The sequence below is a fragment of the Dromiciops gliroides genome, chromosome 2 (genome assembly GCF_019393635.1).
Source record: "Dromiciops gliroides isolate mDroGli1 chromosome 2, mDroGli1.pri, whole genome shotgun sequence".
Lineage (NCBI taxonomy): Eukaryota > Metazoa > Chordata > Mammalia > Microbiotheria > Microbiotheriidae > Dromiciops > Dromiciops gliroides.
The window spans coordinates 280,775,670-280,847,758 of record NC_057862.1 but is presented as its reverse complement, the minus strand read 5'-3'; the positions used below and the strand labels follow the sequence as shown (position 1 = coordinate 280,847,758).

The window sequence follows — 72,089 nt, the reverse complement described above, 5'->3', positions numbered from 1 at the left end:
CACCTACCTCAATCTGCTCTCCCTTCCATCAATTGTCTCCCCTCCCCCCATTCTCTTATCCCCTTCTCCTACTTCCTTGTAGGGCAAGATAGATTTCTATGCCCAACTGAATGTGTATATTATTCCCTCTTTGAGCCAATTCTGATGAAAGGAAGGTTCAGGCATCGTTGTCTTCCCTCCCTCCAACATTTCCTTCCAATGTAAAAGCTTGTTTGCACTTTTTTTTATGAGATCATTTATCCCATTCTATCTCCCCTTCTCCTAGTGCATCCCTCTTTCTCATCTATGGGTTATCTTAAAGAAAATTTAATTCTTCAAAAGGTGGAGAAAATGTTAAGGGGAACTGTTCTACTGAACCTGATTCTGACCAATAAGAAGAAACTGGTTGCTTATGTAGAAAAGTTACCAACCTTATGGGGAAATGACCACTTATTCTTAAAATTTGTGATAAAAGACCAAAGCTGAGCATAATCTTGATATATACTATATATATGTATTAGAAGGACAGATTCTTTCTTTTAAAGATTATTTTATTTTTTAAATCATAAAAGTATTTTATTATTTTCCAGTTACATGTAAATATAATTTTCAACATTTATTTTAATAATATTTTTAGTTCCAAATTTTTCTCCCTCCCTCCTTTTCTTCCCCCCTCCCCAAGACAGAAAGCAATCTGATATAGGTTATATTTGTACAATCACATTAAATATATTTCTGCATTAGTCATGTTGTGAAAGAAGAATCAGAACAAAAAGGAAAAACCTAACAAATCAAAAAATCAAAAACAAAAGCAGAAACAGTATGGTTCAATCTGCATTCAGAATCCACAGTTCTTTTTTCTGGATGTAGAGAACATTTTCCATCATGAGTTCTTTGAAATTATCTTGGAACATTGTATTGCTGAGAATAGCTAAGTCTAAAACAGTTGATCATCACACGATGTTGCTGTTACTATGTACAATGTACTCCTGGTTCTGCTCACTTCACTTAGCATCAGTCCATTTAAGTCTTTCCAGGTTTTTCTGAAATCTATCTGCTCACCATTTCTTATAGCAAAGTAGTATTCCATTATATTCATATACCACAACTTGTTCAGTCATTCCCCAATTGATGGGCATTTTCTTGATTTCCAATTCTTTGCCACCACAAAGAGAGCTGCTATAAATATTTTTGTACATGTGGGCCATTTCCCCTTTTTTATGATCTCTTTGGGATACAGGCCTAGTAGTAGTATTACTGGGTCAAAGGGTATACACAGTTAAAAGGACAGATTCTAAGGAATTTAGAGAAAGATTACACATATCTCATGGCCTAAGCTTCTGCAGGAAATATAGGAAGAGGACTAAAGTACTGACTGAAATTATAATGAGAAAAATTTCAGAGAGTAAGAAAAGGAGGATCTGTCTGAAGAGAACAATGTGGTTGTATAGAAAATTCAGTGATCAACAGATTAAAAAAAGATAGATTAGCAATTTTCTTTTTCTCTGAGGAACTTAATGGATAGATGGATTTTTTTTTTTTTTGGTGAGGCAATTGGGGTTAAGTGACTTGCCCAGGGTCACACAGCCAGTAAGTGTTAAGTGTCTGAGGCCAGATTTGAACTCAGGTCCTCCTGACTCCAGGGCTGGTGCTCTATCCACTGTGCCACCTAGCTGCCCCAATAGATGGATTTTTAATGGGTGTTGAAGGGGATCTTGGGGTAGGCCCTAAAGTCCTGAAGTGGGATAAGGTGGCCAATCTTTTCATATCTCATGGGATTGATTTCTCACCATCATTCAATGAATCATGTATCTCATACAGTAATGTAGTTTCACATATGGCTTGGGCAGCACATGGGAGTTAAGATGTTTGCCTTGGAGATGTCCCTGTTGGCTATAGCTTCCATGATGTTTGTTTGTTGTTTTTTTTGTGTGTGAGGCAATTGGGGTTAAGTAACTTGTCCAGGGTCACACAACAGTGTTAAGTGTCTGAGGCCGAATTTTAACTTAGGTACTCCTGAATCCAGGGCTGGGGCTCCATCCACTGCGCCACCTAGCTGCCCCCATGATGTTTTAATGATGAACTTTTTGATTTCTTTGTCCTTGGGCATACAATAGGTGCATTTGGTACACTGGATGGACTGGCTGCAAGTGGCTGTAGCCCTTCTTGACATGCCTATTGTTTCTCCTCTTCTTGGTCGTTTTTAAGGTAAGGAGCCAAAAGAGCATCCTTAGGTTTTTAAAAAAGATGTGTATAGATGGCTCCTGGCCAAGACGGCTGCCAGATCCTCTACACTTACTCTGCAAAAATGTAGAATTTCTATCAGACCAAATAATGATAAAAGAATCCAATAAGAAACCTTAGTAAGTAATATTTTACTATAGAACAGCCAACCCAGGAAGCTTCATAGAAAATCAACTATCCAGCCAAAGGAGATAGGAACTGACAGTAAACCTAGTACCAGCACAGGCAAACAAATGTAGACTTACAGTATGACCAGAGAAAGCTTGGAGACATGTAACCTTGAAGGACACTTTACTCTGAGTTAGCAACAGTGGAGGACTTTGAGGAAAACCCCTTACCACACACACAGGGACCCTTGGAACCATTGGGATGCAGCAATGAACCGAGCTCTGAGCTCCATTAATACCCACCTAGAGATATCATAAAGAGCTCTGAAGATCCAGTTTTCAAAACTCAAAAGATCTAGAGGGGTCTAACCCTGGAAAGAGGAGGTTAAGGAACCAAGGTGACCTAGAATAAGACCAATCAGGACTGAGCCCCCAAAAGCACAACAGGAAGTGGAACCTGGCCCTGGCACATAGCTGCAATGCAGGAACTAAAACTGGAGAGATGAATAAACCAAAGAAGACGGGGACTCATAGGCAAAAAATTGTTGAAATTTAGAGGTCTGCCAAAAGACGGAGAGAGGAACTACATAATAACTATAAGCAGAGAGAGACTCAAAGGAAAAAATGAGTTTTCCATAGGGACTACATGAATATTTAGAAGAAGGGAAGCAGGTGATTAAAAACTGAAATGAAAATTCTGGAGAAAAAAATTAAAAGGTAAATAAATAGCTTAGAAGAGGAAGTGGTAAACCTTGCCCATGAAAAGGGCTCTCAGAAAACTAGAATAGGAAGCAGAGCCAAGATGGTGGAGAAAATGGGTCTCTTTGCTGGCACTGGGGGTAGGACTCTGTTGTTTTGCCCATACTCAGATCTGGCTGGCAGTCACAGGACTAGGAGGAGCACTAGCGCATCAGAGTTTATGGCCATAGTGGAGTGCAGACCCTTGTCACAGTTCCAGGGCTGAAAAGAGTGCTTGTGCTCACTCACAAACCAGAGTATAGGCCAGGAGAGTAGTAAACATACCTCTCCTTAGAGCATACAACTTTGGAAGAACTTAAAACTTATAGGACCCTGGAAGTATTTCTGAAAATAGTTGCACAAAACCCCCTGAAGTTTGGGACAGTGTGCCCTCTACTCTGGTGGCAGAGGTCCACTTTAGCAAAGAGTTAAATGTCAAGAAATAGGCTGGAAAAATGAGCAAAAACAGAAAAAAAATCTGACCATAGAAAGTTAGTATGGTGACAGGAAAGTTCAAAACACACACTCAAAAGGTAACAAAAGGAAAACTTCTATATCCAAAACTTCCAAGAAAAATATGAATGGTCTCAGGCCATGGATGAGCTCAAAAAATATTTCGAAAAACAAGTAAGAGAGGTAGAGGAAAAATTGGGAGGAGAAATGAGAATGATGAAAAATCATAAAAAAGACAATAGTTTGGTGAAGAAAGTACAAACTGCCCCCGCCCCAAACCCTAAAGAAAAGAATACCTTAAAAAAACAGACTAGGGGCAGCTAGGTGGCGCAGTGGATAAGGCACCAGCCTTGGATTCAGGAGGACCTGAGTTCAAACCCAGCCTCAGACACTTATGTGTGACCCTGGGCAAGTCACTTAACCCCCATTGCCCTGCAAAAAACAAAAAACAAAAAACAAACCAGACTAGGCCAAATGGTAAAAGAGGTACAAAAATCCAATGAAAAGAATGCCTTGAAAAACAGAATTGTCCAAATAGAAAAAGATATATAAAAGTTCACTGAAGAGAGGAACTCCTTAAAAGCAGAATAGGCCAAATAGAAAAAAGAGGAACAAAAATCCACTGAATTTAAAAACTTCTTAGAAAATAGAATTGGCCAAACGGAAAAGGAGGCACAAAAGCTCACTGAAGAAAATAATTCCTTAAAATTTAGAATTGGAACTTCCCAAATGAAACATCAGGAAACAATAAAACAAAACCAAAAGATTGAAAAAAAAATAGAAGATAATGTGAAATATCTCATTGGAAAAATAATGACCTGGAAAATAGATCCAGGAGGAATAATTAAAAAGATTATTAGCCTACCTGAAAGCCATGATCAAAAAAAGAATCTGAACATCATCTTTCAAGAAACTATCAAAGAAAACTGCCCTGATAATCTGGAAGCAGACGGTAAAATAGAAATGGAAAGAATCCATCAATCACCTCCTGAAAGAGACTACCAGGAATATTACAGCCAAATTCCAGAATGCCCAGGTCAAGGAGGAAATATTGCAAGCAGGCAGAAAGAAACATTTCAAGTATTGTGGAGACACAGTCAGGATAATACAAGATTTAGCAGCTCCTACATTAAAGGATCAGAGGGCTTGGAATACGACATTTCAAAAGGCAAAGAAAGGAGTTAGGATTATAACCAAGAATCACCTATCCAGCAAAACTGAATATAATCCTTCAGGGGGAAAATGGATGTTCAATGAAAATAGAGGACTTTCAAGCACTCTTGATGAATAGACCAGAGCTGAATACTCAAGAGAAGCATAAAAAGGTAAACAGGAAAGTGAAATCATAAGGGACTTAATATGGTTAAACTATTCATATTTCTACATGGGAAGATGATACATGTAACTCATAAGAACTTTCTCATTACTAAGGTAGGTAGAAGGAGTCTACATAAACAGAGGGCATGGGTACAAGTTGACTATAATAGGATGATATCTAAAAAACCAAAATTATAGAGTGAGAAAGAGGAATGCATTGGGAGAAAGGGAAATGTAGAATGGGTTAAGTCATCTCACATAAGAGGCAAGAAAGCTTTTACAGTGGAGGGAAAGATGGGGGAGGGGGGGTGAGTACATGAACCTTACTCATCAGAATTAACTAAAAGATGGAATAACATACATACTCAGTTGGGTATAGAAATCTGTCTTACACCACAGGAAAATAGGAGGGGAAGGGCATAAGAGAAGGTGTGGAAATTGAAAGGAGAGTGAATTGGGGGAGCTGGTACTCAGAAGCAAAATACTTTTAGAGAACAGAATGAATGGGGGAGATGGAATGGGGTCAGAAATATAGTTAGCAATGATAAGTGTAAAAATGTTTTTGAAGCAAGTATTTTTTATAAATATCTCATTTCTTGATTATATAGAGAACCGAGTAAAAGTTATAAAAATAAGAGCCTCCAATTGATTAATGACTAAAAAATATGAAGTCAGTTTTCATATGCTAACTCTGGCCATATGAAAAAATGCTCTAAATCACTATTGATTGGAGAGATGTAAAATAAAACAGTTCTTTTTTTTTTTTTTTTTAGTGAGGCAATTGGGGTTAAGTGACTTGCCCAGGGTCACACAGCTAGTACCTGTCAAATGTCTGAGGCCAGATTTGAACTCAGGTCCTCCTGAATCCAGGGCTGGTGGTTTATCTACTGAGTCACCTAGCTGCCCCTAATAAAACAGTTCTAAGGTACTACCTTATACTTATTAGATTGGTTAATAGGACAGAAAAGGAAAATGACAAATGTTGAAGGGCATGTGGGAAAATTGAGACATTAATGCACTGTTGGTAGAGTTGTGAATCGATTCAACCATTCTCTAGAGCGATTTGGAACTATGCCCAAAGGGTTATAAAACCATGTATATCTTTTGACTTAGCAATATCACTACTAGATCTTGTAAGGGCCAAATTTAGTATGGGAAGAGTTAAGTGGTGGCTTGCTATAGTATTGGGGTAAGAAAGGAAACAACCTCTTTAAAAAACACAAAACAGGTTTATTAATGGGAACAAATTCAAAACACAAGTGAGATTAACAGAACATTACTAGAACTAGAAACAATGTATAAATCTCTGGGGTAAAAAGGCCCCAGATATCCTGAACCTGCCTCCAGCCCAGCCAGCTCCAAAGAGCTAGCTTTGCCTCAAAAAACACAAACTTACCAACACCCGAAATCTGTAGCTCTAAGGAGAATTAGCTGTGTAGTCTCTTCTGTTTTTGTCCGAAGGTCAAACACTAGCAGCTCCTCTAACTGTCTGCCTTCCTGTTTCCCTCAGTACACTCTCCTCTCACTCTAACTGCCTCTTTTTCTAACTGCCTCTAACTGAAACTCTCCCAGGAAGGGAGGGGGCAGTTCTTAGCCATGCTGAGTCTCTAATTGACTCAGCACACCCACGTGGACTGTCCCCATTATAATCTGGCCAGGCTCATGTGGGCGTGGGGAAGCTATTAGAGGAGCTATTAGTTACTTAGCTTCAATAAATGTTCCCCGTGGTTAGAATTCCTCTTGTTTGTTCAATTATCTCTCAAAGTACACACTCATCTTCTCTTAGGCTTTTAAGCTTACATTTTTTTTCAGTCTGACCATAATAAAGCAAAGATAAGGTTATGAAAGCCCCAAATCACAATTAATTTCTTATAGTCTGTATCCAAAAAGAAACAAAAACAAAAAAGAAAAGGGCCTATATGTACAAAAATATTTATAGCAGCTCTTCTGGAGGTGGTAAAGAATTGGAAATTGAGGGGATGTCCATCAGTTGGGCAATAACTGAACAAATTATAGTATATGGTTGTAATGGAAGACTAGTGTGCTATAAGAAATGATGAATAGGATGGTCTCAGAAAAAAACATGGAAAGACTTACATGAACTGATGGAAAGTGAAATGAGTAGAACCAGGAGAATATTGTTTATAATAAAAGCAGTATTGTAAGATAAACAACTGTGAATGATTTAGCTATTCTCAACAATACAGTGATCCAATACAATTCTGAAGGACTTATGATGAAAAAGGCTATCCATTTGCAGAGAAAGAATTGACAGTGTCTGTCTGAATATAGATCTAAGCATAGTTTTTAAACTTTATTTTTCTTGAGGTTTTTTTTTTGGGGGGGTTCTATGTTTTCTTTTTAACATCTTCCACCTCTGAGCCTTTTTTTTTTTTTGCAGGGCAATGAGAGTTAAGTGACTTGCCCAGGGTTACACAGCTAGTAAGTGTCAAGTGTCTGAGGCTAGATTTGAACTCAAGTCCTCCTGAATCCAGGGCCAGTGTTTTATCCACTGCACCACCTAGCTGCCCCCCTATGTTTTCTTTTACAATATGACTAATATAGAAATATGTTTTGCATGACTACACATGTATAACCTGTATAAAATTGCTTGCCTTCTTAAAGGGGAGGTGGGAAGAAAGGAAGGGAGAGAATTTAGAATTCAAAAATTTAAAAATGAACATTAAAAATTATTTTCATATGTAATTGGAGAATTCTAAAATATTAAATTAATAATTTAAAAAATGAGCATAGGCCAAACAGATGTCAGTGACACTATCAGACAGTAAGAAATAGAGCAAAAACAAAAGATTGAAAAATGAAGGAAATGTAAGATAATATAAAAAACAATTGACCTCTAAAACAGGTGAAAGAGAGATAACTCTGGGCCTAGTGCTCTACCTGTTGTACCACCTAACTGCCAAGGACCACTTATTCTTTAATAATTTTAATTTAACTTAATTTAATTTAATATTTTTTAACCTTAATAGTTTCAGAGGGCATTAAAAATTAAATAAGAAAACTAAAAGGACCTGAAGAAGAGTAGATTGGTCCTGTTCTGAGGGTTTTAAGAAGGGAAGATAAAAGGGGGAATACATTAGTATATCAGATAAATAAAGTGGTAGAACTTATTTTTCATAAATGGTGTGTGTGAGAATATAGAAACATGGAAAAAGTAGTGGGAGGACTGAGAGTCAGATGAACCTCTCATATATGAAATGGACAAAGAAGGATTGAACACAGATACAAACAAATTGGTGCAAAAATACATCAGCCTTAAAAAAGGAACAAGAAGGTATGGGTAGAAGAGATGAGGATAATATTGGAGAGGGAATAGTCACAAATAAAACAAACTTTCCAATCTTAAAGGGGAAAAATAAAGATAACTAGAATTTAAGGAGGGGTGGTATCCATTAATTGGGGAATAGCTGAACAAATTATGGTATATGAAAGTAATGAAATATTAATATGCAATAAAATGAAAAGAAATTATTGCAAAGAATCCTGGTAATATGAAGTGAGCAGAACTCATGTTAGGAATCAGATTCTTTGTGTATGAGTCCAATTTATAAAACTCAATTGACAAAAAGTCAAAGGATATGAGTGTGAGAAACAGGTGCAGACCGCCTTCTCAAAATAAGTTCTTTCAGAGACAGCTTTGGTATGACAAAAGCCTTTATTGCATTCTCATGAGAATGGGGTACCCACTGTAAAGCCAATTAGTGAGTACCAATGCTGAGAGGGCTCAGACTGTACTTATTCTGAAGGTAGTCCCTCCCCTGAGCCACTATAGGTTGCTATGCTCAGGTTCACAATCCTCCCGGAAGAGTTCTAACTAAATCCTCCTTGATATGTTACCCCTCCCATACACATACACCTTCATGCAACCCATGATTGAAAATGGGGTGGAGATTTTAGACAGGAGAGAAGTTAATATTAAGTCTATTAAGCAAGTGAAGTAAACACTAGGGTTAATCTTTTACCTACTTTTACTAGAGCACTGGTGAGAGTCAGCTCAAGCTGCTTTCTCTCTCTAGCCCTGAAAAACTTACTTTTCTCTTTCTTGAGTTGACACAATTCACTAGATAATATTGCCCTGCTGTTCCCAATATGGGCATGCTTTTCCCTGAGAAGATTTCACCATGTATCAAGTTATTACTGTTTCTTACATAATTAAGCAGTTTTCAGAAGCAAAACATTTTATATATACTTCACAAAATCATATATTAGATTTAAATGGGGTTTTAGAGTCTACCAAGTCCAACCTCCTAATTTTATAGATGAAATACAGAGAGATTAAATGATTTTCTTAGGGTCATGTAGCTAAATAAGTGTTTAAGGTAGGATTAAAACTGAGATTTTTTTTTTTTGGTGAGGCAATTGGGGTTAAGTGACTTGCCCAGGTTCACATAGCTAGTAAGTGTCAAGTGTCTGAGGTCGGATTTGAACTCAGGTCTTCCTGAATCCAGGGCCAGTGCTTTATCCACTGTGCCACCTAGCTGCCCCATAAAACTCAGATCTTAATTCCAAAGCCAACACCCTGCCCACTTTTATTGGCATCATAAGGGCAGGACACAGACATAGACCTATTGTGTGTCTGTGGAATCAAAGTAACTGAATTCGAGCTAGTCCGAATATCACTATGGAGAAACTGATGTTAGAATATTAGGTTGAAATGTTGGCATCCTCATTTCTCAGTTCATGCTACTTTCTATGACAGCATTTTCATGTTATGATGTTCATGTAATATTAGTTCTATAATATCAGTGGTGCCACTTTGTTTACATGGAGCTTTTGAACTTTTCCCCAAGAAATTTTTTTTTTCTTTTCTATTTTTAAACAAGGTCCTGAGGTCCCTTTTTTGGTTTGGACAAAAAAGTCATCATAAAAAGTATTTTAGGAAAGATGTGGGCCAGGGTGGTGATGGCACTGAAAACAACCTTATAGACAGAGGAGATGAAGGAACTTTGGATGTTTAACATGGTGAATATAGGAAGGACATTATCACTTCAGAGGTTGTCATATGGATTTATTCTCCTTGATATCAAGAAGTAGAACAAGGAGCAATTATTAGAAATTGTAAAATGTTAGGCTTTTGTTCTTTTGCAGGACAATTGGGGTTAAGTGACTTGCCCAGGGTCACACAGCTAGTAAGTGTTAAGTGTCTGAGGCCGGATTTGAATTTAGGTCCTCCTGAATCCAGGGCCAATGCTCTATCCACTGCGCCACCTAGCTGCCCAGTGTTAGGCTTTTGTAAAGGTGTTAGATAAAGAAAAACTTCTTTATACTGTCCAAAAGTGATTGGATTTTCCATAACTGGAGATCTTCAATCAGAGACTAGAAGACTACTTGTTTATATAGTAGGGATTCTTCCTTAGGTATAAATTGAACTAGAGGCCCTCTGAGGTACTTTTCCAAGTTTGAGATTCAGTGATTAAAATTTTCACATTGTGATAGCATTCCTATCACATCATCTCATACTTTGCACTGGTTTCTAGTCTCATTGAAGTACATTCTGGAAAAACTTAATAGTCTGATTGAGGAATCAAGGCATATATATGTGAAGCAGTAGGGAGAAGGATTCTAAAGCAGTGCAAGTTTGAGAGAATGTGGTTCAGACATATTAGAATATTGTGGAAATGATCTCATAAAGAGAAGATTCCCATCCCAAACATTCCTTTGCTGTTCTTCTGGACCGCACTGGCTCTTTGGAGAAATCTCAAAGCGGATAGTGGAAATTGAGAAGTTGGAAGGTTGATATGGATCGTTTACCTGTGTTTTTCTCCCATGAACACATCAAAGAGATTTCTAGCTCAGTTTTTAATCTGACTGCTGGTGGGATTTGGACAAAAATCAAAGACTTCAAGTAACTTTCCATTTCTATACCTTTCATATTTTAAGAAATGTATTTGTTCAAATTGACTTGAAATCCTCACCTGAGTGGTGAAACTTACTTTACTTCTGTATGACTCTATCTTGATGTTTAACGGGTTAAAGTATCTTTTCAAGATCTTGTCATTATGTGTCTGTGTGAAGGTTAATGTGAAATTATATTCCTGGGCTAGACATGTCATAACAGATTCTGATTCAGCTTATAATTCAGTCACATTTTTTTAAACATATAGACAAAAGAACTAAATAATTGACTTTGTGTTGTCAAGTTAATGATCTAAAAGAGCCTTTTAAAGACTGTCTTTATCTAACTTAGGTTAAATCTAAGAAGAGATCTAAAAGCATATATTTTACTATGGAATTTAAAAAATTGATGCCTTTGCTTTTTAAAACTTTCTTTTATCTATCCCTTCCTATGTCCCTATCCAGTGAGAATTTGCTTGTAACAAACCTGAGAGATTAAAACAATAAAGATCAGTAAAACCAGTTGACATAATGACCACATCCCATATAGCCCTTATTCTTTATTATTATTATTATTATTATTATTGTTGTTGTTGTTGTTGTTATTTGTGGGTCAATGGGGGTTAAGTGACTTGCCCAGGGTCACACAGCTTATTTTATTATTATTATTATTATTATTATTATTATTACAGGGCAATGAGGCTTAAATGACTTGCCCAGGGTCACCAGCTAGTAAGTGTCAAGTGTCTGAGGCTGGATTTGAACTCAGGTCCTCCTGAATCCTGGGCTGGTGCTTTATCCACTGTCCCACCTAGCTGACCCCCCCCCCTTTTTTTTTTTGCCAGAGCCCTTATTCTTTAATAAGGAGCACTTTTTCTCAAGTCTCTGGACTCAACCTTGTACATTCTAATTGCACAGTATTTATTTTCATTTTATTGTTCTTTTTCCTTATATTATTATAACTATATATTGTTTTCTTGGTTCTATTTCTGTACTTACGCAGAGTGAAATAAATCTCCCTATATTTCTCTGGATTGTTCATGTTTATCATTGTTCATGTGCAGTAATATTCTATTATATACTTGTACTGCAGTTTGTGTAGACATACCCCAATCTATGGGCACCTATTTTATTTCATGTCATTTGCTATCACAAAAAGTACTGCTAGAATTATTTTGATATATATGGGACCTTTATTTTGGTGTTTTACCTCTTTGAGTCAAAGGGGAGGATATATGCCTAGCATTAGGATCTCTGAGTCAAAAGGTATGGACTTCTAATTATTTAAAAAAAATAATGTAAAATTACTTCTAAAAGTCTGTATTATTTATTTTTAACATTAAACATTTTTTGAATTCCAAATTTTCTCCCTCCTTTTTGCCCCTCAGAGGACTAAGGATTTTTTTTTTCAGAAAGTCTCAGAAAAATCGGTAAGAATGTCCTTATAATTGGTTCTATTGAGCATTTAGCCCTATTGATATTTCAAAGTTAGTGTTATTCAACATGTACATGGAAAAAGATATTATCTCATGTAAAATTTTTTGCATAGCATTGAACCACAGAACATCACAAGTAAAGTAAACCACATTCTGTTTTGTGCAACTTTTTGACAGGAGGAAAGACACTGAGTGTTGTGCCTATGTGAAAAGATTTATAGAAGGTCGTTTTTTTTCATTGCTTATGATCAATACCATCTCATTGAATGCCCTGTGTATGGTTTTGCAGACTTATTATGACATTAAATATAGGTTGTTCTTGCTTTTTGAGGTAAGAAAATTTTTTTTTTCTTTTCTAAAAAGGTACTGAGATTTTTAAAGGCATTTTATGTCATGGGAAATTGCTGGTTAGACTCAAAAGACTCCAAATATCAGCTAATAAAAACACAGGCTTTCTATGTTACTAGATCACAAACTTTCCATGCATCATGAATTTCTGTAGCCAAAACAATTCTTGCTAACAATGAATGAGTCTCTCAACATTCAGCTAGATGGATCCTCACATGAATCCAAGGCCTTTCCAGCTTGTCGGAGTCTGCCAGAACTCACATGCTACTGGTCTGCCCTTTAAAAGACAAGATATAGCTCCATAAGGTATCAAAACAAGATTTTACTGGATAATCTTTACTTCTAGTAGATGATAATGAACCACCCTCCTAGCAGAAAACTATTTCACCATTTGAAAATAAATGGTTTAATATATTCCTTTACTGCATTCTTTAAAAAATTGTATATATATATATATTATATTTACAACAAATTATCATATGGGGTAGACTATCAAAATGAGAAATAATACTTAAGTATCCTTTCTTATATTGATAAGTGAATTTCACATTATCCTTTTTATGCAGAATTAGTACAGTGGACTGGTGATTGTATTGATTTGAACATCCTTTCCAACAATGCAGATCACAACTCATCTATGCCTACCTAACCTGTGTTCCTCTTGTCTGTGTTTTCCCATAATTTTACCACAGAAGGTTCAACTAAATGCTGAGACCTTCTTTATGTTCCACATGTCATAAGGATACCATTTGAGCCCACAAACTATCAGCCTTTATTCTCATTATATGACAAGCCCAATTAAAAAAAAGTTATTTTTAATTTATGGAATAAAACAAGCACTTCCACAACATAGTATAATAAAAAAGATGATTGCACATAAAACTACAAATCTATTATGTACAACTTACTATTCCTTTTAAATATATAATAGAGTTATCTTGTAATTTTTTTTCTTTTCCCCTTTTTTTTCTTCCCTCCCTCTCCCACCCTAGAGATGGCTACCTTTAGACACAAAAAGGCATATATATGTATGTATGTAAAATTATTCTATATATACTTCTTTTTATCAGTTCTTTCTCTGGATACAGATAGAGTCTTTATTCATATGTCCTTTCTAGTTAATTTGGACAGTCCAACTTTTTCAATCATAAATCTTTGATGACATTCTTTATATCCCTTTTATAACAAAAGGAAATAATTCTAACTCTCCTCTTTTCACCAAAACTTTTACTAGAACTGTTCACAAGAAGCCATGGGAAAAGAATTATTAGACTCCGCCCCCCTGCCCACACACTTTTGCTTATCCCTGTGGTTGAATTGCACTGGTTGAGTAGGCCCTTGTGTGTTATGCACCGTCTTAGCCTCTGGGGACAAAAAGATAATAATGAAACATTCCTGTCCTCCAGGAATTTACATTCTATAGTAAACAACAGTTGGGAGGATGAAATAAAGTATTTATATTTTAAAGGAGGCTGGGGATTCTAAAGTGCCTCTGGAATTTCTTGAGTAGAGGTATGACACAGACTTTTACTATAGGAATATCACTTTGACAGTGGCGTGGAGGATCAATTAGACAGGGCAGGTACTGGAGGCAGGAAGAAAAATTAAAAGGTTATTGTAATAGTCTAGTTGAGAGATGATGACAGTCTGAAGCAGAGTGGTGTGAATAAAAAAGAGGGAACAATTTGAACAGATGATTGGGAGAGAGAATCAATGACTCTTGGAAACTGATTGAATATGAATAGTTATACGGAAGAGTGAAGAGTTGAAGATGACTCCAAGGTTGGGAACCTGAGTGACTAGGGGTGCAGTGCCCTCAACAGAAATAAGAAAGTTGGAGGAATGGGTTTAAGGGGGAAAGGTGATGAATTCCTTTTTGGACGTGTTCAGTTTGAGATGCCTATGAGACATCTATTTGACAATATTCAATGGGTAGTTGGCAACATGGGACTAGAATTCAAGAGAGAAATTGAAGGTAAATATGAGTGCGTGTATTGGAGGGAGTTGCTTAGGATGGCATTAATCATTTGGATCCTTCAACCCATTTGATGTAATCATAGAAATAAAAGAGAAGAAACTAGAGAAAAGGTGGTGTAAGATTTTAAATTAAATGTAGAGAAGGCTTTGAATTCTTTGTTACCTATTTATGAGGCATCAAGAAATATTTGGGGGCAGCTAGGTGGCTCAGTGGGTAGAGCACCGGCCCTGGATTCAGGAGGACCTGAGTTCAAATGCGACCTCAGACACTTAACACTTACTAGCTGTGTGACCCTGGGCAAGTCACTTAACCCTTATCACCCTGCAAAAAAAAAATCTTTAATCAAGTTCTATGATATTATAAGGGCACTGTGCCTTTGGATGTCCAGCAATTTATGATGTCCAAGGTATCTTTTGGAGACACAGTTGATTCAGGAGAATTTTATGGAACATGAGCCTTCGCAACAAAGAAAAGAATCATCTTTGGAGGAAGGATCCAGTTCTTGAGAGACAATTATTCTTTGCCTTTCCTCTTTTACTTCTACTAGAGCTCTACTCAACCAGTGGGAGACACTGTATCCAACAAGGAGCAGAAAGAAAAGCAGTCAGCAGAGGCAACTCTAAGGAGAGGTACTCCTGGCAGCACACAGAATCAGCCATAAATTCAAGGATTAGCCCTGGACTTTGGAAATCTAGGTGCACAAAGTACCTCACACCCTAAACTGTTGCTTCCTACGAATGCAAGTTGAAGTTTAGTTCTCAGAGGGCCTCCTTCGGCTAGATTTGGTAGTCATCTACATAGAGATAATAATTGAACCCATAAGGACTAATGAGAGTGAACATAGAAAGAGAAGCAAAGATGGTTCAGGACAGAATCCTAAAGTTGTATCCATGTTTAGGGAGTTGTACATATATAATGATTTAGCAAATGAGATTGAGTTGGAGTAGCTAGAGAGGTTGGAGAAGAACTAGAGAGCAATGTCATGAGTGGTCAGAGGGAGTGGTCAATAGCAAATGATTAGAATAGGCAGGAAGAAATGGTCAACAATGTCAGTACCATAGAGAGAACAAGTATTAATGAATTAGTAATTACTTATTGCCTTCTATGTGACAGACACTGTGCTGGGACTGAGGAAACAGAGAAAAATGAAAGCCTCTGCTCTCAAGGAGAAGGAAGACAACAGACACATATGAAATAAACTCAATGTAATGGGGGAGGGATTGGAATCAGGAAAAGCTTTATCTTCACGTAGGAAGTGGCACTTGGGCTGGCTTTGGGAAAAAAAGGCAATCTAAGAGGTAGAGGTGAGGAGGGAGAAATAAAGATTAAACATTAAGTGCTCTCTAAGATGGGAGGTGTGTCATGTGTGAAGAACAGTAAGAAGGCCAGTTCATCTGGAGAGCAACGGGAGGGAAGAGGAATAATGTATAACAAAGCTAGAAAGATAGAGTGGAGCCAAGGTTGTAAAGGATTTTAAGTGTTAAACAGAGGAGTTTATATTTGATCCTAGAGGAAATAGAGAGCAACTGGAATTTATTGAGTGGGGAATAACATGCTCAGACCTAAAATGAGAAGGTAGAGACTTGAGGTAAGGGAGACATGCTATGTTATGTTATGTTGTTATGTTGTTATGTTATGTTATGTTATGTTATGTTATGTTATGTTATGTTATGTTTGCTATGTTTATGTTTGTTATGTTATGTTATTAGAATTGTACTGCATTGTGTTATATTATTTTATGTTATATTATACTTTACAACACATCACATCACATCTTATAATATCATATCATCTGATATACATATTAAGAGGTGATTTTACCCAAGTGAGAGGTGATATAGAACTCTGAGCTGGGGTGAGTAGAGAGAAGAGGATAGATGTGTGTTATTGTAGAGATAGAACTAATAAGATTTGGCAACAGGCTGGATTATAGAGTAAGGGAGACTAAGGAGCCAAAGATAATATGGAGGTTGTTAACTTGAGTGATAAAGGATGGTGGTATCCTCAACATAAATAGGAAGAAGGCTGGGTTTTAGAGAAAAGTTAATGATTTTATTTTGGATATATCATATTTGAGATGCCTATGGAACATCTATTTTGGTTTAAAATGTCTAATTGGCAGTTGGAGATGTACTGGTGCTCAGGAGAGAGATGGATGGCTGGATATATAAAAATGAGAGTGATTTACACAGTAATTTGCATAAATAAATCATGGGAGCTGATGAGATCACCAAGTGAGAGATTATATAGAAAGAAGAGGGCCCAGGACACAGCCATAAGGTATACCTATAGTTAGGTATAGTGTGTATGATGGATGAACTAACAAAGGGAATTGAGAAGTGGTTAGACAGGTAGGAGGAAAATTAAAAGAGAGCAGAGTCATAAAAACCCAGAGAAGAAAGTGTATATATGAAAAGATTATACTCAACATTATAAAGTGCTGCATAAAGATGAAGAAGAATGATCATGAAAAAACTATTTTATTTATATATATATATTTGTGGGGCAATGAGGGTTAAGTGACTTGCCCAAGGTCACACAGCTAGTAAGTGTCAAGTGTCTGAGGCTGGATTTGAACTCAGGTCCTCCTGAATCTAAGGCCAGTGCTTTATCCACTGCGCCACCTAGCTGCCCCCCCCAAACTATAATATTTGATGGCAGGATAAATACTGAGAAAAAAAGCCATTAGATTTAGCAATTAAGAGATCATTGGTAAGCTTGTTTCTGAAGAAAAGACAAGAAAATGCACCTCCTTCCCCTCCCTCCCTCCCTTTCTCTTCCTTCCTTCCTTTCTTTTTTCCTTCCTTCCTTCCCTCCCTACTCCCCCTTTTCTCTTTATGGTAGAGGATTATAAGTATGGAAGATTCCTATACTATTAAATTTGGTTGATGTATTGGTTAGTTTTGCTTCTTTCTTTCTTTTTTTTTTTAATGTATGAGGTATTTTATTTTTTCCGTTACATGTAAAGATAGTTCTCAACTTTTGTTTATACATGCTTTACAATTTCAGATTTTTCTCCCTCCCTCCCCTCCCTCCCCCCTCCCCTAGACAGCAGGCAATTTGATATAGGTTATATCTATATATCTCTATACATATACATATATATATACACACACATATATATATATACACATAATAACATTAATCCTATTTCTGCATTAATCCTGTTACAAGAGAAAGAATCAGAGCAGTGATGCAAAACCTCAAAATAGAAAAAAAAACACACAACAGCACCCAAAACAAAAGAAATAATATGGTTCAATCAGCATCTATACTCCACAGTTCTTTCTTTCTTTTTTTTTTCTTGGATTTGGAGATCCTCTTCTATCATGAGTTCCCTGGAACTCTTCTGTACCATTGCATTGGTGAGAAGAATATAGTCCATCACAGTAGGTCAACACTCAATGTTGATGATACTGTGTACAATGTTCTTCTGGTTCTGCTCATCTCACTCATCATCAGCTCACGTAAGACCCTCCAGGTTTCTCTGAACTCTTCCTGCTCATCATTTCTTACAGCACAATAGTTTTCCATTGTATTCATATACCACAACTTGTCCAGCCATTCCCCAATTGATGGGCACCCCCTCAACTTCCAATTCCTTGCTACCACGTAAAGAGCAGCTATAAATATTTTTGTACATGTGGGTCCCTTTCCCCCTTCCATGATTTCTTTGGGCAAAAGACCTAAAAGTGGGATTGCTGGGTCAAAGGGTATGCACAGCTTTATTGCCCTTTGGGCATAATTCCAAATTGCTCTCCAGAATGGTTGGATCAGCTCACAGCTCCACCAACAATGCATTAGTGTTCCAACTTTCCCACAGCCTCTCCAACATTTATTATCTTCCTTTTTTGTCATTTTAGTTTTGCTTCTTTCTTAGTTTCTTAGTTTCTTCTTTCTTTTTTATTCTTTGTTATGAAGGATGGCTCAGTAAGGGGAGAAGCATATGTTTCAAAATATGATATAAGAATAGGCATTATCAATAATTTTAACTATAAAAGAGAACATGGTAATTTCTGAGTTTCTATCAAGTGATGGAGTCAGAAACCTGATTATAACATATTGAGAAGTGAATTGAAAGTAAGAAAGTGGAGGAAAGAAGTGCGGATGACTTTTTCTAGGAGTTAGGCTATGAAATGGAGAAGAAATATCAGGTAATAGTTTGAGAAGATGAGAAGGCAAGCTGAAGTTTCTTTTTAAAGGTTGGGGGAGATATGGTTATATCCACAAGAAGGAGCCATTGGATGTTGAGAAATTGAAGATTAGAGAGAAAGGAAGGATTGGTTCATGGGATAAACTCCTAGGAAAGACCTTATAGGATGGGATCCAAAGCATCCAAAGGTTGGCCTTAGCAAGGATGCACTCTTCTCCCAATCCTAGAGCAATGGGGGTGGGACAGGTGATGTTAAGGCTATTTGTGGTATAATAGTGGGAAAAATAGGAAGTTAGCAATGAATGGCCTTTATTTTATAAAACATAATGAAGTGAGAGCCTTTGCTGAGAGTGGGGAAAGGAGAGTAGAGGTTGGTTGAAGAAGGCTTTAAACTAGATGCTTTGGAGAGTGTGATAGTTAGTCAGGAAAAAGAAAAATGATCACCTTGAAACAGTGAGGGCCATTTGAGATTAGAAAACATACATTTGTAGTTGCCCCAGTGAACATGATAGTGTGACTTCCTCCAACATTTATCAGCACATGAGTAGGAGAGGAGAAGACAAATGGTTTATCCAAGTTATCTGAGGTCAGAGTTAAGAAAAGGATGAGTAGGGATCAGATAAGGAGACAAGAGGGCAGAGGACAGCAAAAAGTTGAGCTGGGTAATTATAGGGAAGAAAGTGAGACCAAAGCAGGAGTTAAGGCCTAGAAAAGCAGGAGGGATGGAATGCCCTAAGGTCATGATGATATGGAAGAAGAGGTTCAGGAGGAATGAGACAGGGAGAGATGGAAGGATAAGAAATTATGGTCTGAGAAAGGGATTTCAGATTTTTAGGTCTTGAAGATTAAATAGTTACAGGTGATGGTAAGATGAAGCTTATTTATGACTATTTCTATGTGTAGCTAAGTTGGAGTGAAGGTGCTGATAATGGGAGTGGGGGAAACTTATGAACTGGGGAGCCAGAATATCAATATGAATGTTGAATTTCCCAGTACAAGGGTAGGTAGGAGTTGAGGTGGAGAAGAACTCAACTCTTTCATAAAGGAAGAAGAATGACAACAACCAGGATCTAGAGAGGCTAATATAGATAAGTGAAGTGAATTTCAAAGGAGGAGAAGTTTCTGAGTGATGGCCATAGATTAAGGGGTCTGGAAGTGATAGTGGGGGAGAAAATAGACTCTGATAATCTATTTCATTGAGATTCCTAAGGATGAGAGATATCTAATCATGATGGACTGAAATGGCAACATTCATATTATTCATATTACTCACTACTACTTCTGGCCCAGAAGGAGGAAGAGATTTTAAACATTTATCCTGGGAAAGGAATGAAACCATCTGTAGATCACTGAGTAAGTATCTGTTGGCATTACACTGTACTACTGAGAATCAGTATTCCAAGGGGCATGTACCCATAATGGTTGGTATTTCTAACCTAAATCATAATGATTCTATGATATCTCTCTTATACTTGGGAATCTCCAGTAAAAGTATTTTCATTGGGGCTGTTGAATGAGTGGGTGCCTAGCAGAATGAATTGTTCATTGTATTTGTTTTTTTTTTTGGGGGGCAGGGCAAGTGACTTGCCCAGCATCACACAGCTGCTGGATTTGAACTCAGGTCCTCCTGAATCCAGGGCCAATGCTTTATCCACTGTGCCACCTAGCTGCCCCCAAATTGTTCATTGTAGACATTTAATACATGGGTAATCAACGGCAAATGGTTTGATTAACTTCATTGAATACCTCCTTTGTGGCTAGAAATATGTTGGTTATATTCCAGGGGAGACAGAAGAAGGTATCATTCCTGTTTGGGGAACTCATAGTCTAGTTAGGAAGACAAAACTCACATTTGTTAAATAACCAGCACAAGATAGTCAGAGGGCTATTTTGTGTGGTTCAGACAATGTCCTCTAGGAATTTAGAAAAAGGAGAGATTATTATTGTAAGATACTGTCCCTTTAAGGTGCCGCCTTATCATGTGGAGCAGTTTGTTGCTGAATTGAGGCAATTATTACTTATTTTTGACTGTGATAAGCTATAGTATAATAGAAAGATATGGATACCAGAATTGTTTTATGATTATGGGACAAATTTAATTATCTGATTCTAGACAGAAGATGAGAATTTGGCTACTAATTATAAATTAAGATGGGGTTGTTTGTAGAGAACACTAGAGTTGGAACCCAGAAAGATAAGAGGAGAAAGAAAGAAGAGTGAAAGATTTCAGAACCAAATCAGATAAATTTGAAATTGGAAGTGATGGATGCTACAGTCCCTGTGAAGGAGGAAGTTCAGCGGAAGCAGAGAATCATAGAAATCATACAGCAGATACATGAATTTCACAGAGATGTCATGTCTCCCATGTCATTGGTCAAGCACCGTGTGCATCAATTTTTCTTAACAGTGGAAACATTTGTTCAACACAGAAACTATGTTCAACAATTTATATGGACAGTTTCTGAGACATAAAAAGGACACCAACATTTCCAGTTCCAAAATTGTGACTTTTGCCAAGTACTTGGGTTTTCCTTACTCAGATTCCTGTGTGTGTCTTCCTTAGAGATACTATGAGTGCATTGGTGGGATAGTGTGACTTAGGTCTATGTGTGGACTGTAGTATATTTTATTATTTCTCTATTTTATTTAAATATATGGATATCTATGATGTTAATTTTTTGCCTTATTGTTGAGTAAATGGTTATGATTAATATCTAAATTGTCATTATTTTGAGTGGTAGACTTTGGATAAATGTAAGTACATTTATTATGGATAAATATAAGTACATATTCTATTATAACAGGTTTATCCCTAGGATCTTAAGAGAATTTTGGTATAACCATTTGGTAATGGTTCTTCTCTGAGAACCTTAGGCTGACTAGGGTCAGAGCAGATTGGAGTTAGTGAGCCAAGCCAGAAGGTTAGTAGGTATCCATATGCCCTATGTGAGAAATGTGAGCTGCTAGTGTGGGTGGTCATCCAGTGTACCCTTTACACTACATTCTTCTGCATGATTTTTATTAACCTATCTGTTGGTCATTGGAACTCCAGAGTAGCTGTGACTATCTTGTTTTCTCTTTCAGGTAGTAGAAGTCCTATTTACATCCATTTATTGTTTTGAGTTCTATATCAAACTTTACGTGGATCCCCTTGGATACTGGAAGAATGGATACAATTTATTGGATGTTGTCATTATCATCATCCTTTGTGTTCCTTTTTACATGCGGAAGCTGTTTGGTAGGCACTACAAATATCTAAATATAGGAGAAGGCATCCAGTCTCTTCGAATTCTCAAACTCATCCCCTACAGCCGAGGAATAAAGGTAAAAGGGGTTGATTGAATGCATATCTCTCTATCCAGGGATTGGGGATGCATATTCTTGTTTTAAGAAAAATTTTTATTTTATTTTATTTTTTGTTACATTTGAGTTCCAAGCTGCTTCCTTCCTATTCTCCCAACCCCACACTAGAGAAAGCCAATAATTGATACAGAGATACACACACACACACATAAATATGTATGTGTGTATGAAATATATATATATATGTAAACTATACAATACATAGTTCCATATATCAGGTTTTTTTCTCTGGGAGTGTATAGTATCTTCCTTCATTAGTCCTTTATAGTTGATTTGAATATTCATATAACTCAGAAAAGCTTATTCACATTTACTCTTCAGACACTATTACTGTTAATGTATACAATATTCTCTTGGATCTGCTCATTTCACTCTTCATTATTTCATGCAAGTCTTTCCCATGTTTTTTAAAGATCAACCAGCTCATCATTTCTTACAGCATAATAGTATTACATCACAATCATAGACCACAACTTATTCAGCCATTCTTAAATTGATGCACATTCCCTAAATTTCTAGTTCTTTGTCACCACAAAGAGAGCTGTTATAAATATATTAGAATACATAGGTTTTTCCCTTTTGTTATGATCACCTTGGGAAACAGACCTAATAGTGGTATTGCTAGGTCAAAGGGTATCCATGGTTTTATAACTTTTTGGGTATAATTCCAGATTGCTCTCCAAAATGATTGGAAGTTTCCCAATTTTTTTTCACATCTTCTCTAACATTTGTCATTTCCCCCTTCTATCCTGTTAGCCAATTTGATAGGTATAAGATGATATCTCAAAGTTGCTTTGGGGGCAGCTAGGTGGCTCAGTGGGTAAGCACTGGCCCTGGATTCAAGAGGACCTGAGTTCAAACCCAACCTCAGACACTTGACACTTACTAGTTGTGTGACCCTGGGCAAGTCACTTAACTCTCATTGACCCTCAAAAAAAGCAAACCAAAAACAAACAAAAAAAGTTGGTTTAATTTTCATTTCTCTAATCAGTAATGATTTAGAGCATTTTTTCATATGACCCTCTATAGCTTTGATTTCTTTCTCCAAAAACTGCCTGTTCATATCTTTTGACCATTTATCAATTGGAGGATAACTCATGTTCTTACAAATTTGACAGAGCTCTCTCTATATTTGAGATATGAAGCCTTTGTTCAAGAAACTGTCTATAAAACCTTTCTGGGGCTGCCTAGGTGCTATAGTGGATAAAGTACCAGCCCTGGATTCAGGAGGACCTGAGTTAAAATCTGGCATCAGATACTTGACACCAGCTATGTGACCCTGGGCAAGTCACTTAACCCTCATTGCCCTAAAAAAAAAAAGCTATAAAACCGTTCCCCCAATTTTCTGTTTTCCTTCTAATCTTGTCTACATTGGTTTTACTTGTACAAAACCTTTTAAGTGTAACGATTGGAGTGACGCCACCTGCTGGAGAGTTACTGTAGGAAAGCTCTGCCATGAGGAAAAGGCCTCTGAGGGCAAGCCATGCGGCTTTTCCTTGGCATCAGGAAGTGATGTTTGCTCGTGGGTACTGTCTATCAAAGGTACCAGCCAATTAGCTTGGAGCTGTGTGTGCGTGTGGATGGGATGTTCCCAGTTTCATAGGAGGCTGGTGGGAGGAAGAAGGGGGAAGGCTGGTTCTCTCGCTCTCTTTCATCAGGACTCTCATGGAGAGTGGAGCAGAAATGCGGGCTTCCTGAGATAGATAGCTGAATCTAGGCCTCTTTCTCTCTCTCTTCACCAAATTCTTATTCTCCTTAATAAATGCTTAAAAGTCTAACTCTTGCTAAAGCTTATAATTTATTGGCAACCACTCATTAGATATTTTAGACAGACTAGCTGGAATTTTAGCAACTTTACATAAGTTTAATACAATCAAAATTATCCATTTTACATCTCACAACATTCTCTATCTCTTATTTATACATAAATTGTTCTGTCATAAACATGATAGGTAATATGTTCCATCTTCTTCTAACTTGTGATATCTTCCTTTATGTCTAGGTCATGTATCCATTTTGACCTTACATTGGTAAATGATGTGAGATGTTGGTCTATACCAATAGACCTGCCAGACTGATTTCCAGTTTTCCCAACAGTTTTTACTAAACAGTGAAAGTTTAAATCTTTACATTTATCAAACACAATGTAACTATAATAATTTACTACTATGTATTGCATATTTACTCTATTATGCTGATCCACCATCCTATTTCTTTTTCTTTCTTTTCTTTTCTTTTTCTTTTTTTTTTAGTGAGGCAATTGGGGTTAAGTGACTTGCCCAGGGTCACACAGCTTTTAAATGTCAAGTGTCTGAGGCTGGATTTAAACTCAGGTCCTCTTGACTCTAGAGTTGGTGCTCTATCCATTGTGCCACTTAGCTGCCCCTTCACCATTCTATTTCTTAGCCAGTACCAGATAATTTTGATAATTACTACCTTTAATACAGTTTAAGATCAGGCACTGTTAGCTTCTTTCCTTTACATTTTTCTCCATTAATTCCTTTGATATTCTACACCTTTTGTTCTTCCAAATAAATTTTATTATTTTATTCTAGCTCAATAAAATATTTTTTTGGTAACTTAATTAGGATGGTACTGGATAAGTAGATTAATTTAGGTAGAATTGTCATTTTTATTATATTGGCTTGGCTCACCCATGAACAATGAACATTTCTCCAATTATTTCAATCTGACTTTATTTGTATTAAAAAGTATTTTCTAATTCTGTTCATATAGTTCTTACGTTTGTCTTGGCAGGTATACTCAGGTATTTTATGTTATCTATTAAATGAACTATCTCTTATTATCTCTTCTTACAGGGTTGTGTTGGTGATATATAAAAATACTGATGATTTTGTGGATTTACTTCATATCCTGTTATTTTGCTAAAATTATTGTTTCAGTGAACTTTTTAGTCAAATCTCTAGGATTTTCCAAGTATAACATCATATCATCTGCAAAAAGATATAGTTTTATTATCCTATTGCCCATTCTGATGCCTTTAATTTCTTTTTCTTCTCATGGTTGTTACTAACATTTCTAGTACAATATTGAATGTTATTTGTGATAATGGGCATTCTTATTTCACTTATGATCTTATTGGGAAGGCTTCTAGCTTATTCCTATTATGGATAATGCTTGCCGATGGTTTTAGGTAGATGCTTCTTATCATTTTATTGTTTTTTTTTTTTTTTGGTGGGGCAATGAGGGTTAAGTGACTTGCCCAAGGTTACACAGCTAGCAAGTGTCAAGTGTCTGAGGCCGGATTTGAACTCAGGTCCTCCTGAATCCAAGGCTGGCGCTTTATCCACTGCGCCACCTAGCTGCCCCCACTTATTATCATTTTAAGGAAAAATCCATTTATACCTATGTTTTCAAGTGTTTTTAAATAGGAAGAAGTGTATTTTGTCAAAAGCTTTTTCTGCATCTATTGACAAATGATTTTTGTTATTGATGTAATCAATTATGTTAATAATTCTCCTTACGTTGAACCAGCTCTCTATTCCTGGTATATATCCCACTTGGTCATAATGTATAATCTTTGTGATACATTGTTGTGGTCTCCTAGTAAGTATTTTATTTAGGATTTTTGCATCAATATTTATTAGTGGAATTGGTTTATAATTTTCTTTCTCTGATTTTACTCTTCCTAGTTTAGGTATCAGTACCAAAGTTTTTTCATAAAAGGAGTTTGGTAGGACTCCTTCTTTGCCTATTATTCCAAATCATTTATTTAATATTGGAATTAGTTGATCTTTACATGTTTGATAGAATTCCCTTTTTTTTAGAATTCCCTTTTAAATGCATCTAGTCCTGATGTTTTTTTTTCTTGGGAATCTCATTTGTGATTTATTTTTCTAAAATAGGTTTATTTAGATATTTTATTTCCTCTTCTGGTAATCTGTTAATTTGGGCAGTGCATGTTAGTGATACATATTCAAGAAGAAATCTGATTGCTTCGAACTTATGAGGTGCAAGGTATTCAGTATTAACTGATAAAGTAATATGTGATTTAAATTGTAATGAATTTTTTCCAGATAGTTGGACATAGAATCTAGGGAATGATCCTCATCAGTCTCATCCTCATCTTCTTCCATTTCTGCTTTCTCCTTTTCTTCTGCCTCTTCCTCCTCCTCTATTACTATCACAGAACCAGTGTTGAAAGGACCTCAGCGGTCATCTAGTGTAACTTCTCTGTCATATTTCTGACAAGTGGTCATGTAACTTTTTTTTTTTTTAAGTGAGGCAGTTGGGGTTAAGTGACTTACCCAGGGTCACACAGCTAGTAAGTGTTAAGTGTCTGAGGCCAGATTTGAACTCAGGTCCTCCTGACTCCAGGGCCGGTGCTCTATCCACTGCGCCACCTAGCCACCCCTGGTCATGTAACTTTTGATTGAAGACCTCCAATGAGAGGGAATCCACTACCTTTCCTCTTTTGAATAGCTCTAGTTGTTGGGAAATTTTCCCTTTCTATCAAGATTTAATTTGACATTGCAGCTCCTACTCACTTTTTCTAATTCGGTCCTAGGGTGCCAAGTAGAATAAGTCTAATCTTTTTTGAGGCAACATAAAGTAGTAGGATAGAATGCTGGACTTGCACTCAGTCAGTCATCTAGCATTTATAAAGTCCTTAATAAGTACTGGGCATCCAAAGAAAGGCAGAAGATGATCCCTGCTCTTAAGAAACGCTGCTGAAATAGTCTTTTGCCATCTTGTAGTTGCAAAACTGATTTTAAAAATTCGAGTAGAAGACTTCATATTTATCCCTATTCAATTTTATGTTATTAGATTCTGCCCATTGTTCTAGTTTGTCAAGTTGTCTTTGGATCCTGACCCTGCCAGTCTCTCTCTAGTATCCCTTCTAACATTATGTCATCTTCAGATTTGATGAGCATGCCCTCTAAGTCTTTAGGTCATTGATAAAGAATTCAAACAGCATAGGACTAAGAGCAGACTTCTAGAGATACTCTACTGGAAATTTTCTTCCAAGTTCACAATGACACATTAATTAGATTGGCATGACCTATTCTTGACCTTGGCCCAAATCCTAGCTCTGACCATCTGCATATCATTTCACTTCTCTGAATCTTAATTTCCCCATCTTCAAAATGGTGATTTTGTAGTACCAGATTTCTAGTACTTCTGGTAAGACTAGGGTAAAAAAAATCATAAACTCAATCAAACTACAAGATACACATAGGCATATGTTTTCCAGAGATCCGAAGTTTTTCTTTCTTTTGATCTTGGAGAGCCTTTCACTGAGATTTTTCTAAAGGGAAAAAGGAGAGCTGTCCCCAAAACCTCCAGGTGTCTTCTGCTCTTTGTCAGGGAGCAGAGGATGAAGGGCTAGGTGGTGCAGTGGATAGGGTACCAGACCTGGCATCAGAAAACCTTGTTTTCATGAAGTCAAATCTGGTCTTGGACACTTAATAGCTATGAAAGTCACTTAAATGAAGCAGAGAAAAGATTCAAATTCAGATTTTCAGACATTAAATCCAGTGTTCTTTAAACCACACCGTGTCACGTTGTCATCTGTTTGATGGACTTAAGGTCCATAGTCCAATATCATATTTGTGATATTGAAAGGAAAGTCAAGGTTGCCCTGGGGAATCACAGTATTACTTAGGCAAGGGGGCCTATGATATCAGCATAACTCTGGAAGGGCTAGATGTGGGCAGAGTTATACTTGAAAGATTCTTTTGCTTGGTTGTACTAAAGCTAAGTGGGGTAGGATAAAAGTCCATAAAATCTTGAAGAGTATAACAATAATGAATATGGACCTTTGGAAGCTTAAAAGACGCAAACTGAGGTTAAACTTTTAGAATTTTTATCCCAAGAGGTGGTAGTAGCTGAAAGTATAAAAAGACCCTCAAAATAATTAGATAAAATTATGGATGATAGGGCCTTAACAGGAATTTTTGGGAAAGTGGGAAATGTATACATCCCTAGGCTGAAAGGATGATGGTAGTTAAGTCACTTAAATATGTCCCTGTCAGAAATGTAGTATAGGGCTAGACTATGGTAGTAGTTATTATTTTACATTAAAATTTCTATACTTAAACACCAAAAAAAGAGTATTTATATATACACAGTAGAACACAAAAAGAGAATTCTATGTGAATCCATGAATTTCTATTTAATGCCACTTGCTTTAAAAAAGTCTATAATAAATTCTACATGCTTCTCCTAAAACTGTTTTACTTGTTTATGCTTCCTTTCTAATATTCTTCTCTTCTATACATTTAAAAATGATTCAGTGACCTGTTTTTTTAAAAGTCACTATAATTAACCTTTTTCCCTTCCATGACTTCTCTCCCCAATAATAAAGAGGAAAAAAGAGGAAAAAACCCCAACTTATAGCAGATAAGCATAGTCAAGAAAAAGGAATCCACAAAGTGAATGTATGAAAAATGTACATATCATCACCTTATATCTATCACCTCTCTGTCAGGAGGTAGGATAATAATATTAACATTAATCATAATAATAGCAAGTTTTAGAAATTGTTTTAAGATTTACCAAGTGTTTTACATATATCTTCTCATTTGATATACTTCATCATAAATTCTATGAGACATGGCTGGTCATTGCATTGATCAGAGTTCTAACTTTCAAAGTTGTTTTTCTTATATGGTGGAGCTGATCTGGTGGATTAGAGGCAGCAAGAGTTCTGTGACACTAGAGTAGGTACCAACCTGGAGCATAGCAACAACACTGGCTCTGGGTCCTGGAGGTGGTGCTGATGGCAGCAGCAGCAGTAATAGCTTCGGTAGCTCTCAGCCTAGAGAGGGTAAGGAGTTTGGATAACTGGGCAGAAAGAGATAATAGGAGACTTCCCCTCTCCTAGCCTGTGCTGTCAATGGACATAGTGCCAGGCTCTGTTTAGCAATGATGTTGCTCATAATCAGTTCTGGGTCATACTAGGAGCACTGCTGGCTGGTCATAAGGGACCAGGGGACCTGGTCACAGTTCCAGGGCTAAGAAGAGTGCTAGGGATTGTGGTTGCAGGGGAGCAGAGGCCCTTCCTGAGCAAAGATCAGAGCACAGACCAGGAGAGCAGTGACCACACCTTTCTCTGGATCATACCACCTTGGAAGCACCAAAAACTTTCATATCCCCAGAACTAGTTCTGAAAACAGCAGCATGAAAAATCCTGAAGCTTGGGATTGTGCCTCCCCACCCCAAGGTGAGCAGAGCCCAACTTTAACATAAAGTTCAAAGTCAAGAAATAGGCTGGGAAAAAGAGCAAACAACAACAAAAAAAACACCCCTTGGCCATAAAAAGCCATGGTGGTAGGGAAGGCCAAGATATAAACCCAGAAGAAAATAGTGTGAAAACAGCTAAAACCACAGGCTCAAATAACAATACCAATTGGGCCCAAGCCCAAATAGAATTCCTAGAAGAATTAAAGAAAGAGATAATAAAATAGAAGAAGAAAAATTGGGAAAAGGAATGAGAGTGATGCAAGAAAAGTATGAAAAGAGAATTAATAGCTTGGTAAAAGAGGCACAAAAATTCACTGAAGAAAAGAACTTTAAAAAGCAGAATTGGATAAATGGAAAAAGAGGTACAAAATCTCACTGAAGAAAATAATTCCTTAAAAATTAGAGTTGGGCAAGTGAAAGCCAGTGGCTCCATGAAACATCAAGAAACAGTAAAACAAAGTAAAAAGAATGAAAAAATAGAAGAAAACGTGAACTATCTCATTAGAAAAACAACTGACTAGGAAAATTGACCAAGGAAAGACAATTTAATAATTATTGTACTACCTGTCAGTCATGATCAAAGAAAGAACCTAGATATCATATTTAAAAAATTATCAAGGAAAACTGCCCCAATATCTTAGATCCAGATGGCAAAATAGAAAATGAAAGAATTCATTGATTACCTCCTGAAAGAGATCTCCCAAGAATATTATAGCCAAATTTCAGAGCTCCCAGGTCAAAGAGAAAATACTTCAAGCAGCTAGAAAAAAACAATTCAAATATTTTAGAGCTACAGTCAGAATCACACAAGATTTAGTGACTATCATATTAAAGGATCAGAGGGATTGGATATTCTGTGTTTTGTTTTGTCTTGGTGTTTTTTTTTTGTTGTTGTTGTTTTTATTTTTGTTTTTGCAGGGCAATGAGGGTTAAGTGACTTGCCCAGGGTCACACAGCTAGTAAGTGTAAAGTGTCTGAGGTCACATTTGAACTCAGGTCCTCCTGAATCCAGGACCGTTGTTTTATCCACTGCACCATCTAGCTGCCCGGGATTGGATATTTTGGAAGGCAAAGTTTACATTGAAGAATAACCAGCCCAGCAAAACCGATTATAATCCTTCAGGGGAAAAATGGATGTTTAATGAAGTAGAAGACTTTCAAATATTCCTGATGAAAAGACCAAAGATGAATGGAAAATTTCACATTCAAACACAAGTTTAAAGAGAAGCATAACAAAGGTAAATATGAAAGAGTAATCATAAGGGACTTAATAAAGTTAAACAGTTTATATGGGAAGATGATACATGCAACTCTTAAGAATATTAGCATCATTATGTAGTTAAAAGGAGTTTACATAGATAGAGGGAATAGGTTCATACCTATTGTCAATTATGTTGGAATGGTCTCTAAAAAAATGGAGGGGTGAGAAAGAGGGATGCATTAGGAAAAGGGGGGAAAGGAAAAGTAGAATGAGGAAAATGGGGGAAAGTGGTAATGCTTGAACCTCACTCTCATCAGAATTAGTTCATAGAGGGAAGAATACACACACACACACACACACACACACACACACACACACACAGACACTCAGTTGTGTATAGAAATCTAACCCAATAGGGAAATAGGAGGGGAAGGGATTAAGAGAAAGGGGGAAAATGATAGGAGAGAGGGCAGATTGGGGGAGGCAATGGTGAGAGGCAGAATAGACTTTTGAGGAGGGACAGGATAAAAAGGGAAAGAGAAGAAAAGAGGGAAATGGGATGGAGGGAAATATTTGTAAATATCTCATTTGATCCTTACAATAACTCTTCAGGGTTGATAGGTGCTGTTATTATCCACATTTTACATTTAGGAAATTGATATAAATGGAGATTTGCCGAGGGTCAAAAAAGCTAGTAAGTGTCTGAGGCTGTATTTGAACTCAGGCCTTCCTGACTCTAGGCCTAGCATTCTTTCCACTGAGCCATTTAGTTACCCCTTTTAAAAATCATCTTTCTTTAACTTAATTTCCTAGGTGTCTTTGATATAATAGTTCTTATATTTATCCAATTTTTAATTTTGCTCTAATATTTCTTGTCTCATGGAGTCATTGATTTCTGCTTGATCTATTTTCGTTTTCAGGGATTCCATTGCCTGGCTAAAGTTTACCATTTTCTCTTCTAAGCTCTAAGTTCTCTTTCCATGCTTTCCTCAAGAGTTTTTTCTTATTTAAAAAAAAATCTCTTAATAAGTTTCTTCTTGATATTCATGTAGTTCTTGTGGAAAATCCATTTTCCCCCTTCTGAGTCTCTGATTGACCGAGTTAGATTTGTCATAACTTTTTATAATGGTGTCTTTTTTTGGTTTACTCTTCTCTTTAGCTTTAGTTCCTGGACTGGGTCTCTGTGCCAGGGCATAGGCTCCACCTCCTTTTACACTTTTTGAATGAGGTGGTCAGTTCTACTTGGTCTTATCCTGAGTCCCCTGGGTTCTTGTGCTGACCTCTTACCTCCTGAAGTTCCTCCCTAATGTCTCAGGACAGAGTGTTAAGGACATCAGATCTCCTGGGCTTGGACTGTCTTGAATTCTGAGGCATGGTGCAAGTTACTGCCCACTGTTCCTCCCTATTGCTTCCATGGTCTGAATGTTGAGACTTTTTGACTAAATTTGGACTTTCTCAGAGGAACCTTGTGTTCTTTCTGTTTCCTGACATAGAGTCTTGACTACTACATGCATCCTGTCTTGGATTTTCCTTCCACCCACTTTGTAAGTGTGTCCTCTTTCCTGTTGCCCATGAACTTCTGGCAGGCCTCTTGTACAGTTCTGTGGTGGAAGAAATCACTGTAATTTCTCATTTGGATTTAATGTTCATTATTTGATTTGTTGAAAACTTCAATGTTTTGCTGGAGTAGGTATAGGGGAATGGGAGGTGGGGATGCTGCCTTCCATTCAGAAGATAGCCATTGGTAGGCAATTGTGTCAATTATAAAGACTTTAAATCATTTGAGCAGGAAACTTATAGCCAGCATCTATTGTAGGTGACTTAACTATTTTCAGAGGATTGAAGGGGTAATGAATATAAGGTACCTTAGAGGATATCCAATTTAACTTATCATTTTACAGATGGAGAAATAGTCCCAAAGAGTTGATGCCTATCCTTAAGATTAGAAGACTTAGGTTCTAGTCTCAGATCATCCACAAATTCTTTGTCAAGCCTTAGGCAAATTGTTTTCCTTCTCTGGGACTCAGTTTTGCCATTTATAAAGTGGGCTTGAGCTAGATAATATAAAAAGTCCTTTCTAGCACTAATGTTTAGAAATTTTTCAACTTAATGGTGAAGCTGGACTTGAAATCAGGGTTCCTGACTTTTACAAACCAACACTTTCCCCAAACACTAGATATTTGCAGCATTAAATGGTGAGGGTTCCCCCTCCTTTGGAAAATGATATACACTATGTCTCTATTTTTAATACCTCAGAGATAAAGGTTGTTGAAACCTAGATCAATCGGGCTCTGTTTTTAATCAAACTTAGTGAAAATTTTAAAAAGGAATCATCTTCCCTCCTGGTCCCTAGCCCATTATAAAGGAAAGAATATTCATTCATGTTCTCCCAAAGCAGGGAGCAGCAATAAGGAATAAGGGATTTCTTTGAGCTGAGCTTTTAGCCCATCTCCCCTTGACCCCCAAATTTCCATGTCTGACTTTCTTTCAACTGCTTGGCCTCTCATTTATTTCTCCTATATATAGGGAGCTTGCTTGGGCCCCAAGTACTAAGGCCTGAATGTTGGCTTGTAATTAATGGGTGGCTCTGTCTTCTAAAGAGGAACACTTTAGGATCCAAATCAGGGAATGATGCTGATCCCTCTCCTTATAGTCTGCTTGCTTTGTAGCCATTGGGAAACCAGCCATCAGCTCCAGACTCTGATGTGCCAATTACCCAAGGGTACTAACACCACTTTGGGTTAAAAAACACTCTTTGTATCATTTGCTGTCGTTCACCCCAGCCAGGGAGGCTGGAGGTGTGGGAGGTGGTGGGGCCTAAGCATTTATTATAATTATATTAATTGAAGTTTAAATTAGTCCTTAACAGGGAGGCAGTCTTCAGTGCTGAGAACCCCAGCATGCAGCGCATTCTTGGCTTCCTTCCCTTTATTAATTAAAAACTCCTTTACAACACTCTGCCTTCCACCTAAGTGCAGTAAATCTCTACCTTAAGGAAATAATTTCCTTGTTGTATTTTGTACAGAAAAGTCCTGTGAGCTGACTGCCATGCTGTCTCTGTTCATCTGCATTTTAGTTTGGAAAATAAACTTTCAAACTCCAGGTTTTTTTAAGGCAGGGGTTCTTAACCATTTTGGTGTATGGCATGGATCCCTTGGCAGTCTGGTAAAGCCTATGGACCTCAGTTCAGAATAATTTGTTTTAATTAAAAAGAATGTTTTAAAAAGGCTTTTACTTTGCATCATAATAGAAGGAAGTGCTAAATTTCAGTAAGAGGTTATTGAAAATAAAAATGTAACTTTTTTCCCATCCAAGTTCACAGATTCCCCTGGAATCTATGCATGGACCATCTATAGACCTCATGTTAAGAACCCTTGCTCTAAGAGAAAATTTCTTACAGACCGATTTGGTGTTTGAAAGCTTTTTCTTTCATGCTTCCCCAAAGTTTTGGTAGGCTGTCTTATTATAATTTTATTTGAAATTATAATAAGTTTAAATTTTTTCTTCAAAGGCCCTTTATTGATGCTTATTTTTATTTTCTTGGGGTTAGTAAAGGATATGTTTAATATTTCTGCTTTTTTTACATTTGCTTATGAGGTTTTTCTGTCCTAGCACATGATTTTTGTAAAGGTGACACACAGATAGATATGTATGTATGTGTTTTTGTTGCTCATTTGTTTCAGCCATGTCTGACTCTTCGCGGTCCCATTGAGGGTTTTCTTGGCAAAAAGAGTAGAGTGGTTTCCTGTTCCCTTTTCTAGCTCATTTTAGAGATGAGGAAACTGAAGTAAACAGGGTTAAGTGACTTGCCCAGAGTCACACAGCTAGTAAGTGTCTAAGGGTGAATTTGAACTCAGGTTTTCAGGTCCAGCACTCTATCCACTGCACCACCTAGCTACCTATAAACATATACACATATAATATTGATATAGATATTTAGATATAGATGTGTGCATATATGAATATATAAAAGAAAATTTAAATATATGTTAATCCTATCAAGTAACTTCTAGAGACCTATAATATCTACATTTTCTAAAATTCTATTCACCTCAACTTCTTTCTTGGTTATCCTTTTGTTAGATCTATCTGGTAATGGAAAGGATTCTTTCACTATTATAATTTTTATGTCTGTTTCTATAATTAAATTATCTTTTCTTTTCAATATTTAGATACTATGCCATTTGGTGCATACATTTAGTATCACGATTGTTACATTATCTGCCATTAAAAAAACACTGTTATCTGTTTTTGAAATCATGATTACTAACTTTGCTTTTCTGAATTTGCCTGAGGTATAATAAATTCTGTGACAATTCCTCATTTAAGTTCTGTGAATTTTTGTGCTTTGTGTTCCTTATAAACAATTTATTGTAGGATTCTGCTTTCTAAGCCAGTTTACTATTCTCTTCTGTATTATGGGTGAGTTTATTCCATTCATATTCATGTTACAATTATTAATTATGTATTTTCTCACTATTATATCTCATATGTTTTTCTTCTCTTTCCTACCCCACTCTCCCTTTTCTTTTTTTTTTTCCCTTGGTGAGGCAATTGGGGTTAAATGACTTGCCCAAGGTCACACAGCTAGTAAGTGTTAAGTATCTGAGGTCGGATTTGAACTCAGGTCCTCCTGAATCCAGGGCTGGTGCTCTATCCACTGTGCCACCTAGCTGCCCCCCACTCTCCCTTTTCAAAAAAGAAGGTGAAGAAAGTGGTCTGTTCTTACTCTTTTGCTATTTTTTTCTTTATGAAGCCCAGACTCTGATTTCTGATTTTTTACATTTTCTTTTCCTCTTTTTAAACCTCCCTTTACAATCACCCCTATGAAACTGATGTTTGTTTGCAGGTGACTATTTCCTCCTGACTCTGCTCTCATTCTTAAAAATTACTCCTCCCTGGATGCCTATCAATTGGAGAATGGCTGAACAATTTGTGGTATATGATTGTGATAGAATACTATCGTGCATAAGAAATAATGAACAGGATACTTTCAGAAAAACCTAGAAAAACTTAAATGAAATGATCAGCAAAGTGAAGTGAGCAGAACCAGTAGATTATTGTTTGTTTGTTTGTTTTTGGTTTTTTGGCAGGGCAATGAGGGTTAAGTGACTTGCCCAGGGTCACACAGCTAGTTAAGTGTCAAGTGTCTGAGGTCAGATTTGAACTCAGGTCCTCCTGAATCCAGGGCCGGTGCTTTATCCACTATGCTACCTAGCTGCTCCTTGTTTGTTTGTTTTTTAGTGAGGCAATTGGGGTTAAGTGACTTGCCCAGGGTCACACAGCTAGTAAGTATTAACTGTCTGAGGCTGGATTTGAACTCAGGTACTCCTGACTCCAGGGCCAGTGCTCTATCCACTGCACCACCTAGCTGCCCCAACCAGTAGATTATTGTTACAGAGTGACAGTAATATTGTGAATGACTTAGCTATTCACAGCAATGCAATTGTCTAAGAAAATTCAGAAGGACCTGAAGTCAGGAATACTCATTTTCCTGTGTTCCAAATTGTCCTCAGACGCTTTCTAGCTATGTGACCCTGGGAAAGTCACTTAACCCTATTTACTTCAATTACTCACCAGTAAAAAGAGCTGGAGAAGGAAATGGCAAAGCACTTCAGTATCTTTGCCAAGAAAGAGTTGGACAAGGCTGAAATGAATGAACAACAGCAGCAATATATATCGAATGGCTTGTCTTCTCAATGAAAGGGGAGGAGAGGGAGGAAAAGAAGGAGAGAATTTGGAATTCAAAATTTTAAAATATAAATGTTAAAAATTTTGTTAAATTTGTTAAAATATAATTGGAAAAATAAAATATTAAAAATCTCCTTCTCCTTGTTCCCATTCTCTTATTTTATTTCTGATATATTTGTAAATCATTTTTTCTGTATGCAAACCATTTATTATATATAAACTTTTTCCTGTTTACATATGAATGAGCTTCAAAAGAAATCTTCATTATCCTCCATGCTTACGTGTCTGTGTTTATGTTTTTCTCATGCACCCCTCCTTTGAGAAATAAATTCCTCCTATTCTTCCTCATCTCTTCCCTAGTGTATTTCTTTTTATCCATCCTTTTCTTTCCTCTAAAAACCATCAAAACAGAAAAAAATACCTATGCCCTGTGTTTGACTTTCTTTCAAGGGTACTCTATGGACCCTTTCTTGTTTTTCCCATCACCATTTAGCCCCTTCCTGTTGCTCAAATGTCACTACCTTTTAAGATTTCTCTTGACTCCTGTTTGTGTTTCAAAGTTTCTGTTTACCTCTGGTCTTTTCATGAAGAATGCTTGAAAATCTCTTATCCTAAGTTCCATTTCTCACCCTATAAGATTATACTCAACTTTACAGGTTAAGTTATTTTTAGTAGTAAGCTTTTGTCTTTTGGAATATCATATTCCAAGATTTCCCCTCCTTTATGATAGTTGCAGCCTCATCTTATGCAATCCTAATTGTGGTTCTTTAATAGTTGAACTTTTTTTGGCTGCTTTTTACCCCCTTAAAGGGGGAAGTTCTGGCTATGACATTCCTTGATGTTTTAACAGTGTTTCTTTCAGGAGATCAGTATATTCCTTCTCTTTTCACTTTGCCCTGTTCTTCTAAAAGATCTGGGGAAATAGTTTTTCTTTTATGATTTAAAATTTTTTTTATTCTAAAAAATTTTCTTTATGCTTCAATTTGTATTCAGACACCATCAGTTGTTTCTCTGGAGATGATCCCATTATTCACAAGTTCTTTAGAGTTGTCTTGGATCATTGTATTGCTGAGAACAGCTAAGTCTTTCATTTCTGAACATCTTACAATATTACTGTTACTTTGTATACAGTACATTTCACTTTTCATATGGTTTTAAAAATAATATGACATTCAGACTTTTTGTTTGGATATGGTTTCAGGGAACCCAATGATTTCTGTGTAGCCTAGGTGTAACATTGACCTCCCATTTTCTCCAGTCTCTCTCTCTCTGTCTCCTGGAATTGGGGCTGGCCCCCTGCCCCACCTGCACTCCCTTCTGAAGACTGAGGTGGTAAACTCAGAGAGGTAGAGTTGTGACTATGTCTCAAACTCTCTAACAGAGTTCTAGAGATAACACTGCGGGGAGGGAGGGGAGCTACTGCTTGCCAGCATAGCTCTGAGCCCTTAGTTTTGTGCTTTCCATTAAAATTAAATTAATTATTAATTAATTAATCAAATAATTAATCAATTAATAAAATCAATAAAAATTAGTCATAATGGCACCATAAAATATTTACAAAACAATTAGGCAAAAGCAAGAATAATCATATTAGCTCAGCAAAAGGGAAAAAACTCAGGATTCAACACAACATTTACTCAATAGAAGGCAAAATCAGGAATAATCAAGATGTAACATTCCACCCATAAACCTGAATCATATTCTTTTTTTTTTTTTTTGCGGGGCAATGGGGGTTAAGTGACTTGCCCAGGGTCACACAGCTAGTAACTGTCAAGTGTCTGAGGCTGGATTTGAACTCAGGTACTCCTGAATCCAGGGCCGGTGCTTAATCCACTGCGCCACCTAGCTGCCCCCCTGAATCATATTCTACCACCAATGTACATAGTGTGCACAGGGGAAATTGGGTCCACACAGAAACCTAGTAGGGAGACACATGAATAGGGGCAAATCATGATTTGCTGATTAAGATAATATGCTGCTGTTTGAAGTGCTGGCGGAGGAAAGGAATTATTGTCCTGTCACTTTCTAAAAATTGAAACAGAGAAAATGCTCAGAGCCCCATAGTGAAGTGAAGAGATGTTTAGCACTTCTCTAAGGTAAGGAAACTGCTTGATACTGAAAAATAATTTTCTGAGCACCTTGCTAAGGGTTGATGTTGTTCAGTAGTATCTGATTTTTCTTCTTCATCTCATGGACTCACATGCCATAATTTTTTTAAACCAGTTCCCAATTGATGGTCACCTCCTTGGTTTCTACTTCTTTGCTACCACAAAAAGAGGTGCTGTAAATATTTTTCTTGTATATAAGGGTTCTTTTATTTAAAAAAAATCACCATGGGGATATAGACTGAGTAGTGGTATTATTGTTAGATCAAAGGGTATGCCCAGTTTAATAACTGGACAGAGCTAAATTGCCTTCTGGGAGGGCTGGGCCAGTTAATAGGTTCACTAACAATGCATTAATGTATTTATTTTCTCTTAGCTACCCCAGCAGTTGACTATGCCAATCTGATGGTTATGAAGTAGAACCTGAGTTGTTTATTTTTCATTTTTCTAATTATTAGTGATCTGGAGGATTTTTTCCTCCCATGTTCATAACTTAGATTTCTTTCTCTGAAAACTGATTGTTCATATCCTTTGACCACTTACCAATTGGGGAATGGCTTTTATTTTTATAAGTTTAAATCAGGTCTCTATATGTCTTAGAAATGACATCTTTATTGGGGAGACTTTATGCAAAGATTTTTTTCCACAGTTAACTTGTTTCCCTTCTCATTCTAGCTGCATTGGTTTTATTTGTGCAAAAACTTTCAAAATTTTATATAATCAAAACAGTCCATTTTATCTTTTGTTATCCTCTCTATCCTTTGGTTATAATCTCTTCCCTGGTCATAAATCTGATGGGTAATTTCTTCCTTGCACCTCTAATTTACTTATGAAGTTACTATTTATGTTTAGTCTAAGTCATGTTTCCATTTAGAGCTTATACAGTGTGGCATGTGGACCTATACCTAATTTCTACCTGACTACTTTGTAGTTTTTCCAGCAGCTTTGTTGAGTAATGAGTTCCTATGCTAACAGGCATATATGCTAACAAGCTTCCTTGAAATCACACTAAGTAGGTTCAGTTCATGTCTAAGGCTCCTTTATGACTTAACTTTACACACTCCACTAGTGCTCTCATAGTAGCTTCCCATAATGCCCTTCCCATTGCCCTAAATACAAGATTCCTTCCTGGTTAGCTACCTCTGCACTTGTCCCTTATTTATCAAAACTGACCAGTTCCTCTCCAAGACCTTCTGTCCTGCTTCAAATCAGTCCATCAGACTGTTAATAACAGATAATAACTTAAAGTGTTCCCACCTGTGTACAAGAAGGATCCTAGCATAGTGGTTAGAGCACTATATTTGGAGTCATATAGATTTAGACTCTAAACCCCTCTTGATACTTTCTAGCTGTGTGTCCATGGGCAAGTCACAGCTTCGCTGAGTCTTTTTATAGAGGTAATATGGAGGTAATAATGCCTATAATATCTACTTCACAGGGGGTTTGTAAGAATCAAATGAAGCAAAGCACTTTGCAAACTTAAAAGCCAGCTGTTACTGTTATGTTAAAATGTAAGCTAATATTACTATTATGTTAAAAAGTGTCTTCCATGCCTTAGCTTGGCAAAGGGATGACTAATTTGCATGATTAAAGGAGAGACTTGGGGGTTAGGGGACTTACTTTCATCCTTTAAGTAGCATCACATAGGCGGCTACCCTTAGGTTAATATTAACTCCTCATGGGGGCAGCTAGGTGGTGCAGTGGATAGAGCACTGGCCCTGGATTCAGGAGGACCTGAGTTCAAATCCAGTCTCAGACACTTGACACTTACTAGCTAGTCTCAGACACTTGACACTTACTAGCTGTGTGATCCTGGGCAAATCACTTAACCCCAATTCCACCCTCCCAAAATTAACTCCTCATGTTTCTTTAGCCTTTTTTTTTTTATGGTGTTTGGGTTTTTTAAAAAGTTTTTACTGTTATTTTCTGTTTCTTATATCACCATAGTTATCCTAAGTATCCCTTCCTCTGTCCCTTCCAGAGAATTATCCCATATGATCAATAGTATTTTTTAAAAGAGTCACTACAACCAATTTATACATTAAAAAAGTCCAAAAGTGTGTACAACATGTTAACTAACACCTGTGAAGCTCCCACCTCCACAAAGAGCTGGGTTGGAGATGTCTTCTCATCTTTTTTCATTCTAGTCCTACTGGATCTTTTTTTTTTTTTTTTAGTGAGGCAATTGGGGTTAAGTGACTTGCCCAGGGTCACACAGCTAGTAAGTGTTAAGTGTCTGAGGTCGGATTTGAACTCAGGTACTCCTGAATCCAGGAGTGGATAGAGCACTATCCACTGCGCCACCTAGCTGCCCCCTACTGGATCTTTATAGTTTTGTTACATTTCCTTTTGATTTTTTACTGTTCTTTCAATTTACATTGTTGTAGTCACTGTGTATATTATTTTCTTGGCTCTGTTTATTTATTCTATATCAATTCATAGAGGTCTTTCCATATTTCACACACATTATGTCTTACAACACAGTAATATTTCATTACATTCATGGAGCACAATTGCTTCACCAAATGATGGGCATCTATTTTGTTTCCAATTCTTAGCTATTACATGCAAAAAATACTGCTATAAATATTTTGGCATATATGGGGACTGTTTCCTTAGTGATGGCTTTCTTGGGGTAAAAGCCCAGCAATGGAGTCTTTGTTTTAAAAGTTATGGATATTTTAGTCATTTTATTTGCATAATTCCATATTGCTTTCCAAAATGGCTGGACCATTTCACAGCTCCACAAATAATGTATTAGTGTGACTGTCTTTCCATAACTCCTTCTCCATTGACTGTTGCCATTTTTGTCCATTTTGCCAATTTTCATGGTGTGAGATAAAACTTTAGGGTTGTTTTGCATTTCTATTATTACTAGTGATTTGGAATATTTTTTTCATATAGTTATGAATACTTGGCAGTTTTTTTGAGAATTATTTTTTATATCCTTTGACCATTAATATGTTAGGGAATGGACATTAGTCATATATATATATATATTTACATATATATGTATAAATTGTTTATATATCTTGGATAGCAAACCCTTATCAGAAAATTGTGATACAAAGATTTTTTTTCCTATTTGACCACTTTCCTTCCTTTCCTAAATGCATTAATATTAGATGCAAAAGCTGAAAACTTTCAGGTAATCAAATTTTTCTATTTTATCTTTTGTAATTGCCTATATCTTTAGTTTTGGTAAGAATAAATCTACCCATAAAAAATAAAATAAAATAAAGAATAAATCTACCCAATCGCTGAAAAAGATATATGCTGTATTTCTCTTGTTTTTTTTTTATAGTATTATCTTTAACATAATATAGGTTGCTTATCCATTTAGAATGTATTTTGGAATGTGATATAAAGTGTTGATATAAACCCAATTTCTGCCAGATTGCTTTTCAGTTTTCTCAGCAGTTTTTTTTTAATTAAAAAAGGATTTCCCCCCCCCCAGGTAATTTGTTTTCCACCTTATCAAAAACTGAGTTGAGTTCTATTGGTTTTTTAAAATCTCCATTGTCTAGTCTGTTCCATTTATTTTTGCTTTTCCAAATGAATTTTGCTATTATTTTATCAAGTTCTAGAAAGTATTTGGTATGGCATTAAAAGAGTAAATTAATTTTGGTAGTATTGTCATTTTTATTATATTGGCATGGCCTAGCCACAAGCATTGAATATTATTCCAGGTGTTTAAATTTTTCTTTCTTTCCTTAAGGAATGATTTGTAATCGAATCTATATAAGTCTTTTATGTGCTTTGGTAAGTTGATCCTGAGATATTTTGTGCCTTTTACAGTTATACCTAATGGGATTTTCTTTTCTATTATTGTTTCTTGTATTTTGTTATTGTTATATAGAAATTATTACTGATTTTTATTGATTTTCAATTGTTTGGGTTTTTTTGCTAATTGTGTGGGGTTTTTTTTTTTTTTTTTTGGTGAGGCAATTGGGGTTAAGTAGCTTCCCCAAATTCACACAGCTAGTAAATGTTAAGTATCTGAGGTTGGATTTGAACTCAGGTCCTCCTGAATCCAGGGCCGGTGCTCTATCCACTGTGCCACTTAGCTGCCCCTTTTATTGATTTTTGAGATTTATTCTGTAGCTTGCAATTTTGCTGAAGTATCTCAATTAGTAGCTTTGCTTATTCCCTGGGGTTTTCCAAGTAAACCATCATATCATCAGTAAACAAAGATAGTTTTATTTTCCCTCTGCCTATTTTTTATTCTGTTCATTTTTATTATCTTGTTGCTAGCATTTCCAGAACTATATCAAATAATAATGTGGAGAGTGGGTATCTTTGTTTCACTCTTGCATTCACTGGAAAAGGTTCTAGTATAGCCTCATTACATAGATTGCTTGCTTTTGGTTTTAAAGATATCCTTTTTTTATGAATTCATTTATTTTGCAGAGCAATGGGGTTAAGTGACTTGCCCAGGGTCACACAGCTAGTAAGTGTCAAGTGTCTGAATCCGGATTTGAACTCAGGTCCTCCTGAATCCAGGGCCAGTGCTTTATCCACTGCTCCGCCTAGCTGCCTCTGCTTTTGGTTTTAGATAGATGCTTTTTATGATATTAAAAAAGACCACTATATGCCTCTACTTCATAAGGTTTTAGCAAGAAAGAGTGTTGTACTTCGTCAAAGGCCTTTTTTTTGCATCTATTAAAATCACCATGTAGTTTCAGATGTTTTATTTCTTAATATGATTAATTATATTAATTGCTTTCCTAGCATTGAGCTATCTTTGAATCCTTTGGATAAATAACACTTGATTATCATAAATATTTCTTGGATAAATAGCAGTAGTTTGTTAGGATTTTGTTTAAATTTTTTGAGTCAATGTTCATTAAAGACATTGGCGTATAGTTTTCTTTCTATGTTCTTTCTTTCCCTGGTTAGATATTAGGATGATATTTGTTTCATAAAAGGATTTTGGTAGGATGCATTCTCAGTTTTTGAGAATAATTTGTGAAATATTTGTAGTGACTATTCCTTAAAAGTTAGATAGAATTCTCCTGTGAATCCATCAGGATGAGGAGTTGTGCTTGTTGTTGCTTTGGTCATTCCTTTACAGCTAGATCAATTTCCTTTTCTAAAATTGGGCTATTTAAGATTTCTGGTCTTTTGATATTTTGGGTATTTTATATTTTTGAAGGTATTTATTTCATTTTTGTTCTTTATGTTGTTAGCATATACCTTTATATTACACATTCTGAATATTTTTTCTATTCTGGCTTTGTTGTTATTTCACCTTGCTCATTTGCTATTTTATTGATTTGATTTTTTTGCTTCTTTTTAATAACATTAATGAAGGGTTTCTCACTTTTATTAGTCTTTATCTATTTCCCCTCTAATTTTTAATAACTCTTCCTTTGTGTTTACTTTAAATTTAATTTTTGGTTTTTCTAATTTTTAAAATGTATACTCAGTTAATTAATCCTCTCTTTTTCTATTTTATTAATGTATGTATATAAGATTTCCCCACCAAAGTCTGTTTTAGCCACATCCCAGAAATTTTGGTATGTTGTTTCATCATCATCATTTTATTTTATATAGTTATTCATTGTCTCTGTGATTTGTTCTTTGACCCACTCTAAGATTTCATTGTTAAGTTTCCAATTGGGTCTATATATTTTGTTTGTAGTTCTTGAATCAATTTCTATTTTTATTGCATTATGGTCTATAAAGGACATATTAACTATTTCTGCCATTTTACATTTTTTTTGAAATATCTCTGTGACCTAGCACATGGTCGATTTTTATAAATGTTCCTGTGGTCCAGAATAATATGTAAATTCTTTTGCTGTGTCATTTGGAAAATGTCATAGGTCTTTTATACAAACTCTAATTTCTTTAGCAATTTATTCAGTTCTGTATTTCCCCTTTTGTTTATCTTTTTGTTAGGCTTATTCAAAACTAAGAGGGATATTGAATTCTTCTGTCATGATTCTGTTATTGTCTATGTCTTCTTGAAAATCAGATAATGTTCTCTTTTTTGAATTTGGATGCTAAGACATTTGGAATATATGTTTATTACTGATATTTGTTATCCCTTTAATTTTTTTGAATATTTATTTTTGCTTTGTCAGATAGTAATGATTGTACATAATAGTAGGTGTGCGTATTAATTTACATTTGACCTGGCTTCACCCAGATGATGTTTGTAACTCAAAGGAATCTGAAGCCATTTCCTCCCATCTTGCCATCTCCTGCAACATACTCCATTGCAGATATTTCTGAGGTAGAGTGTTTGCGGGATTACATGCTGTCATAGCAATAGTAGCAATATAGTTCAAATTAAGGGAGGAAGTGCTAACAGAAAAATGGGAAAGGTAATTGAAACAAATATATAGGAATGGAAGCCATTTCCCAATGTAGAAATGGTCACAAGATATGAATAAGCAATTTTCAAAAGGATATTTTGAAAATGTTCTTAAATTATTTGAAAATTTCAAATATTCTTAAAAACAAGCTATCAAAAACCATAGGCAGGAGTGCTCAAAATCACTATTAATAAAAGAAAGAAAAACTGCACAATTCTGAGGTTCCACCTTGAAATTATCATATTGTCAAAGATGATACAGGCAATTATTGGGAGAGATGTGGTAGGATAGGCACACTAAAGCATAATTATTGGTGGAATTGTGAATTGGTCCAATCATTTAGGAAAGCAATTTGGAACTCTACTACAAAGTATTCCTATAAATTGCTCTTATCTTTATCCCAGAAGGAGCAATACTAGGCAAAGAGGTCAAAGACAGAGGGAAAGGACCTGTACATATAAAAATTATCTATAGTAGCATTTTTGTCATACCCCAAACTGGAAACAAATCAGTCAGTTGGGGGAGTGGCTAAATAAATTATGTTATATAAATATATGAATATAATCATTTCACAAGAAATGGAAAGTATGACAGATTCAGTCAAATCTGGGAAGACTTGGCCTACGTTGCTGAGACTGAATGTTCCTCAGGGTTGAAATCTTTTCTCTTTTGGAGGGTTTATCCTAGGAGACAGATTATCCAGTATTTGGGTTCCTAGGGATAGTTCTGCAAGTCTGAGATCAACAAGTTTGAGGTCAACAATTCAACTTATCCAGAAATCATTGAGCAACTTGTCCAGGGTGAGTAACAGTTTGCTCTCAGATGAAGAAAGAGCTTGTTCTTGGAGACACCTAGGTGACACAATGGATAGGGCATTGGAGTTGGAGTCAGGAAGTCTTGAGTTCAAATCCAGCTTCAGACACTTACTACCTATGTGACCCATGGCAAGTCACAATGTCTCTGTACCTCAGTTTCCTCATATGTAAAATGGAGATAACAAGAGTTCCAAAATCCCAGGATTGTTGTGTGAATAAAATGAAATCATATTTGTATATTGCTTAGCATGTTTGAAATACAGTAGGTACTAACTATAATAATAATGGTAATTATTATTATTATTCCTAGCTTGGCTGGGTAGGTATAAGTATGTGTCAGAATTTAGAGCTAGAAGAGACTTTAGACACCAACAATTTTTTTTTAATTTTAGAATTTTTTAAAATTAAAAATTAAAAAAAAAATTTAAGTTTGATTTTACAAATGAGGAAACTGAGATCCATGGAACTTAAGTGACTTGCTTAAATTCACATAGGCCTAAAGTAGGATCCGAGTTTAGGTTCTTTGATCCCAGAGTCAGTGTACTACACTATAAATATTTGGGGAATCTAGAGACCACTGGTGGATGACTGGCAGGAACAGATTCTTGTTTCTATTTGGTAAGATTAAACCTTATTTTCATCAGCAGAAGTAGAAAAGTAATTCCTATTTCAGTACTTATTTATCCATCTGCCTCTTCAAAGAGCCTATTAAAGTGCTATTGCACAGTCAGAGCTTAATAAAAATTTGAATTCAGCTGAATTGAATCCATTTCCCAAGGTTGGCCTAATCCTGAGTCCCAGAAAAGAAATGCTTGCTCTGTTAGCTGCCATGGGTCTGGACTGGGTGACCTTTGAGTCTTGATTTTAGTTTTGAGGGGGCTTGTTTATCTGGAAAATATCCCATGCCTTATTCTTCTGTTCTTTCTTTTTCATAGACTCTGATCACTGCATTGGGACAGACAATCTGCACTGTGGCTTCTGTCATGATCCTGCTGTTCCTGCTGATGTTCATCTTTGCCATCTTAGGCTTTTGTCTGTTTGGATCAACTGATGGGGGTGATGTGAATAACTGGGGAAACCTCGCCTCAGCCTTCTTTACCCTTTTCAGCTTGACCACGGTAACTGCATATGAAGCTTTGACAAGGACCCTGGTACCCAGAACAAGGATGAGGATCCCTCCTCTAGAATGGCCTCAGACTTACTTGTGGAATAGGCAAAGTCAGTCTTCAGTCTCTCTGCCTGCCCCTGGTTCCCAGTGCCTTCGTGTTCCCAGTGCTGCCCACAGTGTAGCACCCTACTTAAGTCTTTCTACCTCCAAAGCCCTCCTCAGTGCCTTTCCTGACTATTTATTTCCATATTTCTGGTCCCTGTTCTCCCCAGAACTCATATACTAACCTAATTCACGCTTTTCTATTTAATGACAATAGTGGTTTGGTGTTGTATTTTCCCAGTGGCACACTGTCCCTTCCTGGGCAACACATTGACTAGAGCACAGCCAATATTTATTAAGCTTCCTCTTTATGTGCAGAGCAGTGTGCTAGGCCTAAAAGGGAAGGAATGTGGAGATTCAAAGTTTATATAAGAGGATGTCTCTTAGAGAATAATACACCAACACAGATAACATCATGTAACATACAATATTACATGATAAATTCATTAGAGAAGTAAAACACAAAGTTTTCTGGAATGGAAGGGAAAAGTCTTATGGCCAGTGTGGATTAAGCAGATTTTTCTGGAGAAGGTGACATTTAAAGGATGAGTAAGGATTTTACAGGTGGAGTGAGGGTGGGAGAGCCTCTGGTATTTTTATTCAGTGTCTAAAGGTGGGAATTGAAGGCCCTGAGGCTGTTGGGGAGGGTATAATAGGCTCTGCTCCTTACTTCTTTTCATCACTCTCAGCACCCAGTTTCTTTCTTCTTTTGAGAGTAATGGGGTAAGAGGCAAGAGATAAGAGCAATCGGGAGCAAAATTAACACATTAACCTGAAAAATGTCTGAGGTAGCTGTCACAGCCCTCTTAACCTCACTGATGTGAAATACAGAGTAGGCCAAAATTCACAATGTTTTAATAACTTTTTGAAAATTACTTTTCTTTATTTTGCACCATTGATGACATTTGATTTTTCACACATAATAGAAATTAATTTTCTTTATATGCTATGTATGATCATATGGTATCATAAATTAAAAACAAAAAAGAAAAGGAATAATTAAATGTTGAAACTCCTTCATGATTTTTGGCCCACCCTGGATATGCAAAGCTGTTGTAAATATGCACTATCAGCAAATCACCTTGGATCTAATTAAAGACAAAATCTTTCAAATGCAAGTTTGTATTATAAAAATGATGCTTCCCCTCACTGTCTTTCTCTCTTGATCCATAGTGGAAAAAAACCCATTGGTTTTGGATTCAGAGGATCTGGACTCAAATCTGGCCTCTGAAATTTGCTCCCTGTATGACTTTGGGCAAATCACTTACCTCCTTGGGCCTCAGTTTACCTACCTGTAAAGTGAAGGAGTTGGACTAGATAGCTTCTGAAGTACCTTCTAGCTCTAACTTTGTGATTCTATATGTGAAACTGTAAAACAAAATTCTTAAAAAGGAATCAATTAATTTCCTTTAATTGGAAAAAGTAGCTGTATGCTAAATTACTATTCTAAGAAGGAAAATAAATGCCATGAAATACAAAGGGTGTGAGTAGGCATTATAGTTCCCAAAAAGTTGGCACTCATAGTTTGACTTCTTAAAGTTATTTGATGTTAGTTGGATTAAGAACTCTTAAGCAAAGTTCTTTCTGTTTAAGTACTGACACTTTGGGAAGTGGGTCAACACTTTCTGTCTCAAGGGGATCGAAGAGTATCATGGCCCAGTAGGTGGCACAGTGGATAGAGTGCTGGAGTTGGAGTCAGGAGGACCTGAGTTCAAATTCCACCTCAGACAATTACTAGTTATGTGACCCTGGGCAAGTCACTTAACCCATACCTACCTCAGTTTCCTCATCTGAAAAATGAGAATAATAATAGCAGCCACCTCCCAGAGCTGTCATGAGAATCAAATGAGAAAATGTTCGTGAATATTTTATAAACTGTAAAGTGTTATATAAATGTTTATTATTATTATTATTTTAAATGAATTTTTTGTGGGGCAATGAGGGTTAAGTGACTTGCCCAGGGTCACACAGCTAGTAAGTGTCAAATATCTGAGGCTGGATTTGAATTCATGTCCTCCTGAATCCAGGGCCTGTGTTTTATCTACTTTATAGCAGAGAATTTAAAAGAACTATTATTAGAGACTTTCCCCCCATTCCATTAAATATTTCATTTTCAGTTCTAGATAACCCAGGGAAAATCCTCTTCTGTGAATAAAAGACTGCACATATAGGATTCAGAGGCAGGGAAAGGGAAGGCCTCACCAGAGGCCAAGGGTTTGGATGAGACAGTTTTTAGAAGCTCTTCTGGCTCTGAGACTGTAGGATTCTGTCCTTCCTTTTAGGTGGACGGCTGGACAGAAATTCAGCATGACTTGGATGAGCGGGAATTTTCATTGAGCAGGGCTTTTACCATTTTCTTCATCTTATTGGGCTCCTTTGTGTTCCTCAGTATGTTTGTTGGTGTCATGATCATTCACACAGAGGTGAGTTTCAATCCTGTCACCTACTCCAAGAAATGTTAGGGATTGGGGGTGGTGGGAGCTTGGGTAGTTGGCAGAGAACGCTGATTCTCTCTGAAACACTCACATAGATGCATAAGCACAGAAAGAAATTAGGGATGAATTAGAGAGAAACCTGAAGTTAGATACTTGAAGGTGTGAAAAGGTGTTCTCATGAAGGGGATGCTCTCTTTTTGCAAGGCACTGAGCCCTGAGGATTGGGCTGGGTAGATAGTGTAGCAGTCCTTGCGATCCCTTTTCCAAATCCAATCTCCTCCTCCTTCTTGGCATGGTGTAGGATGCAAGGTTCTGAGGGCCTGAGCAGTAAAGAGAGCCTTAGGTGACCCCTAACCATTTCATTTCTTTTTTTTCAAGGATTTGAAACATTTTTTAATGAGGCGTTGGTAGTTTATATTTTCTATTTTGAAAAGTATTTGTTCAAATTATTTAACCAATTGTCCAAAGAGAAATGACTCTTAGAAGATCTATAACTGGGGTGGGGACACTGGGGCTTTGCTCAAGATTAAGAAATGTATAAGATGCCAACAGTACCTTAGGGTGCATGGCTCTCCTGCTCCAGATTCTCTTTTACCTACACCCTCTTTTGGAAATAGACTCATTCTGTAACCCTTTCATTTCTGAAAGGCTAAGTAATTGAGTAAACATCCTATTACATAGTATGTTTAGGAAATGGCATCTTCGGCTTAGCATGAGATAATTTTGCCTAGAAATACATAACAGGCACGTAACCACAAAATGGAAGCGAACTTAGAAACTGTAGTCCAACAGTTTGATTTAAAAAGGGAGGAAGCTAAGGCCCTCAGATGACAACTAAGAGTTGCACTGAGAGTCTCCCAATGAGTTAGTAGCAGAGCTGAAGTTAGAATTGGGCCTTTAGTGTTGAGCTCCTCCCCTTGCACCAAAGCTGACTTCCCCTGACTTACCAGTTTTTAAAGGCTCAGTTTATACAGAATATACTTAATCAGTGCCTTTTCTAGGGTTCAGCAAGTTTCTGAGCTGAGCCTGGACCCTATGCTTTGAGGGATACACCTGGTAGGGACTAGATATAACAAAGGTAGAGAGTTAGAGTAGAAAGCAGGAGGAGGAAAGGAAGTGAGACGTGTAGATAATGTAGTCTTCAGAGGCAGAGATCTCTAGGACTTTTACCAGGGAGCAGAAAGGAGAGGCATGAAGGCATTTCTTCCCCTAAGCCCTCTTATAATCAGAGAAGGTAGGTGACTTTACAAAGGTTACTGCCCTTATCTAACAAAGGTCATTGTCATACCTAACTTTCCAGCATGGTGTGGTGAAAAGTATTCTGATTTGGAGCCCGAAGAGCCCAGTTTAGGTCTTAGCTCTTCCCTGAAGTTTACATTCAAGACCATCATCAAACATACACTTCTTTGTGTGAGGTACTGTCCTAGGTATTGAGGATAAAAGACAAAACCAAAAAAACCCCAAAAACCAGTTCCTGTCTTCAAGGTGCTTATCATCTATGTGGCCTTAGACAAATAACTTCCCATTTCTGAACCTTTTTCCTCATACGAAACAAAGGGGTTGGGCTACTTGTTCTCTAAGGTCCTTTCCATCTTTCAAGCTTTATTAACTATTGATAGAATCTGTTCTTTGCCTGCTTAGGATTCAATCAAGAAATTTGAAAAGGAATTGGCAAATGAGCGACATATGGCTCTTATACAAGAGAAGCAAAACATACTGAAGAAGCAGCAGGCAGAAGTCAGCAGGCTTATGCAGAAAGGGGTATGTACTATTGATGGAAGATGAAACCAGATTAGATGGTATTGTCTGTGGTTGACCTGTGTGGAAAAAGAATATGGGGGAAGGCTTAGGATATATAATTTCAACCTTGCTATCTACATAAGCAATTTTCCTTCTCTATTTTTCAAAATCAGAGTTGGTTAGAGATAATTATTTAGGATATCTCAAATGATAATGTTAATGCTGTTTTTTTTTTTAAATTCAAAGATCACAGAATTATAGAATCTCAGAGCTGAAAGGGCTGTCAAATTCCACCTGGTTCAACCCATATGTGTGCAGGAATCCCTTGTATGGTCTCTGAGTGAATTTAGAAATTGAAGAGTTGAGAAAGATCTAAGGGGATTTCCTAGTACATCCTCTTGCTCAGTTTGGGAATTAGCTCTCTGTTATCTATGACAGTTCCTACTTGAAAACTTTGGGGAATGAAGAAATTGCTAACTTAAATGCTCAGCTGATTTTGTTGTTGACAAGCTCTAACTGTTAACATGTTTTTTCTTACATTCAGTCAATACATGATTTATTGTACTTCTATTTAAAATTCTACCTTGAGCAGCTAGTTGGCACAGAGGATAGAGTGAGGGCCTGGAGTTCAAATCTGATCCCAGACACTTCTTAGTTATGTGATTCTGGACAAGTCACTTAACCTTGTTTGTTTCAGTTTTCTCATCTGTAAAATGAGCTGAAGATGGAAATGGCAAAGCACTCCAGTATTTTTTTAAGTGTCAAAGGTTCTTTTATTTTTCTTTCGAGAGAGGACATTCTTGAGCAATGAGTCAGTGTGCAGCAGGCAAGTGCAAAGAATGGGAGCATGCAGGCTCCCTTTATCCTGTTCCCCTAACGCATATTAAGTCCCTCTCTCATTCGCCATTGGCCAGTTACTAGAGAGTTACAATCTGGTCCTTAAATCTAGAGAATCAAAAGGTGCATTTAGAAAACCCACTTACATAATTATTCAGTGTCTTAATATCCAATCAATTTAGAGTATTTCTCAATCTATTGGTTTTGCATATCCTCCTTCCGTCTAAGTCCTCCTTCACTGGGATTGTCTCATGTTACTATGTCCCGACATTATCTCAGGGAAGTTACACTTTACCCAAGCTCGAGGATTTAAACTTAAACCTTCTCCTTTTTGAGAGGAGTCCAGAGCCTATTCTCACAATCCCTCTTCTTTTATTTTCCTCTTGGACTCCTCTCATTCCATTGCTTGAATATATCCTCTACCTCTTGGTCTAAATCAGTGTATTGGTCCTGAATATCCATTAACATCTGAGTGTTTGGGACAGATAGATGGTACAGTGGATAAACACTGGCCCTGGATTCAGGAGGACCTGAGTTCAAATTTGGCCTCAGACACTTGACACTTAATAGCTGTGTGACCCTGGGCAAGTCACTTAATCCTCATTGCCCCCCCAAAAACCCAAAACAACAAAAATCCCAAACAACCTCTACCTTCCCAAATGGAGTAACCTTTTTGAGGGAAGTTTCTATTGGTTTCGGAATTAGCCCATGAAGGAAGGGGATAATACAACATCCTATCACTGTTAAAACCCCTGCCACCATGATAAGATTGGTGAGGATAGAGGCAACAAAACCTTTTCATTTCCCAAACCAGGATTCCATCCATTCTGTCCCTGAATTTTCTGTTAATTCCTCAGCTAGTGTAGTTAAGCCCTTCAGTACTCTACTTACTAAACCATCAGGGACAGTATTATTTGGGATAAAGGTGCAACACTGGGCACTCAGCATGACATGCACAGTCCTCCTTTTTCTGCTAACATCATATCAAGAGCCATCCTGTTTTCCCAAGCCATTTTACTTGTATAGCACAAGGAACAATTGTCAATATCTACCAAGACTATAACAGCAAGCATGGTTAACAACATTAGCTAATATCAAGCCTCTTTGTAATGTCAGTAACACATTCCCATTGTCCATTGAATTATCAATTTCATCTTGGATCTCAGATGTCCCATGTAACTGTCTGGTCTCTGGAACTCCTTTTCTTGGGACAGTCTGGAAGATGTTTTGTCTCCAGGGCACCTCTTCAGTAGATTTACTTCTCTGGTTTCAGATTACTTGTAGAGACTCCTGAGATGTTCCTGTTAAAATCTCTTTCAAAACAGATCTCAATACAAACTGGTACAGTCTCTCAAATTCTACTTCTCCAATAACTATTACATGTAGTAAAAACTACCTTAAACCTTATAGTTCTGATCTTATTAACATTAGGGCTATAAGAGGAATATTAAAATCAGCACTCCAGTATTTTTGCCAAGAAAACCACAAATGGGATCTCAAAGAGTCAGACACAACTAAAAAATGACCAAACAAGAAGAACAAAACAATCTAATTAGTTTTCCACCTGATGACCTTTTAAATATTTGAAGAAAATAGGTATGAATTCTATGCCATATTAATCTTCTTTTCCCTAGGTTGTTCTTATTTTGGAATCACTCCACCTTGACAGTCCCCATTTTAAAATGGGATTCCCCAGAAAAAAAAAACTGTGGAGTTTGGATGCAGACTGAACCATACTATTTCTTTTGTTTTTGGTGCTGTTGTTTTTCTTTTTTGAGGTTTTTCCTTTTTGCTCTGATTCTTCTCTTATAACATGACTAATGCAGAAAAATGTTTAATGTTATTGTACATATATAACCTATATAAGATTACTTGCTGTCTTGGGGGGGAAGAAGGGGAGGGAGGAAAAAATTTGAAACTAGAAATCTTTTAAAAACAAATGTTGAAAAAATTATTGATGCAAAAATTCTAAACAAAATACTAGCTAGGAAAAAAAAATAAAATGGGATTCCCAGAATCCAACTCTATACTTCAAACATACTCTGAACAGGGCAAAGTTCAGTGAGATTGTCACCTCACTCATCCTGGACACAATGCCTTCCATTAATTCAGCCTAATATTGCATAAACTTTTTGATTGCTACATTCTACAATTGCTACATATTCATGAGCATATGTTTTTTACATGAACTCTTGTTGAGCCAGATCTGTAGTATTTATAAAGTTGATTTCATGACTATGTGTATAAATTTGTATTATAATAGATGTACATTTCCATTTGAGTCTGCCAAAGTCATTTTGGTGCCTCATTCTGTCATACAATAGAATATTATTAGCAATTCCTCCCAACCTTTTCATCTATGAAAATTTGAAGAGTATGCCACTCATTCCTTCATCTAAGTAAGTGACAGAAATGTTGGAAGAAAGGGGCCAAGAATGGACACTTGCAGTACACCGCTATCCCCCTTAAAGTTGATGCCAATCAGCATCAAAGAAGACAACATGTCTTTCAAAACCCCTTTTTATTATTGTTCTTAGGATTTTTCTCAATCTTCAGGTCATTCTGGGATTTTACCTTCCTGAAGAGGCAGCATAGCAGAGAGAATAGAGCACTGAATTTAGAGTTAGGAAGATCTGGGGTTCAAATGTCTACTAGCTAAGCAATTCACTTGGTTTCTCAGTGCCTCAGTTTTCTTATCTAGAGAATGTGGAGGTTGGACTTGATGGCCTTTAAAGTCTCTTCCAGTTCTCAATCTATGATTCTGATATTCTTTTTTTTAAAGTTTTATTGTTTCCTTTAAAAATATTTTATTTATTTTAATCAGTCAAAATCCACCTTCTCCCACCCCAACCTCCCCTGCCTCCCAATTGTTTTTTCTTTAAAAAAATATTTAGGGGGCAGCTAGGTGGTGCAGTGGATAAAGCACTGGCCCTGGATTCAGAAGGACCTGAGTTCAAATCCGGCCTCAGACACTTGACACTTACTAGCTGTGTGACCTTGGGCAAGTCACTTAACCCTCATTGCCCCCAAAAGGAAAAAAAATTAGCATTATATTTCCCCCAATTACATGTAAAACAATTTTAACATCTGTTTTTTAAACTTTGTATTCCAAATTTTCTCTCTTCCTCCTTCCCCACCTCCCCTTTGAGAAAGTGAGCAATCCAACATGTTATACATTTGTAGTCATGCAAAACATTTCCATATTAGTCATGCCCCCAATCGTTAACACAAGAAAACAAAACCTATTACAGACATGTATAGTCAAAACTATTTTGCACATTGACCATGTGCCCCTCATCCCCCCTTCTGAGTCATCTTTATCAGGAGGTGGGTAGTATGTTTCATCATTATTCCATCAGAATTGTGGTTTATCATTACATTAAGAATTTAGCACAATAGTATTCCATCACATTTATTTACCAGAAAGTGATCACTGATTCCTCAATTTATAGCTATTCCTTCAGATTTTCATTCTTTGCCATCTTAAAAAGAGCTATTGATTTTGGGTACAACCTTAGAGGTTGTTTTACTTAGGACTAATTCCTCCCTTAATCTACCTTTTCTCTAATTCCCCTTACCTCTTTGCCCTTTTCCCTCTTATTTCCCCATTGAGTGAAACTTTTTTGGTGTGTTCAACTTGTGTGTGCATGTGGGTGAGTCCTTTCAACCAGTTTAGATGAGAGTGAGGTTCAAGTGTCAGCCACTCCTCCCTCCTCCTTGTTTGTATAGATGTCTACATGTACACTTTTTTATGTGAGATGATTTCCCTAACCTTACTTACCCTTCCTGCAAGTATATTTATCTTCCCCTTTTTTCCATTTTTTTTCTTAAGACAGTTAAAACATAACAGAACCATACCCAGACCATATCTAATTGTACTTCCTTCATGACCGCTGATGATGTTAGGGTTCAGAGGGGACACATGTATCGTCTATCCAAAATTGAATATAAATAATTTATCCTTGTTTAGTTCTTTTATCAGTGTTTATTCATGTTCATGTTTTCATGTTTTTCTTTGTATCTGTGTTGGAACCTCAAAATTTCTATGCAGCCCTGGCTTTTTCATAAAACATTATTGGAAATCTATTTAATTAAAGATCCATCCCCTGCCCCACCTTTCCATAGCATTATACTCAGTTTTGCTTGATAAGTTATTCCTATAGGCCATATCTTTTGCCTTCTGGAATTTTGTATTCCAAGTTCTATGCTTCTTTATAGTGGTGGCTGCTAAATCATGTGTAATCCTGACTGTGGCTCCTTGGTATATGAATCTATCTTTCTAGCTGTTTGTAGCACTTTGACCTGGAATCTTTTAATTTTGGATGTTTTTGAAAGTTTTCATTTTGGGGTTTCTTTCAGGAGGCAACTAGTGGATTCTTTCTATTTCCACTTTGCCTTCTGATTTGAAGAGATATGGGTAGTTTTCAGATTTCTTGAAATACAATGTCTAGGCTCTTTTTTTGGTCATCATAGTCAGATAGTCCAGTGATTTAAAAGTTATTTCTCCTTGATCTGTTTTCCAGGTCAGTTGTTTTTGCTGTGAGATTCCTTATATTTTCTTCTATTTTTTAGCTTTTGAAATTTGTTTTATATTTCTTATTGTCTCGTAGAATCATTGACTTCTTTCTGGTCCATTCTAGTTTTTAGGGAGTTTGTTGTTTGGACAAGGTTTGTCCTCTTGTGCCAACCTGTTAATTCCCTTTCCAATTCCTTCTTTTATAGCTCTCATTTCTTTTTCCAATTTTCTTCAAGCACTCTTAGTTCACTTATAAAAACCTAAAAACTTTTGCTTCATTTCTTCTGGGAATTCTAGTTGAGTTTGTGCCCAAGCTGTGTTTTCTTCTGAGAGTCTGCTTGTAGATATTTTGGAGTCTTTCTCTTCTGAGTTTGTGCATCGAGATTCCCTTCTACTCTTATTGTTCTTTATAGGAGATTCTTTTTTTAAGTTTGTTTGTTTGCTCTTCTTCCAACCTACTTCTGGACTTCGGATTTAATGTTAGGACTGGGCTCTGCTGCACTTCTGGAGGAAAAGGTCTGGGCTGTTCTTGTTGCTGTTTTCTTGGGGCATTGAGTGTTGTTATTTCAGAATCTCAAGAAAAGGGGAATTTGAAGCAGCTGGGGACCTGACAGCTTTCAGTGCTCCTAAAGTAGTACTCAGGCAAAGTCTGGTTCTTGCCCACACTGGTCTGAGCTAGTTTCTGATAAGGGTTTGGGTCTAAGCAAGAACATGTTGCTGCTGAACTCGGTCCCTATAAACTAGTTGAAAAACTGCTGATTCAGAGTGGCAGAATTGTAAACTCTTCTTTGGTTTGGGATTCCTGTGCTAGTTATTCTACTGCAGGCTGGACTAGATGCTAGAGATGAGACTGTGCACTAGACCTTGGGTCTGAGCCACACTGCTGCTGTTTTCTTCTGAACATCCTCCTTTTTTAGTACACTATCCAGGGCCTAACTACCTGGGAACATTACCCTTATGCTCAGGTCCCCTTAATCCTCTCTGAATCTGCATCCCAGAACTGGATGGTAGGTGACTAAGCGTCCAGTTTGCAGCTTTCTCCTTTGATCTCCTACATAGTGCTGATTGCCAAATCATGTGTAATCTTCTTGGTGTGCAGTTTCTTCCTGAGCACTGACAATTCTTCCTGTCTGTCTTCTAATGATGAACTGGGCTGGACAAATGACTCACTGTTACTTTTTCTGTATTTCCCTTATCAGGATTTAGTTTGGTATATTTTCTAGATCTATTTAGAGGAATTTTGTGTAGGGAAGCTTAGCATATTGCTTTCTTCCACTCTGTCATCTTGCCTCTGCTTGGTTATTTTTGGCTTTTGATTTTTATACCACTTATTTCCCAACTGTCTTCTCCCTACCACCATTGAATACCCCTTGTAACAAAGAAAAAAATAATCAAAATCAACAAATAAAGTAACTATATCTGAAAATGTATGCCATATTTTTCTCCTGCGTTCCCTATCAAGAGGAGAGAAATGTATGTTGCCATCTATTCTCTAAGACTCAAGATTGGTCATTGCATTTAATCTGAGTTAAACTGCCTTTAAGGGTTGAGTTTATTATTACATTACTTTATGCTAATTTAGTCCTTTTTACGTTATTTTCCTGGTTCTGCTTATTTTGCTCTATATCAGTGGATACAAGTCTTCCCATGATTCTCTGAATTACTCACATTTGTAATTTCTTAGTGGTATCCATTTCATGCATTTGTTCAGCATTTCCCTGGTTAATGAATATTCACTTTGATTCCAATTGTTTATGTTGCCACAAAAAATGCTGCTGCAAATATTTTGGTATATATAGAACCTCCCCTCTGCCCCCGGCTCAATATTATGCTATAGGTCCATTACATTCTTTTTTATTTGTCTGTGGTTAAATGCCATTCATTTCATCTTTTGTACATTTTAACCTTAGGTAAACACATGATAGGATAATAAAGAAATGTTATTGGGACCAACCAAGGATGGGAGGAGGCAAGGAGTCTCAAAAATGCATTCCGAAGACAAATAAAAGGGATATTTGGATTTTATGCAGTTTGAGTTTATCCATAGCACAGTGATCCTCCTTTAGGTGTGGATAGTTCAAATTTGGCATTTTGGCCCTTTGATCTAAAGAGAATTGTTTAATTACATGTAATAAAGGGCTATATAATAATAGATTAAAAGTTAATTGGAGGGGCAGCTAGGTGGTGCAGTGGATAGAGCACCGGCCCAGGAGTCAGGAGTACCTGAGTTCAAATCCGGCCTCAGACACTTAACACTTGCTAGCTGTGTGACTCTGGGCAAGTCACTTAACCCCAATTGCCTCACTAAAAAAAAAAAAAGTTAATTGGAAACTAAATAATCCTAAAGAATGATTGAGTCAAAGGACAAATCATAGAAACAATCAATAATATCATTAAAAAGAATGATAACAATGAGGCAACATACCAAAATATATGGGATGTAGCCAAAGCAGTACTTAGAGGAAAATTTTATATCTCTAAATGCTTACATCAGTAAAATAGAGAAAGAGCAGATCAATGATTTGGGCATGCAACTAAAAAAATCAGAATAAAGAACAAATAAAAAATCTCCAATTAAACACCAATTTGGAAATCCTATAATCAAAGGAGAAATTAATAAAATTGAAAGTAAGGAAACTATTAAACTAATAAATAAAACCAAGTTGGTTTTATGAAAAATTCAAGAAGATAAATAAATCATTGGTTAATTTGGTTTTTAAGAAGAAAGGAAAAAAAACGAATTACCAGTATCAAAAATGAAAAGGGTGAATTCATCCCCAAATGAACAAGAAATGAAAAGAAATTATTAGGAGCTATTTTGCCCAATTGTATGACAAAAAATCTAACAATCTAAGGGAAATAGATGGATATTTACAAAAGTATAAATTACCCAGATTAAAAGAAGAATAAATAGAATACTCAAATAAACTTATTGTACAAAAATAAATTGAACAAGCCATCAATAAGCTACCTAAGAAAAAATCACTAGGACCAGATAGATTCACAAGTGAATCCTACCAAACACTTAAGGAACAACTAAACCTAGTATGGTATAAACTATTTGGGAAAATAGGAGGAATCTTACCAAATGTCTTTTTACAACAAATTATGGTACTGATACCTAAATCAGAAAGAGCCAAAACAGAGCAAGAAAACTATAGACCAATTTCCCTAATGAATATTTATGCAAAAATTTTAAATAAAATACTAGCAAGGAGATTATAGCAATATCTCACAAATGTATACACTATGACCAAGTGGGATTTATACCAGAAATGTAGGGCTGGTTCAATATTAGGAAAACTATTAGCATATATGACCATATCAATAAACAAAACCAATAAAATCATATGATTATCTCAATAGATGCAGAAAAAGCTTTTGACAAAATATAACACTTATTTCTATTAAAAACACTAGAAAGCATAGGAATAACTGGAAGTTTCCTTAAAATTTCCTTTAAATATCTATTTTAAACAATTAGCAAGTATTATCTGCAATGGTGATAAGCTAGAAACCTTCCCAATACAATCAGGGGTGAAGCAAGGATATCATCATCATTATTATTCAATATTGTACTAGGAATGGTAGCCATAGCAATAAGAGAAGAAAAGGAAGTTGAAGGGATTGGAATAGGCAATGAGTAAACAAAACTATCATTCTTTGCAGATTATATGATACCATACTTGGAGAATCCTAGAGGATCAATTAAAAACTCATTGAAATAATGAACACCTTTAGCAAAGTTGTAGGATATAAAATAATCCCACACAAATAATCAGCATTTCTATATATTGCCAACAAAATTCAACAGTGAAAGATAGAGAATTTCCATTTGAAATAACTGTAGACCATATGAAATACTTGTAAGTCTACCTGCCAAGACAAACACAGCAACTATATGAACACAATTACAAAACATTTTTCAGACAAATAAAATCATATCTTAATAGAATTATTTACTTATTTAGTTAGTTAATTATGCCATGGGGGTCCAACGTGGTATAGAATCTACATATTTTATCAATAGCCTCACTGCCTTCTAATGTTTATCACTCATTCTCTCTCTAGACAAACAGTGAATATAAAACTTTCAGTGAACTGGTGGAAGGTTTTAAGAAGACTCTGAGGCATACAGACCCCATGGTCTTGGATGATTTCTGTACCACACTTCCCTTCATTGATATTTACCTGTCAACACTGGACAACCAAGATAATACTGTTGTTAAGTAAGTCACTTGGGTCATTAGACCCAAACTTGCTTCTTCTAGCCCAAACTGAACCCTTTCATTTTCTTTCTTCCTTCCTTCCTTCCTCCCTCTCTCCCTCTCTCTCTCTCTCTCTCTCTCTCTCTCTCTCTCTCTCTCTCTCTCTCTCTTTTTGGTGAGGCAATTGGGTTTAAATGACTTGCCCAGGGTCACACAGCTAGTGTCTAAGGCCAGATTTGAACTCAGGTCCTCCTGAGTCCAGGGCCAGTGCTTTATCCACTGTGTCACCTAGCTTTCCCAAAATTCTTTTATTTTCAAGAGAGATTCTTTTGGGGGTGAGGGTTCTTGTTAGTCAAAAAGCATTTAAGCATTTATATTATGTTAGGTACTATGCTAAGTAATAGAGATAGAAAAAGCAATAACAGTTCCTGCCCACAAAGAACTCACATTTTAATGGGGGAGACGATATATAAATAATTGGGTTAAAAGAAGATATATACAGATAGAAGGTGATCTCATGCTTTTTTAGGAAGTTGAAATAAGTCAGAGAAACTAAAAGGTGGAGGTAAGAAGGGAGAGTGTTCCAGGAAGAGGGAGAGCATCCAAAGGCATTGGAAATAGAATATGGAAACACCAAGTATCTCATTATATCTGGGTCACAGAATATGCAGAAGAAAGTAAGAAGGCTTTCAAGGTAGGAATTGGGGCCAGGTTATCAAGAGCTTTAAATACCAAATTTAAAATTTGATCTTGGAGGTAATAATTATCCTTTCTATTCTCTCCACTTCCACCCCAGTATGATTGACTGGGCATTTCTAGACCATAATTTGCCCTGTTTCCCCTTATAATACCCTACTTTCCCCTGATCTGTCTTTCAGTGTTATGGGAAAAGACTAGGCTGGTAGTAAATACATGTTACTAACTCCTTATGGGAATGTAGGCCAGACACTTAAACTCTCTGCTTCTCAGTTCCCTCTTCTATAAAGGATGGTCCACCATAGAAAGACAGTTTTCATCCAGTGTCCCACTGACTCTACAGCAACATCTCTTTAGCGGTAGAGGAAGATCATTAAAAACAGACTTAATTGATTTTGATTGTCAGTGTATATAAGTGAGGGTATTGAGTTCTGACAGCTACTTGGGGGTGGAGGATGGAAATAACCATGTGGAATTAGATTGAGTTTGTGAAGAAATTTTCACCTTCTGTCTCCAGGGCACTGGTTGTTTCTGGGTAGTAGGACTCTGTGGGAAGTCCTTCTGTCCTTTTCTGCAGACTTATCTTGCCTATGTTCTTCAATGATGAGGATTAATGTAGGCCATTAAGGAAGTTGCTTGGCAGTGGGGGATCATAGGATTTAGAGTTGGAAATGACCTTAGGGGATCATCAATTCCAACCCACTCATTTACAAATGATATATTTAAATCATGTACTTTGTAAGTTTTCCCTAGCAGCTCTGCATAAAGGAGGTGGTTCCGATAAAGAGGCATTTATTAAGCATCTAAAATGTGATTGAGATATGACAACAAATATGAAACAGGCCACACTCTTATAGAGCTTCCATTATCAAAGGGGGGGGGGACAACTAAAACCACAGAATCTTAGAATTTTGAAGTTGGAAAGGCCCTTAAAGATAATCTAGTATAATCCCTCAGACTTCCATTGTCATCCAGGACTTGTTATCCCTGTCCCTTAAATATCAAGTGTTCTGTGTTCAATCTCCAAGTTGGTAAACCAATGAACTACTGTGTACCAATGGAAGAGACCTTCACCCAAGTAATATATGTGCATGCACCTGGAGTCTTCTGTTGATGCCTCTGCCATTGTTGTTGTTGTCAATTAGTGATTCTTTTTTTTTTTTTTTTTAGTGAGGCAATTGGGGTTAAGTGACTTGCCCAGGGTCACACAGCTAGTAAATGTTAAGTGCCTGAGGCCAGATTTGAACTCAGGTCCTCCTGACTCCAGGGCCGGTGCTCTATCCACTGTGCCACCTAGCTGCCCCTTGTCAATTAGTGATTCTAATGGTAAGAATTTCTGTCTCTGGAAGGCTGGTGTGGGCCAGGATTTTAACTAGTATTTCAGGATCTTTTAAATTTACAGGCACTCCTATAATCCAGCTGAAGTAGTTTCATTCTGGAGCTCAGGATTAAGAGTTCCTTTTCAATTTAAATAATGACCACTAATTAATTCAATTTAAGTAATGAAAACAATTAAGAATCCATGTTTTAGACACTATAGATACTAGGTATACAAAGATAAAACCAAAACATCCCTAACCTACACAATCTTGGGGAAATAAAACATATATACAGGGGCAGCTAGGTGGCCCAGTGGATAAAGCACTGGCCCTGGATTCAGGAGTACCTGAGTTCAAATCCAGCCTCAGACACTTGACACTTACTAGGTGTGTGACCCTGGGCAAGTCACTTAACCCCCACTGGCCCGCAAAAAAACCCACAAAAACCAAACATATATACAGATAATTTGAGAAGGAACAGAACCCTAACAGCTTGAGGTGGGAGAGATGATCAGGGATGGCTTCTAGGAGGAGGTGGCATCTGAGTTGAGTCTTACAGGAAGATAAGGAACTTGAGACATAGGGGAAAGGATGAAGTGCATTTAATGCATAGGAGATTGGCAGTGTGAAGACACAGAGATAGAATATGGAGTGCTGGGTTTGGGAAACAGTCGGTAGGCCATTTTGGCTGGAGTGTAGAACTTATGCAGGGAAGTAATATGAAAAAACTCTGTAGATTAGGGCTTTAAATGCCAAGTTTGAGGAATTGGTGTTTTATTATAGTAGTAGTAGAGAGCCACTGAAGATTTTTGAGCAGGAGAGTAACATAGTCCTAAGCCTTAAGAAAGGTTTTTTTTTTTTTTGGTAGGTGTATGGAATATATATTAGAGAGGGAAGAGAGTAGAATCAAGGATGCCATTTAGGCTATTGAAACCATATAGTTAAAAAATCTCGTGGAGACAGAATCCACTTGGCTTGGTCATTGAATGGATGGGGTGGGGTGAAGGAGAGGAAAAGAGTCAAGGATGACTCTAAGGTTGTGTGCCTCATTAAATGGGAGGATGGTGTTTCTACAGTAGAGGTAGAGAAGTTTGGAAGAAGGTCAGATTACTTTTTCTTTCTTTCTGTTTTGTGGGGGAGAATGCTGCTTTGGTCATATTGAGATCAAGATGCCTGTGGAACATCTTCCAGATGAAGAAGGGTGAACTTCAGAAAAGAATGTATGTTCTGCTTCTAACACACCATGCTATACCAAGGACACAATATAAGCATCTGTAGCAAAAAGGGATTATTGTTTCACTGGAGGTAGAGCCCGCCCTATTGTACAAGCAGACAGGTGAGATCAGATTATGGTGTGAGGCTGAAGAACTCTCTTTTTGGGGTTATTTCTACTCTTAAAGATCACCAAACTTGTCAGGGATGGGAGGGCCCAGTTCTGAATGAGGGCTCCTGATGTTGTGGGGTGGACAGATCTCTAGGTAAGCAGTCTGATCAGAAGCAATCATCCTCTAAGATACTATCCAAAGAATTCTTTCTTATCTCCCATGTACTTTTGTTTTTGTTTTTTGATGAGGCAATTGGAGTTAAGTGACTTGTCCAGGGTCACACAGCTAGTAAGTGTTAAGTGTCTGAGGCCGGATTTGAACTCAGGTCTTCCTGACTCCAGGGCTGGTGCTCTACCCACTGCGCCATCTAGCTGCCCCCACCATGTAGTTTTGAAGGTGGTAGGTCCAAGGTCTTGAAGAAAGAATATTTCCTTCAGGTCTCAGATTTTCCTAGTTAATATGTAGCTAATTAATATGCAGCTTAATTAGCACAGCTAATATGCATCAGCAAGCATGAAGGAAGGAAACAAGCAGTTATTATGTGCTACAAACTTTACAAATATTATTACATTTGGGGGCGGCTAGGTGGCGCAGTGGATAAAGCACCGGCCCTGGATTCAGGAGTACCTGAGTTCAAATCCGGCCTCAGACACTTGACACTTACTAGCTGTGTGACTCTGGGCAAGTCACTTAACCCCCATTGCCCCGCGCAAAAAACAAAAAACAAACAAACAAACAAAAATATTATTACATTTGATCCTCACACTAATCCTGGGAGGCAGGTGCTATCATTATAATTATTTTCCAGTTGAGGAAACTGAGACAAATGGAAGTCAAGTGACTTGCCTAGGGTCACACATCTGAGACTGGATTTGAATTCGGGTTGTAGTGACTTCAGGCCCAGCTCTCTATTCACTGTTCCACCTAGCTATGGACATCTACTATGTATGCCTACTTCTGTGCTTAACTATACTATGAAAAAGCAGACATTAATTACTTCTAACCTCAGAGGAGCCTCAATCTAACTAGCAGGACCACATTTTATTTCTCTCTTTTTTTTTTTTTTTTTGAGGGGCAATTGGGGTTAAGTGACTTGCCCAGGGTCACACAGCTAGTAAGTGTCAAGTGCCTGAGGCCAGATTTGAACTCAGGTACTTCTGAATCCAGGGCCGGTGCTTTATCCACTGCGCCACCTAGCTGCCCCCGCAGGACCACATTTTAACCTGACACTATAGTAGTCAACAAGAACAATACCAGGCAGTCAATGAAGGGGATGAAGTTGGTGAAGGGCAAGAGGAACTTCTTGATATAGAGTATTTCTTGTTTGTTTGTTTGTTTTTTAGTGAGGCAATTGGGGTTAAGTGACTTGCCCAGGGTCACACAGCTAGTAAGTATTAAGTGTCTGAGGCCGGATTTGAACCCAGGTACTCCTGACTCCAGGACCGGTGCTCTATCAACTGCGCCACCTAGCTGCCCCTAGAGTATTTCTAATGAGTGAGCCTGGGTTTTGGGCAAACTCAGGGGCCTTTGCTTATAAACCTGATGGCTGATCTTCACTATATCTTTCTCATTGCAGGCTCCAAGAGCTCTATTATGAAATGGTGAATGTTTTGAATCAGATGCTAGAGGATATGCCAACCAAGAAAAGCTCCATCACATCCGAGAGGTCTGTAGATTTTTAGCCGTGCTTCTTTGTGCTGGTGCCATTGGATCTGAGGTCCAATCTAGCTCTAGCCAGGCCTGGTGCCCAGAAAAACAGGGCAGTTCTAGGAAGTTCCCATTGAACTAGGAAAACTGGGCCAAATCCAAATAAAATTTCTTTCTTGAAATCACTGGCTTTCCTTTGCTGATAATCAACCCAGGACAGGACTACAGATGTCTGGGAATTAAAACCGAAAGCGACTTTAGTAGCCATCTAATCCATACCCTTCATTTTATGGATGAGGGGAGGTGATTTGCCCAAGGGCACACAAGTGATAAGTAGCAGAGTATGTATTTGAATTTAGGGTCTCTAATGCCAAATCAAACATCCTTTCCATTAGACCAAGACCATCAGTCAAATTAAAATTGCTTTGTAGATAAGTCATAGTTCAACTTTAGCCCGTCTCTGATTCTCTCACAGTAGGTATTCATAGACTGGTTGGGGAGTGGGATGCTCTTTGACCTATTGGGCTGCTTCCTTTTTAAAAAATGTAACTTTTATTTAACTTTTTTTCAATTAACTTTAACTTTTTTTTCAATTAACTTTTTTTTTTTTGGTGAGGCAATTGGGGTTAAGTGACTTACCTAGGGTCACACAGCTAGTAAGTGTTAAGTGTCTGAGGCCAGATTTGAACTCAGGTCCTCCTGACTCTAGGGCTGGTGCTCTATCCACTGTGCCACCTAGCTGCCCCCAATTAATTTTCCCTCTCCCACCTCCTCCCACCCTAATTAATGATCAAGAAAAACAAACCCTTGTAATAAATATTCATAGCCAAAACACATTCATGACCTTTTGGCCATGTATGTCTCATTCTTTACCTTGAGTTCACCACTTTCCATCAGGAGGTGAGTAACATGCTTCATCAGTCCTTTGGAATTGTGGTTGGTCATTGCATTGATCAGAGTTCTTAAGTCTTTTTTTTTGGGGGGTGGTGGTGAGGCATTGAGGGTTAAGTGACTTGCCCAGGGTCACACAGCTAGTAAGTGTCAAGTGTCTGAGGCCAAATTTGAACTCAGGTCCTCCTGAATCCAGAGCCAGTGCTATATCCACTGCACCACCTAGATGCCCCCGGACTTCTTAAGTCTTTCTAAATTATTCGTCTATACATTGTTACTGTATAAATTGTTCTCCTGGTTCTGCTCTGTTTCAGTTCCTACACAACTCCCAGATTTCTCTGAAAATGCCTCTTTCGTTATTGCTTATGGAAGAATAATATTCCATTACATCCATATACCACAGTTTATTCAGCCAATCCCTACTTGATGGGTTCCCCCTTAGTTTCCAGTTATTTGCTATAACAAAAAGCTGCTATAAATATTTTTGTACATATGGTTCCTTTCCCTTTTTCTTTGATCTCTTTGGGTTGGCTATTTCTTTTCCAAGTTGCTTCTTGTAATATTCAAGGCTGTGAATCTTGTTTAAGTTTTACTTTACAAAGAAGAAAGGGTAGAATGAATTTTCTAAGTGGAGCATGAGACATGGAACATAGGATCATAGATCTAAAAGCTAGAAGGGACCTTAAAGGCCACTTAATCCAATCTTCTCATTTTATAGGTAAGGAATAATCTGAAGGAATGTACAACAAGTGCTACTCATTTTCTTAGACCACTAATTGGTTAAGAGTTTTGGATGGGCTTTGTTTTTGTGGGAAGAGGAGAATATAATTCCAGGATGAATTGCTATAGGTTTTACTTTAGAAGATAGAGATTAAAAAAAAAGAAGATGGGGTAAGAACTGGTCTAGTAAGTTCATTGGGGGCAGCCAGGTGGTATAGTGGATAGAGCACTGGACCTGGAGTCAGGAAGACTCCTCTTCTTGAGTTCAAATCTGGCTTCACACAGTTATTAGCTGTGTGACCCTGGGCAAGTCACTTAGCCTTGTTTGTCTCAGTTTCCTTATCTGTAAAATGAGCTGAAGATGGAAATGGCAAACTGCTCCAAGAAAACCCCAAATGGGGTCATCAAGAGTTGGACACAAATGAACAACATCAAGAACAAAGTAAGTTTATTGATGTATGGAATTCCTGTATTAAGAAAGTCCCTTTGGGGCGGCTAGGTGGCACAGTGGATAAAGCACCGGCCCTGGATTCAGGAGTTCCTGAGTTCAAATCCGGCCTCAGACACTTGACACTTACTGGCTGTGTGACCCTGGGCAAGTCACTTAACCCTCATTGCCCCGCAAAAAAAAAAAAGAAAGTCCCTTTAGAAATAAAAGTTGGCACCTTCTCTGCAACTTATAGTCTTACTTAGTGAGTTGCCTAGAGTACCGAGAGATTAGATTTCCCCAGAGAGATACAGCCAATAATATGTGTCATAGGCATCACATGAACCCATATTTTTGTAGATCCAAGGCTGGCTCTCTATCTACTACACCATGCTGCTTCTCATAACATGATTTATTTAAAATAAAGGGTCATTGAACTCCTAGAACAGGCTGGTCAACCATCTCATCATTTCCCACCTGTCTGCACTCCTTTGGACTTCATTATGGCTCCATGCACTGGGTACCATTCCATCTCTCCCTGATTTTTTACTCCCTTTTACATGTTGTATATTCCATTAGGTTGTGAGCTTCTTGAGGTCAAGGACTGTTTTTGCTTTTCTTAATATACCCAGCACTCAGCACAGTGTCTGGCACATAGTAAGCTCTTAATAACTGTTTACTGACTGACTGACATGATGTCCAAAACCTCACCCAAGCAAAGACTCCTTGAAAATGAAATTAATTATGAGACAATCAAAAATTAATTATGAGATAATGAGAAACATTAAAACAAAGTAAAAAATATTGAAAAATTATAAGAAAATGTAAGGTATCTTATAAAAAAATAACTGACCTGGTAATCAGATCAAGGAGAAAGAATTTAGGAATCATTGGATTCCCAATAAATAAGTAGTCAAAAGAATAAACAGTTCTCATTTGAAAAATTGCAAACCATTAATAACTATTTGAAAGAATATTATAAATCATGAATTATAAGAGGAATGCAAGTCAAAATAAGCCAATGGTTTCATCTCACATTATGCAAATTGACAAAGATGTCAAAAGATGGGAATAATTTAAGTTGGTGGAGCTGTGAACTAGTACAACCATTCTGGAGAAATAATCCTGGAACTAAGCAAATAAAGTGACTAAAATGTTCAAACAGTCTGACATAGAGATTCCATTACTGGGTTTATACTTCAAGGAGTGTAGGGACCAATTTTTAATTGGGGAGTGTTATCTAGGTGGCTCGTTGCAATATTGGGGCAAGGAAGGAGACCGACAGCCTCCCTCAAAAACAGAACAGGATTTATTTAACAAGAACGAACTTAAAAAACACAAACAGGATCAGTAGGATTAGGGGAAAGGAAATAAAATGGGGAAAGGGAAATAATACAACCTGAATAACACCATTGCCCAGGAATCAGCCGAGAACATACAGCAGTTTCCTATCGCCTTCCAGCTTCAATCTAGGATGGCAAAAAACCTCCCTCCTTCACAGCAGACCCCAGGCTGACCACACACAGCCCAAGCCAATTGGCTGGCAGCTCTGACTAACAGTCATATGACTGCCCTCACTGGGCTTCTAGTCATTGTAATTCTGCCAGGTCCATGTAGGTGTCAGCGAGTGGTGATGACATGAGGTGCCAGCGCCATGATGATGGCTACAACCAGTGGGTGGAGCACTGTGCTGTTTGTGGAAGCTCTGCACCTGAACCCCAGGCCAGTGCGCTCGCCAGGGTTTTAAAAATTCTAGCCAAAAGATGGGGTCATAAAAACCTCAAATAACAATTAATTCTTTACAGGAGGCTATTGATAAGAAAAGAGTCTCAGGGGCAGCTAGGTAGCTCAGTGGATAAAGCACCAGCCCTGGATTCAGGAGGACCTGAGTTCAAATCCAGCCTCAGACATTTGACACTTATGACCTTGGGCAATTAACTTAACCCTCATTGCCCCACCCCCAAAAAAGTGTATGCTAAAAGAAGAGTCTCCATATTCAGCAAAAATATTTATAATAACACTTTTTGTGATAGCAAAGAATTGGAGAAGTAGATACCTTTTGATTGGGAAATGACCAACCATCTAATTATTTCCCACCTGTCTGAAACTCCTTTGGACTTTAGTAACACTATAGATTATACAATTCTGGAAAGACTCTACAGCCTCACTGGGACTTCAGTCAGAGTTCTGTCTATACCCCAATCAATGTTTTTTTCTCTTCCTCCAAGATGAGATATTGTATAAGACCCTTCTTCTAGGAAACATTTCTGATTGTCAAATTTAACTTTAGCTTAATGATAATAATTAAAATGTACATAGTGCTTTAAGATTTGAAAAATAACTTTCTTCATGATCACCCTTTGAGGCAGGAACTTGTAATGTTATCCCCATTTTATAGGTGATAAAACTGAGACTTTGATAGATTGAGTGATGCACCAATGCCTAACTAGTAAATTTCTGAAGTGGAATTTATATTTGTTATCAAATTTGAAGTCCCCCACTCTATTTACTATGATGGATATACTGATTGAGTGATGTCTAAAGCTTTTTGGAATGAGGAGGGGAAGATTTGAAGATTTTGGTTGGGGCTTCTGTGGTTAGGTCTCTCCCTTTCCCAAAGTGGCCGATGTCTTCTGGGTAAGTGGTAAATTTGTGGCATAGGAATACCCTCAGGAACATTTCTTGGGTTATTGCTTTGCAGACCAACCTAGGGTGAATAGAAGGTTTCCTTTTTGTACCTTAATGCATCTAAATCAGCCTTTCTTTTATCATTATCTTTTTTTTTTTTGGTTGGGGCAATGAGGATTAAATGACTTGCCCAAGGTCACACAGCTAGTAAGTGTCAAGTGTCTGAGATCATATTTGAACTCAGGTCCTCCTGAATCCAGGGCTGGTGCTTTATCCACTGTGCCACCTAGCTGCCCTATAAGAGGTCAGCTAGCCTTTACCTAAAAACCTCTGTCATAAAGCAATTTGCTTTTTGTTTTTGTTTGTTTGTTTGATTTGATTTGTTTTGTTTTGCAGGGCAATGAAGGTTAAGTGACTTGCCCAGGGTCACACAGCTAGTAAGTGAGGCCATATTTGAACTCAGGTCCTCTTGAATCCACAGTTGGTGCTTTATCTACTGCGCCAACCAGCTACCCATCAATCAGCCTTTCTTGATCAGAAAATTGGAGTAATGAGACCAGAACATAGAATGTCATAGAATTTAGAGCTGAAAGTGCTCTTCAGTATTATCTGGTCCAGTGCAATAATTTGACAAAAGAGCAACCTAGGGCTTGGAGAGGCAACGGCTTGCCCAAGATCACAGAACTGAGTCAAACTTAGAATTCAGACCTCTGATTTCCTAATGCTGTGCTATTTCCACTTCAGCTCTCTCATTTTACAGATGAGGAAACTGGCTCATGGTAAGTCACTTAGGGTCATAGAATTGGACCTTCAAAACCATCTAGTTTGGCCCCATTCATTTTACAGATAAGAAACTGAGGCCTTGAGATATTAAGTGACTTGACAATGTCATTTAGGCAGAGCCAGGATTTGAATTCATGCCCTTTGAAGCCATGATTTTCTACACATCCAGCACACTTATTGTTGCACTATGCTGCCCATTCACACGGGCAAAACCTAGTTTCAACACCAGGTTTTTAGACTTAATACCTAGCTCTTGTCTTTATTATACTGTGCTACCATGTCATTATGTTACAGAATCAAACCCTGCATACGAAGGTAAAAATGGCTTGTGGCAAAGATCTTCAAATGCTTTGTCAAGGAGCATCTCTATTAGCTCCTTCATTAGCCAATACCAGCAGCCCAACTAACCAGAGGCCCAGAGGGGAAATCAAGGCAGCCAGGCACAAACAATGGGGTTGGTACTAGTTTCAGTAAGAGAAAAACTTTGACGGGGATGGGGGGAATAGGAGGGATGGTGATAGAGACAGAGCAGCTCTGCTTCCCAGAAGGTGACTTCTTCACCCTTGAATTCCCAGTGAGGTGCACCCTACCTAGGGGTTCCCAGCAGAGGCCTATGCTTTCTCTCTTCTCATGAGAACACTTATTTCTACAGATACTGCAACTACTTTTCTATCTGCTACCCAGCTGTTTTAGCCTAACTCCTAACTCCTTTGTGACTGCTGGCAAAAGAATAGATTCTCTATCTTTTTTTTTTTTTTTTGGTGAGGCAATTAGGGTTAAGTGACTTGCCCAGGGCCACATAGCTAGTAAGTGTTAAGTGTCTGAGGCCGAATTTGAACTCAGGTCCTCCTGAATCCAGGGCTGGTGCTCTATGCACTGCGCCACCTAGCTGCCCTAGGAATAGATTCTCACTTGTGAATTCTTTCCCCCTCAAAACCCACTGTGACTTCAGGAGCGCTCTCCTCAACACCAGAGAGAAGTTCCATCTCACTCTTCAAGAGGGTTTGGAGCTGGTTGGAAATTGATCAGGTTGGGAGCTCAGGATAGACAGATGCTCTTACAGTCCCTGCCCTTTTAGGAGATGTTTATGGGTGTTAGCAGAAGCTCCTCATAAAAAACCCTGGAGAAACCAGTGACATCAGTTTCCTTTCCACTTAGTTTTCATGATCCCATTTGTAATAATTTCATGTTTTATGAGGAACGCTTCCTACAACATCCTCGGCCAAATGGAAACACATGTGACTCTGTTGGATGTCCTGGGCTTGCTCTCTGAGATGAGACAGCTACAAACCCCCCACTGCTTAAAATAGGCTCTCAGAAGGAGAGGTAGATCAGGGGGTGATAGGAGGAAGGGACTAGTGACCTCCTTATAGAGTCAGAATATTAGAAATTGA

At 37.3% G+C, this 72,089-nt stretch overlaps 1 protein-coding gene across 1 annotated transcript; it reads left to right on the top strand.

Moving 5' to 3' along the window:
- Positions 1–12,197: 12,197 nt before the first annotated feature.
- Positions 12,198–65,281, top strand: CATSPER3 (cation channel sperm associated 3). Its single transcript, XM_043989066.1, is given in 7 exon segments — positions 12,198–12,461; positions 21,694–21,933; positions 46,249–46,431; positions 48,806–48,946; positions 50,600–50,719; positions 60,123–60,280; positions 65,176–65,281. Coding segments are annotated over 7 exon segments (1,212 nt in total).
- The last annotated feature ends 6,808 nt before the right edge of the window (positions 65,282–72,089 follow it).